The following is a 72,089-nucleotide window of genomic DNA, read 5'->3' as shown; positions in this document are numbered from 1 at the left end:
GCTTCGCCATCAGAAACTCCTCGCTCAGCATGATAGAGCCTCCCTCAAATGGCTCGGAATGCATACTGTCCATCCGACTGCTCACCACCTCTGGTCCAGTACACCTACTCAGCATCTATGCTCCAACACTCTGCTCCCCACCTGAAGCTAAAGACCAGTGCTACGAGGAACTCCATAATATCATTAGTAGCATCCCCAACACCGAACACCTGTTCCTGCTGGGGGACTTTAATGCCAGGGTTGGGGCCGACCATGACTCATGGCCCTCCTGCCTTGGGTGCTATGGTGTTGGAAGGATGAATAAGAATGGACAGAGATTGCTTGAGTTGTGTACCTATCATAACCTCTGCATCACCAACTCGTTCTTTCACACTAAACCCTGTCACCAGGTTTCATGGAGGCACCCAAGATCACGTCGTTGGCACCAGCTAGACCTCATTGTCACAAGGCGAGCCGCCTTAAACAGTGTTCAAATCACACGCAGCTTCCACAGTGCGGACTGCGACACCGACCACTCCCTGGTGTGCAGCAAGGTTAGACTAAGACCAAAGAAGTTGCATCATTCCAAGCAGAAGGGCCACCCGCACATCAACACGAGCAGAATTTCTCATTCACAGCTGTTACAAAAATTTCTAAATTCACTTGTAACAGCCCTTCAAGACTCTCCCACAGGGGATGCTGAGACCAAGTGGGCCCACATCAGAGCTGCCATCTATGAGTCAGCTTTGACCACCTACGGCAAACGTGCGAAGAGGAATGCAGACTGGTTTCAATCTCATATTGAAGAGCTGGAACCTGTCATAGCCGCTAAGCGCATTGCACTGTTGAACTACAAGAAAGCCCCCAGCGAGTTAACATCCGTAGCACTTAAAGCAGCCAGAAGCACTGCACAAAGAACAGCCAGGCGCTGCGCAAATGACTACTGGCAACACCTATGCAGTCATATTCAGCTGGCCTCCGACACCGGAAACATCAGAGGAATGTATGATGGCATTAAGAGAGCTTTTGGGCCAACCATCAAGAAGATCGCCCCCCTCAAATCAGGGGACATAATCACTGACCAACGCAAGCAAATGGAACGCTGTGTTGAGCACTACCTAGAACTGTACTCCAGGGAGAATGTTGTCACTGAGACTGCCCTCAATGCAGCCCAGTCTCTACCAGTCATGGATGAGCTGGATGTACAGCCAACAAAATCGGAACTCAGTGATGCCATTGATTCTCTAGCCAGCAGAAAAGCCCCTGGGAAGGACGGCATTACCCCTGAAATAATCAAGAGTGCCAAGCCTGCTATACTCTCAGCACTACATGAACTGCTTTGCCTGTGCTAGGACAAGGGAGCAGTACCTCAGGACATGCGCGATGCCAATATCATCACCCTCTATAAGAACAAGGGTGACCGCGGTGACTGCAACAACTACCGTGGAATCTCCCTGCTCAGCATAGTGGGGAAAGTCTTTGCTCGAGTCGCTTTAAACAGGCTCCAGAAGCTGGCCGAGTGTGTCTACCCTGAGGCACAGTGTGGCTTTCGAGCAGAGAGATCCACCATTGATATCCTGTTCCCCCTTCGCAAGCTACAGGAGAAATGCCGTGAACAACAGATGCCCCTCGATATTGCTTTCATTGATCTCACCAAAGCCTTTGACCTCGTCAGCAGACGTGGTCTCTTCAGACGACTAGAAAAGATCGGATGTCCACCAAAGCTATTAAGTATCATCACCTCATTCCATGACAATATGAAAGGCACAATTCAGCATAGCGGCACCTCATCAGACCCCTTTCCTATCCTGAGTGGCGTGAAACAGGGCTGTGTTCTCGCACCCACACTGTTTGGGATTTTCTTCTCCCTGCTGCTCTCACATGCGTTCAAGTCTTCAGAAGAAAGAATTTTCCTCCACACAAGATCAGGGGGCAGGTTGTTCAATCTTGCCTGTCTAAGAGCGAAGACCAAAGTACGGAAAGTCCTCATCAGGCAACTCCTCTTTGCTGACGATGCTGCTTTAACATCTCACACTGAAGAGTGTCTGCAGAGTCTCATCGTCAGGTTTGCAGCTGCCTGCAACGAATTTAGCCTAAACATCAGCCTCAAGAAAATGAACATCATGGGGCAGGACATCAGAAATGCTCCATCCATCAATATCGGCAACCACACTCTGGAAGTGGTTCAAAAGTTCACCTACCTAGGCTCAACTATTACCAGTAACCTGTCTCTAGATGCAGAAATCAACAAGCGCATGGGAAAGGCTTCCACTGCTATGTCCAGACTGGCCAAGAGAGTGTGGGAAAATGGCACACTGACACGGAACACAAAAGTCCGAGTGTATCAAGCCTGTGTCCTCAGTACCTTGCTCTACGGCAGCGAGGCCTGGACAACATATGTCAGCCAAGAGCAACGTCTCAATTCATTCCATCTTCGCTGCCTCCGGAGAATACTTGGCATCAGGTGGCAGGACCGTATCTCCAACACAGAAGTCCTCGAGGTGGCCAACACCCCCAGCTTATACACACTACTGAGTCACCGGCGCTTGAGGTGGCTTGGCCATGTGAGCCGCATGGAAGATGGCAGGATCCCCAAAGACACATTACACAGCGAGCTCACCACTGGTATCAGACCCACCGGCCGTCCATGTCTCCGCTTTAAAGATGTTCTGCAAACACGATATGAAGTCCTGTGACATTGATCACAAGTCGTGGGAGTCAGTTGCCAGCGTTCACCAGAGCTGGCGGGCAGCCATAAAGGCAGGGCTAAAGTGTGGCGAGTCGAAGAGACTTAGCAGTTGGCAGGAAAAAAGACAGAAGCGCAATGGGAGAGCCAACTGTGTAACAGCCCCGACAAACAAATTTTTCTGCAGCACCTGTGGAAGAGTCTGTCACTCTAGAATTGGCCTTTATAGCCACTCCAGGCGCTGCTTCACAAACAGCTGACCACCTCCAGGCGCTTCCCCATTGTCTCTCGAGACAAGACGGCCAAAGAAAAGAAGACTGAGTGAGTGTTTCACTGTTGAAGGTGCTGTCTTTCGAATGAGATGTTAAAACGAGGGCCTGTCTGCCCTGGATGCATGTAAAGATACTTCAAAGAAGTGCATGGGTGGTCTCCCTGGTGTTCTGTCTGACAAAAATTTAACCCTCAATCAATCAACATCAAAAAAAATTATCTGCTCATTATCACATTGTTGTTTGTGGGGGGCTTGCTGTGCACAATTTGGCTGCTGTGCTTGCTGCATTACAACAGTGACCACACTTCAGAAGTACTTCATTGACTGCATAGCACATTAGGACGTCCTGTGCTCATGAAAGATGCTGTATAAATGCCTTTCTCTTTTTGCCGTCCAGAGGAGTGTCCTTTAGTTAAACTGAGGCACCATCCAGTGGTGGTCCAAGGATCCCATGGCATTCTATTGGAAGAGAAGGGAGTTTTTGTGGTAATTAACCTTGCAGCTATTTGTGGAATCTTGCTGTGTACAAAGCAGCTGCCCTATCAGCCCACATAGCAATGCTTCCTGCCCTTCAAAAGTCATTTATTGGGGATAATTTTGACTTTGGATAATAGGGCGATGTATCGGATCACTCGCCTGTTTCCCCAAAATTCATTCAATGCCAATGAAAATCAGGATAATGTATAAATCATAGAATCTTACAGCACAGAAAGAGGCCACTTGGCCTACCATGCCTGTGCCAGCGCTTTTAGATTTAGATATACAGCACTGAAACAGGCCCTTTGGCCCACCGAGTCTGTGCTGACCATTAACCACCCATTTATACTAATCCTACACTAATCCCATATTCCTACCACATCCCCACCTGTCCCTATATTTCCCTACCACCTACCTATACTAGGGGCAATTGCTAATGGCCAATTTATCTATCAACCTGCAAGTCTTTGGCATGTGGGAGGAAACCCACGCAGACACAGGGAGAACTTGCAAACTCCACACAGGCAGTACCCAGAATTGAACCCAGGTCACTGGAGCTGTGAGGCTGCAGTGCTAACCGCTGCGGTGCTAACCACTGCGCCACTGTGCCGCTTTGAAACAGCTATCCAACTAGTCCCACACTCTCCACCCCACTGCCCACCGCAACCTAGCCAGGTTCTAAGGAGAAGAACCCCAGCTTCTGCAGTCTCTCCACATTAACTGAAGTCCCTCATCCCTGGGACCATTCTCTCAATCTACACTGCACCCTCTCCGAGGAGCGACTGATCCAATATCGCACTTTTTACATCATTGCCTGAAGTCAAAATTACTCCCCACATTGTTTTCGAAGCACTTTTGAGGCTTTTCTAAACAATGTGATGAGGCACCAGATAAATGAACGTTTGTTCTTTATGCATGAAACTCATGTCTTGCTTTTTGTTTTTGTATTTTGTTGTTTTTACAGCATGACGTTATTGCAAAACATCCATCCCATTCCAGCTGAGTGGAGAGCTCAACTTCGGAGCAGCGTTTGCTTATTGGGAAGTTGTACAGGATTTGGTCTGGAACAGCAGTGCAGGAAGCTCACATTCTGTTACATATAATACTGGCGCACAAATGATTAGTAAATGGTTATGGGTCCTGAACAGACTGGCTGAGGAATCCCTTACTTTCCGAATGGTTCAGGGTCTTTTCCTGTTCGGTATTTCTAGCAACGTTTTTTTTTAGAAGCTTCTTCTCAACATTTGAGGAAGTGATGCCCCCTGCAGCTGGAGGAATTCTTACCATATTATGTTTTAGAAACTGTGGTTAGATGGGGAGGGGAGGGGCATGTAAATCTTCATGTTCTTATCAATTAAAATTTACATGAAGAGATAGCATGTTGAAAATGAAAAAAAAATCAATCTTTTCTGAATGACAGTCGCTTCACCTGTACAGAAGAGGTTCATCCGAAAGGCTGATTGCAGATATTCGAGACATTACAGAGTTTCGTCCACTGTAGTGTTTCATGCTAAATAATATGGTTGTGTAGCTGCGAGGAGCAGCAAAATAAAAGAAGCATATACATTCTGAACAATGCCAACCACAGAAAACAATATGCTTTTACTCAGTTTAGAACCAGCCTTTCACTGTGTTGCAGTCACCCAGTGGACATTTTCCAGTTGATTTTATTGTCTAGTTTGGATCTGCTGGAATATGTGTTTTTAATCACAACAGCAAAGCAGAACACCCTAATCCATTACCCAGATAACAAATAGGTTACTCCATTAGTTCATAATTTACTGTTGTAATGGTTACAAGTTCAATAAATATTTACCTGGCTATGGAAAGTAAATGTCATGAATTTCAAACCTTACCATTTCTAGGCACTGCTGAAAAAAATATTGACACTATGGGGAAGGGAGGGAGTCAGGAACAAATAATGCACAGTTCATGTCAGGAGACCATGCTGAAAGAAGCCTTGACTGAAATCTTGCGGTGTGCTCGTCCCATCTGAATCTTTAACACATATGAGATTTTATCCATTGTTTTAATGGCAGTGTCAAAAGTTAACACCAGTAGAAATTTCCCACGCATGTGTTAATCATACAACATAATTGCACCAGACACTCACCCAACCACATGTTTTCATATATTTACTGAAGGTCATTAGAAAGCATTATGGTATCAAAAAAAGCGATTCACATTCGGAGATCTACCAAAGGTGCTCCCGATTAGGTAACTACAAAAGCTGTTCCCATTTCCCCTTACCATGGTTCTTGGACTTCAGGAAATTCAAGAACAAAATGCACATGACACAGGGTTTGGCTCAACCATAAATGTGTTGTTTTATTGAATCCACTAATATCCCTAATACAGACACCTCGATGGTTAATTGAAAAGAAATAAACAAAACTGTCCCCAGTACAAAACCTTCTGCAGTTACCTAGAATTAACTCCTCCAATTCCCAGCTGAACCTTTCTGCGATTTGACCGCTGTTCCCAGTTACCCAAACGAAGTCACTGCAACTTGGTTTAAACTTACAAAACACAGGCAAAAACACTACGCTTTTAGCCGAAAACCTTACAAAGCCCTCAGACCAATATCACTACGATTTGGCTGAATCTCTTACAATCCCCAACACGGCTGGTCAGTCCGGTGTTGATTGTAGGTGACCAGTCCTGACCCTTCTTCTGACTGCAGCCCCCACAGTACAAACCCCATCATGATTTGACTGGAAACTTACAATCACCCACAAGGCTGCTCAAAACCAACATTGATTGTAGGCCTGGATCTGAGATGACTTGTCCCGTCCTTCTTCACCTGACTGCAGCACAGTCACTCTGATGTGCTTTCTTTCTATAATACTACAACTCAGAACATCTCAAACATATTTCCTGTTGTTCATGCTGTTCAATGTCTGGCAGGTAACACCTTTTAGTTTATTCCACGCATACTCCAGACGAATATGATCAGCTCATACTGGGTGCAACAATACAGTCATTTCATGGAAGGAATATCCCAGATGAATATGCTCAATTAATTCATCATTTAAACAGTCCTGCTGTTTTGAGGCAATACAGTAAAAGCACCTGGCTCCAAGGTTGATGAAGCTGTGAATGTCCCATCTCTCTCCTCAAGAGGAATCAATCATAGTTACAATGGTCAAATTCCAGTACCTTTGTCTATGATGCTGGCCTTATTATCATATTGATGGCACGTCCCTTGTAAAGACCTGCTACCCGACCCGAATCCGACGGGACCCGACGACATGTGTTGGGTTCGGGTCGCACTTCTAGGTCCGGCATTCGGGCTTGGGTCGGGTCGGATTGGACACACTCTATCACCACCTCAGGTAAGTGACCCTAATCTTAATTTACTTTTTGGACTTTAAAGGTTGGTTTGTTGCAGTTATTTTAAGCTTGTGTAGGTAAGAAACAAAGTGAAAAACTGAAGGTAAGTTAACTGATGGTTGTGTCGGCTCGGGCACAGGAAAAAATGGAAGGACTGGGGCCAGTTTGGGCTTGAGATTGGATAGGGTTCTGTCAGGCTTGAGTCGGGTCTCATTTGCAGACCCGAGCAGGCCTTTAGTCCCTTGTACCATTGTGCAGGGTAATCAGTCTCCTAATTGCATTAGCTAATGGCAAGTAATGGCTTTTCGCTGGTATCATTGTTCCATGATAGCACTCAGTCAATGTCTGAATCCTTTTTATAGAGTCACAGAGAGATACAGCACCGAAACAGGCCCTTCGGCCCAACGAGTCCGCACCAACCATCAACCATCCATTTATACTAATCCTGAATTAATCCCATTTTCCCTCTCACATCCCCACCTTCCCTCAATTCTACCACCTACCGACACGAGGGGCAATTTTTACAATGGCCAATTTACCTATCAACCCGCAAGTCTTTGGCATGTGGGAGGAAACCAGAGTATCCGGAGGAAACCCACACGGTCACAGGGAGAACTTGCAAACTCCACAGAGGCAGTAGCCAGAACCGAACCCGGGTCACTGGAGCTGTGAAGCTGCAGTGCTAACCACTGTGCCGCCCGGATGAGTCTTTCACTAAATGTCCAAATTAACCACTTGCTGCCCGGCCCTCTGCAACTGGCTGCAGATTGGCTTTTGTATTTTATAGTACAAACATGAGAACAAAAGATGTCCATGGGTCTGTATTTTTATATTCCATAAATTTCCAAATTAGAGGTGATTCTGATCATACAGATGTTCACAGTCTAGGAGCTACAAAAGGTGCTCACAGTCTGGGATCCATTAAAGCTGATCACAATCAGGGATCAACAAAAGTTCTTCACAGTCAGGGATCTACAAATGTTGTTCACTGTCTGGGAAATACAAATGATGCTCACAGGGATCTACTAAAGATGCTCACAGTCAGGGATCTAATAAAGGTGCTCACAGTCTGGGAGATCATCTGTTCACACTCTCATAGAGTCATAGAGTTATACAGGACAGAAACAGGCCCTTCGGCCCATCATGTCTGTGCCGCCCATCAAGCACCTAACTATTCTAATCCCATTTTCCAGCACTTGGCCCGTAGCCTTGTATGCTAATGCATTTCAAGTGCTCATCTAAATACTTCTTAAATGTTGTGAGGGTTCCTGCCTCCAGCACCTCTTCAGGCAGTGTGTTCCAGATTCCAACCACCCTCTGGGTGAAAACATTTTTCCTCAAATCCCCTCAAAACCTCCTGCCTTAAATCTATGTCCCCTGGTTATTGACCCCTCCGCTAAGGGAAAAAGTTTTTTCCTATCTACCCTATCAATGCCCCTCATAATTTTGTATACCACAATCATGTCCCCCCCTCAGCCTTCTCTGCTCTAAGGAAAACAACGCTAGCCTTTTCAGTCTCTCTTCATAGGTGAAATGCTCCAGCCCAGGCAACATCTTGGTGAATCTCCTCTGCACCCTCTCCAGTGCAATCACATCCTTCCTATAGTGTGGTGACCAGAACTGCAGTACTCCAGCTGTGGCCTAATTAGCGTTTTATACAACTCCATCATAACCTCCCTGCTCTTATATTCTATACCTCGGCTAATAAAGGCAAGTATCCCATAAGCCTATCTAACCACCTTATCTACCTGTGCTGCTGCCTTCAGTTCAGAGTCAGGGATCTACAATAGGCATTCACAGTCTGGGATCTACAAAAGGTGTTCATAGTCTGGGATCAACAAAAGGTGTTCACAGTCTGGGATCTACAAAAGGTGTTCACAGTCTTGGATCTACAATAGGCGTTCACAGTCTGGGATCTACAATAGGCATTCACAGTCTGGGATCTAGAAAAGGTGTTCACAGTCTGGGATCTACAATAGGCATTCACAGTCTGGGATCTAGAAAAGGTGTTCACAGTCTGGGATCAACAAAAGGCATTCACAGTCTGGGATCTAGAAAAGGTGTTCACAGTCTGGGATCTACAATAGGCATTCACAGTCTGGGATCTAGAAAAGGCATTCACAGTCTGGGATCTACAAAAGGTGTTCACAGTCTGGGATCAACAAAAGGTGTTCACAGTCTGGGGTCAACAAAAGGCATTCACAGTCTGGGATCTAGAAAAGGTGTTCACAGTCTGGGATCTACAATAGGCGTTCACAGTCTGGGATCTACAATAGGCATTCACAGTCTGGGATCTAGAAAAGGTGTTCACAGTCTGGGATCTACAATAGGCATTCACAGTCTGGGATCTAGAAAAGGTGTTCACAGTCTGGGATCTACAATAGGCATTCACAGTCTGGGATCTAGAAAAGGTGTTCACAGTCTGGGATCAACAAAAGGCATTCACAGTCTGGGATCTACAAAAGGTGTTCACAGTCTGGGATCAACAAAAGGTGTTCACAGTCTGGGATCAACAAAAGGTGTTCACAGTCTGGGATCAACAAAAGGCATTCACAGTCTGGGATCTAGAAAAGGTGTTCACAGTCTGGGATCTACAATAGGCGTTCACAGTCTGGGATCTACAATAGGCATTCACAGTCTGGGATCTAGAAAAGGTGTTCACAGTCTGGGATCTACAATAGGCATTCACAGTCTGGGATCTAGAAAAGGTGTTCACAGTCTGGGATCTACAATAGGCATTCACAGTCTGGGATCTAGAAAAGGTGTTCACAGTCTGGGATCTACAATAGGCATTCACAGTCTGGGATCTAGAAAAGGTGTTCACAGTCTGGGATCTACAATAGGCATTCACAGTCTGGGATCTAGAAAAGGTGTTCACAGTCTGGGATCAACAAAAGGCATTCACAGTCTGGGATCTAGAAAAGGTGTTCACAGTCTGGGATCTACAATAGGCATTCACAGTCTGGGATCTAGAAAAGGTGTTCACAGTCTGGGATCAACAAAAGGCATTCACAGTCTGGGATCAACAAAAGGCATTCACAGTCTGGGATCTACAAAAGGTGTTCACAGTCTGGGAACTACAAAAGGTGTTCACAGTCTGGGATCTACAATAGGCATTCACAGTCTGGGATCTAGAAAAGGTGTTCACAGTCTGGGATCAACAAAAGGTGTTCACAGTCTGGGATCAACAAAAGGTGTTCACAGTCTGGGATCAACAAAAGGTGTTCACAGTCTGGGATCTACAAACGGTGTTCACAGTCTGGGATCTACAAACGGTGTTCACAGTCTGGGATCTACAAACGGTGTTCACAGTCTTGGATCTAGAAAAGGTGTTAACAGTCTGGGATCTACAAAAGGTGTTCACAGTCTGGGATCCACAAAAGGTGTTCACAGTCTGGGATCTAGAAAAGGTGTTCACAGTCTTGGATCTACAATAGGCGTTCACAGTCTGGGATCTAGAAAAGGTGTTAACAGTCTGGGATCCACAACATGTGTTCACAGTCAGGGATCTACAAAAGCTGCTAACAGTCTTGGAGCAAAACAATGTGTTCACAGTCAGGGATCTACAAAGGGTGTTCACAGTCTTGGATCTACAATAGGCATTCACAGTCTGGGATCTACAACATGTGTTCACAATCTGGGATCTATAAATGATGCCCACAATCAGGGATTGACAAAAGGTGTTCACAGTCTGGGATCAACAAAAGGTGTTCACAATCTGGGATCTATAAATGATGCCCACAATCTGGGATTGACAAAAGGTGTTCACAGTCTGGGATCAACAAAAGGTGTTCACAATCTGGGATCTATAAATGATGCCCACAATCAGGGATTGACAAAAGGTGTTCACAGTCTGGGATCTACAAAAGGTGTTCACAGACAGGGATCTACTAATGTTGTTCACAGACAGGGATCTACAAAAGGTGTTCACAGTCTGGGAATGACAAATGGTGTTCACAGTCTGGGAACTACAAAATGTGTTCACAGTAAGGAATCCACAAAAGGTGTTCACAGTCTGGGATCTACAAAAGGTGTTCACAGTCTGGGATCTACAAAAGGTGTTCATAGTCTGGGAACTACAAATGGCGTTCACAGTCCGGGAACTACAAAAGGTGTTCACAGTCCGGGAACTACAAAAGGTGTTCATAGTCTGGGATCTACAAAAGGTGTTCACAGTCTGGGATCTACAAAAGGTGTTCACAGTCCGGGAACTACAAAAGGTGTTCATAGTCTGGGATCTACAAAAGGTGTTCACAGTCTGGAATCTACAAAAGGTGTTCACAGTCTGGGATCAACAAAAGGTGTTCATAGTCTGGGAACTACAAAAGGTGTTCATAGTCTGGGATCTACAAAAGGTGTTAACAGTCTGGGATCTACAAAAAGTGTTCACAGACAGGGATCTACAAAAGTTGTTCACAGTCTGGGATCTACAAAAGGTGTTCACAGTCTGAGATCTACAAAAGGTGTTCATAGTCTGGGATCTACAAAAGGTGTTCACAGTCCGGGAACTACAAAAGGTGTTCATAGTCTGGGATCTACAAAAGGTGTTCACAGTCTGGAATCTACAAAAGGTGTTCACAGTCTGGGATCTACAAAAGGTGTTCATAGTCTGGGAACTACAAAAGGTGTTCATAGTCTGGGATCTACAAAAGGTGTTAACAGTCTGGGATCTACAAAAAGTGTTCACAGACAGGGATCTACAAAAGTTGTTCACAGTCTGGGATCTACAAAAGGTGTTCACAGTCTGGGAACTACAAAAGGTGTTCATAGTCCGGGATCTACAAAAGGTGTTCATAGTCTGGGAACTACAAATGGTGTTCACAGTCTGGGATCTACAAATGGTGTTCACAGTCTGGGATCGACAAAAGGTGTTCACAGTCTGGGATCTACAAAAGGCGTTCACAGACAGGGATCTACAAAAGGTGTTCACAGACAGGGATCTACAAAAGATGTTCACAGACAGGGATCTACAAAGGTTGTTCACAGTCTGGGATCTACAAAGGTTGTTCACAGTCTGGGATCTACAAAAGGTGTTCACAGTCTGGGATCAACAAAAGGTGTTCATAGTCTGGGATCTACAAAAGGTGTTAACAGTCTGAGAACTACAAAAGTTGTTCACAGTCTGGGATCTACAAAAGGTGTTCACAGTCTGGGATCAACAAAAGGTGTTCATAGTCTGGGATCTACAAAAGGTGTTCACAGTCTGGGATCAACAAAAGGTGTTCATAGTCTGGGATCTACAAATGGTGTTCACAGTCTGGGATCGACAAAAGGTGTTCACAGTCTGGGATCTACAAAAGGCGTTCACAGACAGGGATCTACAAAAGGTGTTCACAGACAGGGATCTACAAAAGATGTTCACAGACAGGGATCTACAAAGGTTGTTCACAGTCTGGGATCTACAAAGGTTGTTCACAGTCTGGGATCTACAAAAGGTGTTCACAGTCTGGGATCAACAAAAGGTGTTCATAGTCTGGGATCTACAAAAGGTGTTAACAGTCTGAGAACTACAAAAGGTGTTCATAGTCTGGGAACTACAAATGGTGTTCACAGTCTGGGATCTACAAAAGGTGTTCACAGTCTGAGAACTACAAATGGTGTTCACAGTCTGGGATCGACAAAAGGTGTTCACAGTCTGGGATCTACAAAAGGTGTTCACAGACAGGGATCTACAAAAGATGTTCACAGACAGGGATCTACAAAAGATGTTCACAGACAGGGATCTACAAAGGTTGTTCACAGTCTGGGAACTACAAAAGGTGTTCATAGTCTGGGATCGACAAAAGGTGTTCACAGTCTGGGATCAACAAAAGGTGTTCACAGACAGGGATCTACAAAAGATGTTCACAGACAGGGATCTACAAAGGTTGTTCACAGTCTGGGATCTACAAAGGTTGTTCACAGTCTGGGATCTACAAAAGGTGTTCACAGACAGGGATCTACAAAAGATGTTCACAGACAGGGATCTACAAAAGATGTTCACAGACAGGGATCTACAAAGGTTGTTCACAGTCTGGGAACTACAAAAGGTGTTCATAGTCTGGGATCGACAAAAGGTGTTCACAGTCTGGGATCAACAAAAGGTGTTCACAGACAGGGATCTACAAAAGATGTTCACAGACAGGGATCTACAAAGGTTGTTCACAGTCTGGGATCTACAAAAGGTGTTCACAGACAGGGATCTACAAAAGATGTTCACAGACAGGGATCTACAAAGGTTGTTCACAGTCTGGGATCTACAAAGGTTGTTCACAGTCTGGGATCTACAAAAGGTGTTCACAGTCTGGGATCAACAAAAGGTGTTCACAGTCTGGGATCAACAAAAGGTGTTCACAGTCTGGGATCTACAAAAGGTGTTCACAGTCTGGGATCTACAATAGGCATTCACAGTCTGGGATCTACAAAAGGTGTTCACAGTCTGGGATCTACAAAAGGTGTTAACAGTCTGGGATCTACAAAAGGTGTTCACAGACAGGGATCTACAAAAGATGTTCACAGACAGGGATCTACAAAGGTTGTTCACAGTCTGGGATCTACAATAGGCATTCACAGTCTGGGATCTACAAAAGGTGTTCACAGTCTGGGATCAACAAAAGGTGTTCACAGTCTGGGATCCACAACATGTGTTCACAGTCAGGGATCTACAAAAGCTGCTAACAGTCTTGGATCTACAAAAGGTGTTCACAGACAGGGATCGACAAAAGGTGTTCACAGTCTGGGATCTACAAAAGGTGTTCACAGACAGGGATCTACAAAAGATGTTCACAGACAGGGATCTACAAAGGTTGTTCACAGTCTGGGATCGACAAAAGGTGTTCACAGTCTGGGATCTACAAAAGGTGTTCACAGTCTGGGATCAACAAAAGGTGTTCACAGTCTGGGATCTACAAAAGGTGTTCACAGTCTGGGAACTACAAAAGGTGTTCACAGTCTGGGATCTACAAAAGGTGTTCACAGTCTGGGAACTACAAAAGGTGTTCACAGTCTGGGATCTACAAAAGGTGTTCACAGTCTGGGAACTACAAAAGGTGTTCACAGTCTGGGATCTACAAAAGGTGTTCACAGTCTGGGATCCACAACAGGTGTTCACAGTCTGGGATCCACAGAAGGTGTTCACAGTCTGGGATCTACAAAAGGTGTTCACAGTCTGGGAACTACAAAAGGTGTTTACAGTCTGGGATCTACAAAAGGTGTTAACAGTCAAGGATCTACAAAAGGTGTTCACAGTCTGGGATCTAGAAAAGGTGTTCATGGTCTGGGATCCACAAAGGGTGTTCACGGTCTGGGATCCACAACAGGTGTTCACAGTCTGGGATCTACAAAAGGTGTTCAAAGTCTGGGATCTACAAATGGTGTTCACGGTCTGGGATCCACAGAAGGTGCTCACAGTCTGGGATCCATAGAAGTTGCTCACCGCCTGGGATCCACAAAAGGTGCTCACGGTCTGGGATCTACAAACGCTGAGCCCAGCGGCAGGCCTGGACATGCGTGCCGTTCCCAACTGTCACGTGGGCGTCCGCCCCACCACCATCACGCAGAGGTCGGCATTGAATATGCTGGAGGTACAGGGGCAGGCTGCCCAACCCCTAATCACATGGAAGAGGCAGGATGTGAGACGTTGAATACAGTGCCAGATGAGCCCAGAGCAGCTGCTGGCACAATATGTTAAGGTCTGCCCATCCAGCATCCCCTTTAGCCTGCTTTAAAACTCTGCCTTCCAGTGTGCTTTATGCTACCCCAGGATCCCTTCAGAGACTGGTGGTTAAACATCAAAGCGAAGCTGGAAGTCTTCAATAAGCATATAAATAGTAAAAATGTGCGGAAAGGAGTCAGTCTTATTGGGGACCAAAATGAGGATTTACACACAGAGGCACGGAGAATAGCCACAATGCTAAATGAATACTGTGCATCTGTACTTACTAAGGAAGACGATGCTACCCAGGTCATGGAGAAAGAGGAGGTAATTAATACACTAGAAGCGTTTAAAATTGATAAGGAGGAAGTATAAGACAGACTGTCTGCACTTAAAGTTGATAAAACACCAGGACCGGATGAGATGCATCCAAGGAAAGCCGAGGAAAATGAGAGTGGAAATTTCGGAAGCACTGGATATGATTTTCCAGTCTTCCTTAGACTTGCAGGTGGTGCCAGAGGACTGGAGAATTGCAAACGTTACACCCTGGTTCAAAAAAGGGTGTAAAGATAAGTCCAGCAACTCCAGGCCAGTCAGTTTAACTTCAGCGGTGGGGAAACTTCGAGAAATAATAATTCGGAACAAATTAATAGGCACATGGACAAATGCAGGTTAATTATGGAAAGCCAGCATGGAACTATCAAGAGAAAATCCTGTTTAACTAACTTGCTGGAGTTTTTCGAGGAGGTAACAGAGAGGGTTGATGAGGGCAATGCTGTTGATGTCATGTACATGGACTCCCAGCAGGCATTTGAAACGGTGCCACAGTTTCTGGTCAATGGTAACCCCCAAGGTATTGGTAGTGGGGCATTCAACGATGGTGATGCCATTGAATGTCAAGGGGAATCGGGTTCACAGAATTACTACAGCATAGAAGGAGGCCTTTCGGCCCATTGTGTCTGCGCCAGCTCTCCGAATAAGCAATTCACCTAGTGCCATTCCCCCGTCTTCTTCCTGTAGCCCTGCACATTCTTCCTTTTCAGAAAGCAGTCTAATTCCCTTTTGAAAGCCTTGATTGAACCTGCCTCCCCCACACTCTCAGGTAGTGCATTCCAGACCTTAACCACTCACTGCGGCATAACACTTTTGCTTCTCTTACCAAATACTTTAAATCTCTGCCCTCTTGTTCTCGATCCTTTCACGCGTGGGAACAGTTTCTCTCTATCTACTCTGTCCAGACCCCTCATGATTTTGAATACCTCTATCAAGTCACCTCTCAGCCTTCTCTTCACGGAAAACAGTCCTAACTTCTCCAATCTATCTTCATAACTGAAATTCCTCACCCCTGGAACCATTCTTGTGAATCTTTTCTGTATTCTCTCCAATGCCCACACATCTTTCCTCAGGTGCGGTACCCAGAACTGGACGCAACACTCCAGCTGAGGCCCAACAAGTATCTTATACAAGTTCAACATAATTTCCTTGATCTTGTACTCTATGCCCCTATTAATAAAGCCCAGGATACTGTATGCTTTATTAACCGCTCTCTCAACCAGTTCTGCCACCTTTAATGACTTATGCACATATACACCCAGGTCACTCTGCTCCTTGACCCCCTTTAGAATTGTACCCTTTGTTTTATATTGTCTCTCCATGTTCTTCCTACCAAGATGAATCACTTCACATTTCTTCGCATTGAAATTCATCTGCCACTTGTTTGCCCATTCCACCAACTTGTCTATATACTTTTGAAGTTCTACACTATCCTCCTCACAGTTCACAATGCTTTCAAGCTTTGTATTATTGGCACACTTTGAAACCCCAATCATTGACCACTTTAATACCCAACCTTGACGCGAACCCTTAAGCCCATAATGTAACCCTTAACCCCAACCATTGACCACCTTAATACCCAACCTTGACGCAATCCCTTAACTGCATAATGTAACCCTTAACCCCAATCATTGACCACTTTAATACCCAACCTTGACGCGAACCCTTAAGCCCATAATGTAACCCTTAACCCCAACCATTGACCACCTTAATACCCAACCTTGACGCAATCCCTTAACTGCATAATGTAACCCTTAACCCCAATCATTGACCACTTTAATACCCAACCTTGACGCGAACCCTTAAGCCCATAATGTAACCCTTAACCCCAACCATTGACCACCTTAATACCCAACCTTGACGCAATCCCTTAACTGCATAATGTAACCCTTAACCCCAACCATTGACCACCTTAATACCCAACCTTGACGCAATCCCTTAACCCCATAATGTAACCCTTAACCCCAACCATTGACCACCTTAATACCCAACCTTGACGCAATCCCTTAACCCCATAATGTAACCCTTAACCCCAACCATTGACCACCTTAATACCCAACCTTGACGCAATCCCTTAACTGCATAATGTAACCCTTAACCCCAACCATTGACCACTTCAATAACTAACCTTGATGTCAACCTTTAACCCCATAATGCAACCCTTAACCCTAATCATTGACCACTTTAATACCCAACCTTGACGCGGACCCTTAACCCCATAACGTAACCCTTAACCCCAACCATTGACCACTTTAATACCCAACCTTGACGCGGACCCTTAACCTCAAAAATTAAACCCAACTTAAGGCCCAACTCAAACTCTTTATGACATCATCAGTGCTGCACGTGCCCGCAATGAGTCCAAACAGTGCGCTAAAACGTGTGACGTCAAACGCCAGCCACGAACCAAGCCCCACCCCCACCCCCCCCCTCCTCCTCCTCCCGGATACACGTTGCTTGCGACGCCAACACGCGCCTAAACATTCGCAATGCGCATGCACCCTTATCGCCCAGAATCTGAGCCGGCGAATCTCGCCCAACACACACATCTCTCGACGCCACAATCTGCGCATGCGGCCTAGCCCATCCAGCTCCCGAGCGCGCTCCGCGCCATGGCCAAGCAGGGCCTCCACTACGCATGACCGGCGCGCCGCATCGTTCCGCGACCGCGCGGCGCATGCGGCCTGGCCCGGGACGGCACGCGGAGAGAGCGGCCGTTGGGGACGCGAGGCGCGCTTTTCAAATCCAAACAGCGCGTCGCCTCCGCCCTTCCCCTCCCCCCCACCCACCCACCCCGAGCCTCCCTTCCCCCACCCGGGAGAGAGACCGAGAGAGAGACCGAGAGGGAATCGCTGCGGGTGAGTAAGGGGAGAAGTGAGGAAGGTTGCCCGTTACCGGAAACCCGTACCGCATGATAATATTTGGGAGCTGGAATGGCGGTGGGGAAGAGAATGTCCGGGAGAGGAATGTGTGCAGGAGAAAGCAGGAATCAAAGAGGGAGAGGTGATGAGGCCCGGTTGCTATGACGAGGGCGGGGCGGGAGAATGGGGTGGGAAATGGGAAGCCTGCGCTTTAGGCCCAATGTCGGTGCCGGGGAGGCGTGCGCCTGCGCAGTGGGGGCTGAGGGCGAGGGGGCGGGGCCTGAGCTGCGGTCCACCCTATCCGGTCCGCATTTGGAGGGGTGGGGGCAGGCTCATGACGTCACCCAGGACCCTGATAATGCACCAGGGTCAAGGGTCAGTCTGATCCTGGAGCGGCGCAGAAGGAGGCCGTTCAGCCCGTCGTGTCCGTGCCGGCGGAGGAAACTAGCCCAACCTAATTCCACCTTCCAGCACCTGGTCTGTAGCCTTGCAGGTTACGGCACTTCGGGTACATGCCCAGGTACCTTTTAAAAGAATTGAGGGTTTCTGCCACCACCACCGTTGCTGGCAGTGAATTCCAGGCTCCCATCACCCTCTGGGTGAAAACGTCTCTCCTCATGCCCCCTCGATTCCTTGTATCAATCACCTTAAATTTATGCCCCCTGGCCATGGATCTCTTCGCTAGTGGAGACAGGTCCTTCCTGTCTACTCTATCTCGGCCCCTCATAGTTTTGTACACCTCAATTCAGTCACCCCTCAGCCTCCTCTGTTTTAAGGAAAACAACCCCAGCCATCCAATCTTTCCTCATCGCTGCAACTTTCAAGCCCTGGCAATATTCTTATAAATCTCCTCTTATAACTCTCTCCAGAGCAATGATGTCCTTCCTGTAATGTGGCGACCAGAACTGTCCGCAATACACCAGCTGTGCTTTATACAGTTCCAGCATTTCATCCCTGCTTTTGTATTCTATACCTCGGCCAATAAAGGAAAGCATTCCATATGCCTTCTTCGCGATGTTATTGATCTGTCCTGCCACCTTCAGGGACCTGTGGACATGCACTCCAAGGTCTCTCACTTCTTCTACCCCTCTCAATATCCTCCCGTTTATTGTGTATTCCCTTGCTTTATTTGCCCTCCCCAACTGCATTACCTCACACTTATCCGGATTGAATTCCATTTGCCACTTTTCCGCCCACTCAACCAAACCATTGATATCATTCTGGAGTCGACAGCTATCCTCTTCACTATCAATTACACGGCCAATTTTTGTGTCATCAGCAAATTTCCCATCATGCCTCCCATATTTAAGTCCAAATTATTAATATATACCACAAACAGCAAGGGACCCAACACTGAACCCTGTGGAACATCACTGGAAACAGCTTTCCATTCACAAAAACATTGACTACTACCCTTTGTTTCCTGTCACTGAGCAAATTCTGTACCCAATCTGACACTTTCCCCTGTATCCCATGGGCTTTCATTTTACTGACCAGTCTGCCATGTGGGACCTTGTCAAATGCCTTACTAAAGTCCATGTAGACCACATCCACTGCGCTACCCTCATCAATCCTTCTTGTTACTTCCTCAAAAAAGTCAATTAAGTTAGTAAGACATGATCTTCTCTTAACAAATCCATGCTGACTATCCCTGATTAATCCGTGCCTTTCCAAGTGACAGTTTATCCTCTCCCTCAGAATTGATTCTAATAATTTATCCACCACCGATGTCAGACTGACTGGCCTATAATTATTTGGCCTATCCCTCGCAGTCTTTTTAAACAATTGTATAGCATTTGCAGACCTCCAATCTCTGGTACCTCTCCCGTATCCAGTGAGGATTTGAAGATGATCCTCAGGACATCTGCTATTTCCTCCCCGGCTTCCGTTAACAAACTGGGATGCAATCCATCCAGTCCTGGTGATTTATCGTATTTCAAGGATGCCAGACCCGACAGTACTTTCTCTTTCATTATGCTTATCTGATCTAATATTTCACACTCCTCCTCCTTTACGACAAAGTCTGCATCATCCCTTTCCTTTCTGAAGACAAAACTGCATTCAGAGAGACTATTCCCCCTGATATACACCAGGTTCAGGGGCAATGTGTTCCTGGAGCAATGTGGAACTGCATTCAGAGTGACTATTCCCCCTGATATACACCAGGTTCAGGGGGCAGTGTGATCCTGGAACAATGTGGAACTGCATTCAGAGTGACTATTCCCCCTGATATACACCAGGTTCAGGGGCAATGTGATCCTGGAGCAATGTGGAACTGCATTCAGAGTGACTATTCCCCCTGATATACACCAGGCTCGGGGCAGTGTGATCCTGGAGCAATGTGGAACTGCATTCAGAGTGACTATTCCCCCTGATATACACCAGGTTCACAGGCAATGTGATCCTGGAGCAACGTGGAACTGCATTCAGAGTGACTATTCCCCCTGATTTACACCAGGTTAGGAGGGCAGTGTGATCCTGGAGCAATGTGGAACTGCATTCAGATTGACTATTCCCCCTGATTTACACCAGGTTCAGGGGGCAGTGTGATCCTGGAGCAATGTGGAACTGCATTCAGAGTGACTATTCCCCCTGATTTACACCAGGTTCAGAGGGCAGTGTGATCTTGGAGCAATGTGGAACTGCATTCAGAGTGACTATTCCCCCTGATATACACAAGGTTCAAGGGGCAGTATGATCCTGGAGCAATGTGGAACTGCATTCAGAGTGACTATTCCCCTGATATACACCAGGTTCAAGGGGCAGTGTGATCCTGGAGCAATGTGGAACTGCATTCAGAGTGACTATTCCTCCGATATACACCAGGTTCAGGGGCAATGTGATCCTGGAGCATTGTGGAACTGCATTCAGAGTGACTATTCCCCCTGATATACACAAGGTTCAAGGGGCAGTGTGATCCTGGAGCAATGTGGAACTGCATTCAGAGTGACTATTCCCCCTGATATACACAAGGTTCAAGGGGCAGTGTGATCCTGGAGCAATGTGGAACTGCATTCAGAGTGACTATTCCTCCGATATACACAAGGTTCAAGGGGCAGTGTGATCCTGGAGCAATGTGGAACTGCATTCAGAGTGACTATTCCCCCTGATATACACAAGGTTCAAGGGGCAGTGTGATCCTGGAGCAATGTGGAACTGCATTCAGAGTGACTATTCCCCCTGATATACACAAGGTTCAAGGGGCAGTGTGATCCTGGAGCAATGTGGAACTTCATTCAGAGTGACTATTCCCCCTGATATACACCAGGTTCAGGGGCAATGTGATCCTGGAGCATTGTGGAACTGCATTCAGAGTGACTATTCCCCCTGATATACACAAGGTTCAAGGGGCAGTGTGATCCTGGAGCAATGTGGAACTGCATTCAGAGTGACTATTCCCCCTGATATACACAAGGTTCAAGGGGCAGTGTGATCCTGGAGCAATGTGGAACTGCATTCAGAGTGACTATTCCTCCGATATACACCAGGTTCAGGGGCAATGTGATCCTGGAGCATTGTGGAACTGCATTCAGAGTGACTATTCCCCCTGATATACACAAGGTTCAAGGGGCAGTGTGATCCTGGAGCAATGTGGAACTGCATTCAGAGTGACTATTCCCCCTGATATACACAAGGTTCAAGGGGCAGTGTGATCCTGGAGCAATGTGGAACTGCATTCAGAGTGACTATTCCCCCTGATATACACAAGGTTCAAGGGGCAGTGTGATCCTGGAGCAATGTGGAACTGCATTCAGAGTGACTATTCCTCCGATATACACAAGGTTCAAGGGGCAGTGTGATCCTGGAGCAATGTGGAACTGCATTCAGAGTGACTATTCCCCCTGATATACACAAGGTTCAAGGGGCAGTGTGATCCTGGAGCAATGTGGAACTGCATTCAGAGTGACTATTCCCCCTGATATACACAAGGTTCAAGGGGCAGTGTGATCCTGGAGCAATGTGGAACTGCATTCAGAGTGACTATTCCCCCTGATATACACAAGGTTCAAGGGGCAGTGTGATCCTGGAGCATTGTGGAACTGCATTCAGAGTGACTATTCCCCCTGATATACACAAGATTCAAGGGGCAGTGTGATCCTGGAGCAATGTGGAACTGCATTCAGAGTGACTATTCCTCCGATATACACAAGGTTCAAGGGGCAGTGTGATCCTGGAGCAATGTGGAACTGCATTCAGAGTGACTATTCCCCCTGATATACACAAGGTTCAAGGGGCAGTGTGATCCTGGAGCAATGTGGAACTGCATTCAGAGTGACTATTCCCCTGATATACACCAGGTTCAAGGGGCAGTGTGATCCTGGAGCAATGTGGAACTTCATTCAGAGTGACTATTCCTCCGATATACACCAGGTTCAGGGGCAATGTGATCCTGGAGCATTGTGGAACTGCATTCAGAGTGACTATTCCCCCTGATATACACAAGGTTCAAGGGGCAGTGTGATCCTGGAGCAATGTGGAACTGCATTCAGAGTGACTATTCCCCCTGATATACACAAGGTTCAAGGGGCAGTGTGATCCTGGAGCAATGTGGAACTGCATTCAGAGTGACTATTCCTCCGATATACACAAGGTTCAAGGGGCAGTGTGATCCTGGAGCAATGTGGAACTGCATTCAGAGTGACTATTCCCCCTGATATACACAAGGTTCAAGGGGCAGTGTGATCCTGGAGCAATGTGGAACTGCATTCAGAGTGACTATTCCTCCGATATACACCAGGTTCAAGGGGCAGTGTGATCCTGGAGCAATGTGGAACTGCATTCAGAGTGACTATTCCCCCTGATATACACAAGGTTCAAGGGGCAGTGTGATCCTGGAGCAATGTGGAACTGCATTCAGAGTGACTATTCCCCTGATATACACCAGGTTCAAGGGGCAGTGTGATCCTGGAGCAATGTGGAACTGCATTCAGAGTGACTATTCCTCCGATATACACCAGGTTCAAGGGGCAGTGTGATCCTGGAGCAATGTGGAACTGCATTCAGAGTGACTATTCCCCCTGATATACACAAGGTTCAAGGGGCAGTGTGATCCTGGAGCAATGTGGAACTTCATTCAGAGTGACTATTCCTCCGATATACACCAGGTTCACAGGCAATGTGATCCTGGAGCAATGTGGAACTTCATTCAGAGTGACTATTCCTCCGATATACACCAGGTTCACAGGCAATGTGATCCTGGAGCAATGTGGAACTGCATTCAGAGTGACTATTCCTCCGATATACACCAGGTTCAAGGGGCAGTGTGATCCTGGAGCAATGTGGAACTGCATTCAGAGTGACTATTCCCCCTGATATACACCAGGTTCAGGGGCAATGTGATCCTGGAGCAATGTGGAACTTCATTCAGAGTGACTATTCCCCCTGATATACACCAGGTTCAGTCGGCAATACCTCGCAGTATAAGTTAAGTAAAATAGATACCTCTCAGTATAGGTTAAGGAAAGCATCAAATTTGAGGAAAAAGCATATAATTGCGCAAAGATGAGTGGCAGGTCAGATGATTGGTAAGAATCTAAAGAGCGGCAGAGAATGGCTAAAAGTTTAAGTGGGAAAGAAATTAAAGTATGAGAGGAATCATAGAAAGTTTAAGGCACTGAAAGAGGCCACTTGGCCCATCGTGTCTGCGCCTGCCAATAAGCGATCCACACATTCGAATCCCACCTTCTAACCTTTGGTCCGTAGCCCTGCAGATTACAGCACTTGAGGTGCCTATCCAGACTCCTTTTGAAAGAATACGAATTTATTGAACAGTATGGCACTGGAGGAGGCCATTTGGCCCATTGTTCCTGTGCTGGCTCTTTGAAAGAGCTATCCATTTCGTCCCATATCCCTGCTCTTTCCCCGTATCCCTGTAAACCTTTCCCCTTCAGTTATTTGTCTAATTCCCTTTTGAAAGTTACTATTGAATCTGCTTCCACCGCCCTTTCAGGCAGTGAGTTCCAGACCCCACCAATCTCTGGGTGAAAAATCTTTTCCTCATCTCCCCTCTAATTTTTCTACCAATCACTATAAATCTGTGTCCCCTCGTCACTGACCTCTCTGCTAAGGTAAATAGGCCCTTCACCTTCACTCTATCCAGGCCCCTCAAAATTTTGTACATTTCAATCAGATCTCCCCTCAGCCTTCTATTCCAAGGAGAACAACCCCTGCCTATCCAATCTTTCCTCATAGCTGCATTTTTCCAGTCCTGGCAACATTCTTGTAAATCTCCTTTGTACCCTCTCTAGTGCAATTACATCCTTTCTGTAATGAGGTGACCAGAACGACACACAGTACTCAAGTTGTGGGCGAACCAATGATTTATACAGTTCCAGCATAACCTCCCTGGTCTTATGTTCTATACCTCAGCTAATAAAGGAAAGGATTCCATTTGCCTTCTTAACCACCTTATTGACCTGTCCTGCTACCTTCAGGGATCTGTGGACATTCACACTTCTCAGTATTTTCCCATTAGTTGTGTATTCCTTTGCCTTGTTTGACCTCCCCAAAGGCAGCATCTCACACTTCTCCAGGTTGAATTCCATTTGCCACTTTTCTGCCCATCTGACCAGCCATCGATATCTTCCTACAGCTGTCCTCCTCACTATCTACCACATGGCCAATCTTTGTGTCGTCTGCTAACTTCTTGATCATGCCCCCTACATTTACATCCAAATCGTCAATGTATACCACAAAAAGGAAGCTAGCTAGAAATTTATAAATGGATAGCAAGATTTCTACAGGTATTTAAAAAGACAAAGAGTAAGTAAAGTGAGTGTTGGTCCTCTAGAGAGTGAGAATGGGGACTTAATAGTAGATAATAAGGAAATGGCGGATGAAATGAACAAATATTTTTCTTCTGCCTTCACTATAGAGGATACAAAAAACATTCCAGTAATAGCTGTAAATCAGGAGGTGGAAGGAAGAGAGGAACTTGGTGAAATTACAATCACCAGGGAAGCGGTACTGAGCAAACTGATGGAGATGTGGGCTGACAAGTTCCCAGGTCCTGATGGGCTTCATCCCAGGGTCTTAGAAAAGAGATGGCTAATGAGGTAGTAGATGCGTTGGTGTTAATTTTTCAAAATTCACTAGATTCTGGAAAGGTTCAATGAGACTGGAAAGTGGCAAATATAAACCCTCTATTCAAGAAGGGAGAGGCAGAAAACAGGTAACTGTAGGCCAGTTTTGATGTCTGTCATGGGGAAGGTGTTAGAATTGATCATTAAGGAGGCTACAGCTGGACACTTAGAAAAAAACAAGTTAATCGGGAAAAGACAGCATGGCTTTGTGAAAGGGAAATCATGTTTAACCAATTTATTGGAGTTCTTTGAAGGAGTAACATGTGTTGTGGATAAAGGGGAGCCCTTTGATGTACTGTACTTGGATTTCCAGAAGGCATTTGACAAGGTGCCACATAAAAGGTTATTGCGCAAAATAGAAGCTCATGGTGGAGGGGGTAACATATTAGCATGGATAGAAGATTGGCTGGCTGGCAGAAAACAGAGAGTTTGCATAAATGGGTCCTTTTGTGATTGGCAGGAAGTGACGAGTGGAGTCCCACAGGGGTCTGTGCTGCGGTCTCAACCTTATACAATTTATATCAATGACTTAGATGAGGGGAGCGATGGCATGGTAGCTAAATTTGCAGATGACACAAAGATAGGTGGGAAAGTATGTTGTGAAGAGGACAGAAGGAGGTTGCAGACCGATATAGATAGATTGAGTGAATGGGCAAAAATCTGACAGATGGAGTATAATGTGGGAAAAGGTGAAGTTGTTCACTTTGACAGGAAGAATAAAAAAGCAGAGTATTTCTTAAACAGAGAACGACTGCAGAAATCTGAGGTGCAGAGGGATCTAGGTGTTCAAGTGCAGGGGTCAAAAATAGTTAGTTTTCAGGTACAGCAAATAATAAAGAAGGCTAATGGAATGCTATCCTTTATTAGGAGAGGAATTGAAAATAAAAGTAAGGATGTTATGCTTCAGTTATACAGGGCATTGGTGAGACCACATCTCGAATACTGTGTGCAGTTTTGGTCTCCTTATTTAAGGAAGGATGTGAATGTGTTGGTGGCAGTTCAGAAGAGGTTTTACTAGATTAATACCTGGAATGAGCAGGTTATCTTATGAGGAAAGGTTGGACAGACTAGGCTTGTATTCACTGGAGTTTAGAAGAGTGAGGGGAGACTAGATTGAAGTTTATAAGATCCTGAACGGTCTTGACAAGGTGGATGTGGAAAGGATGTTTCCTCTTGTGGGTGAGTCCAGAACTCGGGGGCACTATTTTAAAATTAGGGATCGCACATTTAGGACAGAGATGAGGAGAAAATTTTTTCTCCGAGGGTTGTGCGACTTTGGAAATCTCTGCCTCAGAAGGTGGTGGAGGCGGGGTCATTGAATACTTTGAGGCGGAGGTAGATAGATTCTTGTTAGGCAAGAGAATCAGAGGTTATCTGATCAGCCAGATCTTACTGAATGGCGACGCAAGCTCGAGGGGCCAAATGGCCTACTTCTCCGAATTCGCATGTTTGCATAATACGGGAAAGCGATGTGCCACTGCAAATGTGGGCATGTATTGCCCATGTTCACTGGCAGTCTGATAGCAGACTTGACAGCAGTATTTTCTGTGAAGATTGTCCCATCCTGTCTGCTGAATTTTCAGATGCACATTTCTATCTGCATTAAACATCCTCCCAGAGCCCTGTCCCAAAATAATGGGTGGCTGTCTTAAAACTTGGAGTACACGAGCAGCAGAGTCAAATGATGAATGTGCCCTTTCTCTGTTCTATTCGTTCATGGGATGTGAACATTGCTGAATAAGCTAGCACTTATTGCCCATCCTGCATTATCGGAGGGTGAAGACTGAGGGAGGGCTGCATTGTTGGAGATCCAGAACTGAGGGAGTGCTGCATTGTGGGAGATCCAGTACTGAGGGAGTGCTTCACTGTTGGTGGGTAAAAACTGAGGGAGCACTGCACTGTCGGAGGGTCAGTAAAGAGGGAGCGCTGCACTGTCGGAGGGTCACATCTGAGGGAACACTGCACTGTCGGAGGGTCTGTACTGAGGGAGTGCTGCATTGTTGGAGGATCAGTACTGAGGGAGTGCTGCACTGTCGGTGGGTAAAAACTCAAGGAGCGCTGCACTGTCGCAGGGTCAGTACTAAAGGAGTACAGCACTGTTGAAGGGGCAGCACTGGGGGAGTGCTGCACTGTCGGAGGGTCAGTACTGAGGGAGTACTGCACTGTCGGAGGGTCAGTACTGGGGGAGTGCTGCACTGTCGAAGGGTCAGTACTGAGGGAGTGCTGCACTGTCGGAGGGTCAGTACTGAGGGAGCGCTGCACTATCAGAGGGTCAGTACTGAGTGAGTGCTGCACTATCAGAGGGTCAGTACTGAGTGAGTGCTGCACTGTTGGAGGGTCAGTACTGAGGGAGTGTTGCACTGTGCGAGGGTCAGAACTGAGGGAGTGCTGTACTGTTGGAGGGTCAGTACTGAGGGAGCGCAGCATTGTTGGAGGATCAGTACTAAGGGAGTGCTGCAATGTCGGTGGGTAAACACTCAGAGAGCGCTGCACTGTCGGAGGGTTAGTACTGGGGGAGTGCTGCACTGTCGGAGGGTCAGTACTGAGGGAGTGCTGCACTGTCGGAGGGTCAGTACTGGGGGAGTGCTGCACTGTCGGAGGGTCAGTACTGAGGAAGTGCTGCACTGTCGGAGAGTCAGTACTGAGGGAACGCTGCACTATCAGAGGGTCAGTACTGAGTGAGTGCTGCACTGTTGGAGGGTCAGTAGTGAGGGAGTGTTGCACTGTGGGAGGGTCAGAACTGAGGGGGTGCTGCACTGTCGGAGGGTCATTATACTGAGGGAGTGCTGATCTGTCGGAGGGTCATTACTGAGGGAGCGCTGCACCGTTGAAGGGTCAGTACTGAGGGAGTGCTGCACTGTCGGAGGGTCAGTACTGAGGGAGCGCTGCACTGTCGGAGGGTCAGTACTGAGGGAGTGCTGCACTGTATCAGGGTTAGTACTGAGGGAGCGCTGCACTGTCGGAGGGTCAGTACTGAGGGAGTGCTGCACTGTATCAGGGTTAGTACTGAGGGAGCGCTGCACCGTTGAAGGGTCAGTACTGAGGGAGTGCTGCACTGTCGGAGGGTCAGTACTGAGGGAGCGCTGCACTGTCGGAGGGTCAGTACTGAGGGAGTGCTGCACTGTATCAGGGTTAGTACTGAGGGAGCGCTGCACTGTCGGAGGGTCAGTACTGAGGGAGTGCTGCACTTTCGGACGGTCATTATACTAAGGGAGTGCTGCACTGTCGGAGGGTCAGTACCGAGGGAGTGCTGCACTGTCGGAGTTCAGTCCTGAGGGAGTGCTGCACAGTCGGAGGGTCAGTACTGAGGGAGTGCTGGACTGTCAGAGGGTCTCGACTGAGGGAGTGCTGCACTGTCGGAGGGTCAGTACTGAGGGAGTGCTGCACTGTCGGAGGGTCACTACTGAGGGAGGGCTGCACTGTCGGAGGGTCAGTACTGAGGGAGTGCTGCACTGTATCAGGGTTAGTCCTGAGGGAGCGCTGCACTGTCGGAGGGTCAGAACTGAGGGAGTGCTGCACTGTCGGAATGTCAGTACTGAGTGAGTGCTGCACTGTCGGAATGTCAGTACTGAGGGAGTGCTGCTCTGTTGGAGGGGCAGAATTGAGGAAGCGCTGCACTGTCGGAGGGGCTGTACTGATGGAGGGCTGCACTGTCGCAGGGTTAGTACTGAGGGAGCGCTGCACTGTCGGAGGGGCTGTCCTGAGGGAGTGCCACTCTTTCGGAGGGCAGGTCCTGAGGGAGTGCAACACTGTCGGATGGTCAGTACTGAGGGCGTGCTGCACTGTCGGAGGGGCTGTACTGAGGGAGCGCTGCACTGTCGGAGGGTCAGGACTGAGCGAGCGCTGCACTTTATCAGGGTTAGTACTGAGGGAGCGGTGCTCTGTCGGAGGATCAGTTCTGTGGGAGTGCTGCGCTGTCGGAGTGTCAGAATTGGGGGAGTGCTGCACTATCGGAGGGTCAGTACTGAGGGTGTGCTGCACTGTTGGAGTTCAGTACTGAGGGAGTGCTGTACTGTCGGAGGGTCAGTACTGAGGGAGTGCTGCACTGTTGGAGTTCAGTACTGAGGGAGTGCTGCACTGTGGTAGGGTCAGAACTGGGAGTGTGCTGCACTGTCGGAGGGTCATTATGCTGAGGGAGTGCTGTTCTGTCGAAGTGTCAGTACCGAGGGAGTGCTGTACTGTCGGAGTTCAGTACTGAGTGAGTGCTGCACTATCAGAGGTTCAGTACTGAGTGAGTGCTGCACTGTTGGAGGGTCAATCCTGAGAGAGTGTTGCTCTGTCGGAGGGTCAGTACTGAGGGAGTGCCACGCTATCGGAGGGCAAGTACTGAGGGAGTGCTGCACTGTCGGATGGTCAGTACTGAGTGAGTGCTGCACTGTAGGAGGGTCAATACTGAGGGAGTGCTGCACTGTCGGAGGGTCAGTACTGAGGAAACGCTGCACTGTCGGAGGGTTAGTACTGAGGGTGCGCTGCACTGTCGGAGGGACTGTACTGAGGGAGTGCTGCACTGTCAGATGGTCAGTACTGAGGGAGTGCTGCACTGTCGGAGGGTCAGTACTGAGGGAGTGCTGCACTGTCAGATGGTCAGTACTGAGGGAGTGCTGCACTGTCGGAGGGTCAGTACTGAGAGAGCGCTGCACTGTCGGAGGGTCAGTACTGAGGGAGCGCTGCACTGTCGGAGGGACTGTACTGAGAGAGCGCTGCACTGTCGGAGGGTCACCACTGAGGGAGCGCTGCACTGTCTCAGGGTTAGTCCTGAGGGAGTGCTGCACTGTGGGAGCGTCAGAACTGGGGGAGTGCTGCACTGTCGGAGGGTCAGTACCGAAGAATTGCTGCACTGTCGGAGTTTAGTACTGAGGGAGTGCTGCACTGTCGGGGTGTCAGTACTGGGGGAGTGCTGCACTGTCGGAGGGTCAGTACTGAGGGAGCGCTGCACTGTCGGAGGGTCAGTACTGAGGGAGTGCTGCACTGTTGGAGGGTCAATACTGAGGGAGTGCTGCACTGTCGGAAGTTCAGTACCGAGGAATTGCTGCACTGTCGGAGTTTAGTACTGAGGGAGTGCTGCACTGTCGGAGTTTAGTACTGAGGGAGTGCTGCACTGTCGGGGTGTCAGTACTGGGGGAGTGCTGCACTGTCGGAGGGTCAGTACTGAGGGAGTGCTGCACTGTCGGAGGTTCAGGACTGAGGGAGTGCTGCACTGTCGGAGGGTCAGTGCTGAGGGAGAGCTGGACTGTCGGAGAGTTAGTACTGAGTGAGTGCTGCACTGTGGTAGGGTCAGAACTGGGAGTGTGCTGCACTGTCGGAGGGTCATTATGCTGAGGGAGTGCTGTTCTGTCGAAGTGTCAGTACCGAGGGAGTGCTGTACTGTCGGAGTTCAGTACTGAGGGAGCGCTGCACTATCAGAGGTTCAGTACTGAGTGAGTGCTGCACTGTTGGAGGGTCAATCCTGAGAGAGTGTTGCTCTGTCGGAGGGTCAGTACTGAGGGAGTGCCACGCTATCGGAGGGCAAGTACTGAGGGAGTGCCGCACTGTCGGATGGTCAGTACTGAGTGAGTGCTGCACTGTAGGAGGGTCAATACTGAGGGAGTGTTGCACTGTTGGAGGGGCAGTACTGAGGAAACGCTGCACTGTCGGAGGGTTAGTACTGAGGGTGCGCTGCACTGTCGGAGGGACTGTACTGAGAGAGCGCTGCACTGTCGGAGGGTCAGTACTGAGGGAGCGCTGCACTGTCGGAGGGACTGTACTGAGAGAGCGCTGCACTGTCGGAGGGTCACTACTGAGGGAGCGCTGCACTGTCTCAGGGTTAGTACTGAGGGAGTGCTGCACTGTGGGAGCGTCAGAACTGGGGGAGTGCTGCACTGTCGGAGGGTCAGTACCGAGGAATTGCTGCACTGTCAGAGTTTAGTACTGAGGGAGTGATGCACTGTCGGAGTGTCAGTACTGGGGGAGTGCTGCACTGTCGGAGGGGCTGCACTGAGGGAGCGCTGCACTGTCGGAGGGTCAGTACTGAGGGAGCGCTGCACTGTATCAGGGTTAGTACTGAGGGAGTGCTGCACTGTCGGAGGTTCAGTTCTGAGGGAGTGCTGCAGTGTCGGAGGGTCAGTACTTAGGGAGTGCCACTCTTTCGGAGGGCAGGTCCTGAGGGAGTGCAACACTGTCGGATGGTCAGTACTGAGGGCGTGCTGCACTGTCGGAGGGGCTGTACTGAGGGAGCGCTGCACTGTCGGAGGGTCAGGACTGAGCGAGCGCTGCACTTTATCAGGGTTAGTACTGAGGGAGCGGTGCTCTGTCGGAGGATCAGTTCTGTGGGAGTGCTGCACTGTCGGAGTGTCAGAATTGGTGGAGTGCTGCACTATCGGAGGGTCAGTGCCGAGGGTGTGCTGCACTGTTGGAGTTCAGTACTGAGGGAGTGCTGCACTGTCGGAGGGTCAGTACTGAGGGAGTGCTGTACTGTCGGAGTGTTAGTACTGAGTGAGTGCTGCACTGTGGTAGGGTCAGAACTGAGAGTGTGCTGCACTGTCGGAGGGTCAGAATGCTGAGGGAGTGCTGTTCTGTCGAAGTGTCAGTACCGAGGGAGTGCTGTACTGTCGGAGTTCAGTACTGAGGGACCGCTGCACTATCAGAGGGTCAGCACTGAGTGAGTGCTGCACTGTTGGATGGTCAATCCTGAGAGAGTGTTGCTCTGTCGGAGGGTCAGTACTGAGGGAGTGCCGCACTGTCGGATGGTCAGTACTGAGGGAGTGCCGCACTGTCGGATGGTCAGTACTGAGTGAGTGCTGCATTGTAGGAGGGTCAATACTGAGGGAGTGTTGCACTGTTGGAGGGGCAGTACTGAGGAAACGCTGCACTGTCGGAGGGTTAGTACTGAGGGTGCGCTGCACTGTCGGAGGGACTGTACTGAGAGAGCGCTGCACTGTCGGAGGGACTGTACTGAGAGAGCGCTGCACTGTCGGAGGGTCAGTACTGAGGGAGCGCTGCACTGTCGGAGGGACTGTACTGAGAGAGCGCTGCACTGTCGGAGGGTCACCACTGAGGGAGCGCTGCACTGTCTCAGGGTTAGTACTGAGGGAGTGCTGCACTGTGGGAGCGTCAGAACTGGGGGAGTGCTGCACTGTCGGAGGGTCAGTACCGAGGAATTGCTGCACTGTCGGAGTTTAGTACTGAGGGAGTGCTGCACTGTCGGGGTGTCAGTACTGGGGGAGTGCTGCACTGTCGGAGGGTCAGTACTGAGGGAGCGCTGCACTGTCGGAGGGTCAGTACTGAGGGAGTGCTGCACTGTTGGAGGGTCAATACTGAGGGAGTGCTGCACTGTCGGAAGTTCAGTGCTGAGAGAGTGCTGCACTGTCGGAGGTTCAGTACTGAGGGAGTGCTGCACTGTCGGAGGGTCAGTACTGAGGTAGTGCCACGCTTTCGGAGGGCAAGTCCTGAGGGAGTGCAACACTGTCGGATGGTCAGTACTGAGGGTGTGCTGCACTGTCGGAGGGGCTGTACAGAGGGAGCACTGCACTGTTGGAGGGTCTCGACTGAGCGAGCGCTGCACTGTCGGAGGGTCAGAACTGGGTGAGTGCTGCACTGTCGGAGGGTCAGAACTGGGGGAGTGCCACGCTTTCGGAGGGCAAGTCCTGAGGGAGTGCAACACTGTCGGATGGTCAGTACTGAGGGTGTGCTGCACTGTCGGAGGGTCTCGACTGAGCGAGCGCTGCACTTAATCAGTGTTAGTGCTGAGGGAGCGCTGCACTGTCGGAGGGTCAGTACTGTGGGAGTGCTGCACTGTCGGAGGGTCAGAACTGGGGGAGTGCTGCACTGTCGGAGGTTCAGGACTGAGGGAGTGCTGCACTGTCGGAGTTCAATACTGAGGGTCTGCTTCACTGTCGGATGGGCAGTACTGAGGGAGTGCTGCTCTGTTGGAGGGGCAGTATTGAGGAAACGCTGCACTGTCGGAGGGGCTGAACTGATTGGGGGCTGCACTGTCGCAGGGTTAGTACTGAGGGAGTGCTGCACTGTCGGAGGGGCTGTACTGAGGGAGCGCTGCACTGTCGGAGGGTCAGTACTGAGGGAGCGTTGCACTGTATCAGCGATTGTACTGAGGGAGCGCTGCACTGTTGGAGGGTCAATCCTGAGGGAGTGTTGCACTGTGGTAGGGTCAGAACTGAGAGGGTGCTGCACTGTCGGAGGGTCATTATACTGAGGGAGTGCTGCACTGTCAGAGGGTCAGTACCGAGGGAGTGCTGCACTGTCGGAGGGTCTGTACTGTGGGAGTGCTGCACTGTCGGAGGGTCAGTACTGAGGGAGTGCCACGCAATCGGAGGGCAAGTACTGAGGGAGTGCCACACTGTCGGATGGTCAGTACTGAGTGAGTGCTGCACTGTAGGAGGGTCAATACTGAGGGAGTGTTGCACTGTTGGAGGGGCAGTACTGAGGAAACGCTGCACTGTCGGAGGGGCTGTACTGATGGAGTGCTGCACTGTATCAGGGTTAGTACTGAGGGTGCGCTGCACTGTCGGAGGGACTGTACTGAGAGAGCGCTGCTCTGTCAGAGGGTCAGTACTGAGGGAGCGCTGCACTGTATCAGGGTTAGTACTGAGGGAGCGCTGCACTGTCGGAGGGTCAGTAGAACATGAGAACATTAGAACATTACAGCGCAGTGCAGGCCCTTCGGCCCTCGATGTTGCGCCGATCATCTGACCTACACTATTCCATTTTCATCCATATGTCTATCCAATGACCACTTAAATGCCCTTAAAGTTGGCGAGTCTCCTACTGTTGCAGGCAGGGCGTTCCACACCCCTACTACTCTCTGCGTAAAGAATCTACCTCTGACATCTGTCCTATATCTTACACCCCTCAACTTAAAGCTATGTCCCCTCGTGTTTGCCATCATCATCCGAGGAAAAAGACTCTCACTATCCACCCTATCTAACCCTCTGATTATCTTGTATGTCTCTATTAAGTCACCTCTCCTCCTCCTTCTCTCTAAGGAAAACAACCCCAAGTCACTCAGCCTTTCCTCGTAAGACCTTCCTTCCATACCAGGCAACATCCTAATACTGAGGGAGTGCTGCACTGTCGGAGGGGCTGTACTGTGGGAGTGCTGCACTGTCGCAGGGTCAGTACTGAGGGAGTGCTGCACTGTCGCACGGTTAGAACTGAGGGAGCGCTGCACTGTCGGAGGGTCAGTACTGAGGGAGTGCTGCACTGTCGGAGGGTCAGAACTGAGGGAGTGCTGCACTGTCGGAGAGTCAGTACTGAGGGAGTGCTGCACTGTCGGAGAGTTAGTACTGAGGGATCGCTGCACTATCAGAGGGTCAGTAATGAGGGAGTGCTGCTCTGTTGGAGGGGCAGTATTGAGGAAACGCTGCACTGTCGGAGGGGCTGTACTGATGGAGGGCTGCACTGTCGGAGGGACATGTCCTGAGGGAGTGCTGCAGTGTCGGAGGGGCTGTACTAAGGGAGCGCTGCACTGTCGGAGGGACATGTACTGAGGGAGTGCTGCAGTGTCGGAGGTTCAGTACTGAGGGAGTGCTGCAGTGTCGGAGGTTCAGTACTGAGGGAGTGCTGCAGTGTCGGAGGGTCAGTACTGAGGGAGTGCCACGATTTCGGAGGGCACGTCCTGAGGGACTGCTCCACTGTCGGTTGGTCAGTACTGAGGGCGTGCTGCACTGTATCAACGAAAGTACTGAGGGAGCGCTGCACTGTCGGATGGTCAGTACTGAGGGTGCGCTGCAGTGTCAGAGGCACAGTGCTGTGGGAGTGCTGCACTGTCGGAGTATCAGAACTGGGGGAGTGCTGCACTGTCGGAGGGTCAGTTCCGAAGGAGTGCTGCACTGTAGGAGTTCAGTACTGAGGGAGTGCTGCACTGTCGGAGGGTCAGTACTGAGGGAGTGCTGCACTGTCGGAGAGTTAGTACTGAGGGAGCGCTGCATTATCAGAGGGTCAGTCCTGAGTGAGTGCTGCACTGTCGGAGGGTCAATGTTGAGGGAGCGCCACACTGTCGGAGGGTCAGTACTGAGGGAGTGCTGCACTGTCGGAGGGTCAGTACTGAGGGAGTGCCACGCTATCGGAGGGCAAGTACTGAGGGAGTGCCGCACTGTCGGAGGGTCAGTACTGAGGGAGTGCCACGCTGTCGGAGGGCAAGTACTGAGGGAGTGCCGCACTATCGGATGGTCAGCACTGAGTGAGTGCTGCACTGCAGGAGGGTCAATACTGAGGAAACGCTGCACTGTCGCAGGGTCAGTACTGTGGGAGTGCTGCACTGTCGCAGGGTCAGTACTGTGGGAGTGCTGCACTGTTGGAGGGGCAGTACTGAGGAAGCGCTGCACTGTCGGAGGGTCAGTACTGTGGGAGTGCTGCACTGTCGGAGGGTCAGTACTGAGGGAGCGCTGCACTGTCGCAGGGTCAGTACTGTGGGAGTGCTGCACTGTCGGAGGGTCAGTACTGAGGGAGTGCTGCACTGTCGGAGGGTCAGTACTGAGGGAGTGCTGCAATGTCGGAGGGTCAGAACTGAGAGTGCGCTGCACTGTTGGAGGGTCAGTACTGTGGGAGTGCTGCACTGTCGGTGGGTCAGTACTGAGGGAGTGCCACGCTATCGGAGGCGAAGTACTGAGGGGGTGCCGCACTGTCGGATGGTCAGCACTGAGTGAGTGCTGCACTGTTGCAGGGTCAATACTGAGGGAGCGCTGCACTGTCGGAGGGTCAGTACTGAGGGAGTGCTGCACTGTCGGAGGGTCAGTACTGTGTGAGTGCTGCACTGTCGGAGGGTCAGAACTGGGGGAGTGCTGCACTGTCGGAGGGTCATACCGAGGGAGTGCTGTACTGTCGGAGTTCAGTACTGAGGGAGTGCTGCACTGTCGGAGGGTCAGTGCTGAGGGAGTGCTGCACTGTTGGACGGTCAGTACTGAGGGAGTGCCACGCTTTCGGATGGTCAGGACTGAGGGAGTGCTGCACTGTTGGAGGGTCAATACTGAGGGAGTGTTGCACTGTTTTAGGGGCAATACTGAGGGAGTGTTGCACTGTCGGAGGGTCAGAACTGGGGGAGTGCTGCACTGTCGGAGGGTCAGTACCGAGGGAGTGCTGTACTGTCGGAGTTCAGTACTGAGGGCGTGCTGCAATGTCGGAGGGTCAGTACCTAGGGAGTGCTGCACTGTCGGAGGGTCAGTGCCGAGGGAGTGCTGCACTGTCGGAGTTCAGTACTGAGGGATTGCTGCACTGTCTGAGTGTCAGTACTGTGGGAGTGCTGCACTGTCGGAGGGTCAGAACTGGGGGTGTGCTGCAATGTCGGAGGGTCAGGACTGAGGGAGTGCTGCCCTGTCGGAGAGTTAGTACTGAGGGAGTGTTGCACTGTTGGAGGGGCAGTACTGAGGAAACGCTGCACTGTCGGCGGGGCTGTACTGATGGGAGTGCTGCACTATCACAGGTTGAGGACTGAGGGAGCGCTACACTGTCGGAGGGGCTGGACTGAGGGAGCGCTGCACTGTCGGAGGGTTAGTACTGAGGGAGCGCTGCACTGTCGGAGGGTTAGTACTGAGGGAGCGCTGCACTGTATCAGGGTTAGTACTGAGGGAGTGCTGCACTGTCGGATGGGGCAGTACTGAGGGAGTGCTGCACTGTCGGAGCATCAGAACTGGGGGAGTGCTGCACTGTCGGAGGGTCAGTACCGAGGAAGTGCTGCACTGTCGGAGTTTAGTACTGAGGGAGTGCTGCACTGTCGGAGGGTCAGTACTGAGGGAGCGCTGCACTGTCGGAAGGTCAGTACTGAGGGAGTGCTGCACTGTCGGAGGGTCAGTACTGAGGGAGTGCACGCTATCGGTGGGCAAGTACTGAGGGAGTGCCGCACTGTCGGAGGGTCAGTACTGAGGGAGTGCTGCACTGTGTCAGGGTTAGTCCTGAGGGAGCGCTGCACTGTTGGAGGGTCAGTACTGAGGGAGTGCTGCACTGTCGGAGGGTCAGAACTGAGGGAGTGCCACGATTTCGGAGGGCACGTCCTGAGGGACTGCTCCACTGTCGGTTGGTCAGTACTGAGGGCGTGCTGCACTGTATCAACGATAGTACTGAGGGAGCGCTGCACTGTCGGATGGTCAGTACTGAGGGTGCGCTGCAGTGTCGGAGGCACAGTGCTGTGGGAGTGCTGCACTGTCGGAGTATCAGAACTGGGGGAGTGCTGCACTGTCGGAGGGTCAGTTCCGAGGGAGTGCTGCACTGTAGGAGTTCAGTACTGAGGGAGTGCTGCACTGTCGGAGGGTCAGTACTGAGGGAGTGCTGCACTGTCGGAGAGTTAGTACTGAGGGAGCGCTGCATTATCAGAGGGTCAGTCCTGAGTGAGTGCTGCACTGTCGGAGGGTCAATGTTGAGGGAGTGCTGCACGGTCGGAGGATCAGTACTGTGGGAGTGCTGCACTGTCGGAGGGTCAGTACTGAGGGAGTGCTACGCTATCGGAGGGCAAGTACTGAGGGAGTGCCGCACTGTCGGAGGGTCAGTACTGAGGGAGTGCCACGCTGTCGGAGGGCAAGTACTGAGGGAGTGCCGCACTATCGGATGGTCAGCACTGAGTGAGTGCTGCACTGCAGGAGGGTCAATACTGAGGAAGCGCTGCACTGTCGGAGGGGCTGTACTGTGGGAGTGCTGCACTGTCGCAGGGTCAGTACTGTGGGAGTGCTGCACTGTCGCAGGGTCAGTACTGTGGGAGTGCTGCACTGTTGGAGTGGCAGTACTGAGGAAGCGCTGCACTGTCGGAGGGTCAGTACTGTGGGAGTGCTGCACTGTCGGAGGGTCAGTACTGAGGGAGCGCTGCACTGTCGCAGGGTCAGTACTGTGGGAGTGCTGCACTGTCGGAGGGTCAGTACTGAGGGAGTGCTGCACTGTCGGAGGGTCAGTACTGAGGGAGTGCTGCACTGTCGGAGGGTCAGTACTGAGGGAGTGCTGCAATGTCGGAGGGTCAGAACTGAGAGTGTGCTGCACTGTTGGAGGGTCAGTACTGTGGGAGTGCTGCACTGTCGGTGGGTCAGTACTGAGGGAGTGCCACGCTATCGGAGGCGAAGTACTGAGGGAGTGCCGCACTGTCGGATGGTCAGCACTGAGTGAGTGCTGCACTGTTGCAGGGTCAATACTGAGGGAGCGCTGCACTGTCGGAGGGTCAGTACTGAGGGAGTGCTGCACTGTCGGAGGGTCAGTACTGTGTGAGTGCTGCACTGTCGGAGGGTCATACCGAGGGAGTGCTGTACTGTCGGAGTTCAGTACTGAGGGAGTGCTGCACTGTTGGAGGGTCAATGCTGAGGGAGTGTTGCACTGTTTTAGGGTCAATACTGAGGGAGTGTTGCAGTGTCGGAGGGTCAGAACTGGGGGAGTGCTGCACTGTCGGAGGGTAAGTACCGAGGGAGTGCTGTACTGTCGGAGTTCAGTACTGAGGGCGTGCTGCAATGTCGGAGGGTCAGTACCTAGGGAGTGCTGCACTGTCAGAGAGTTAGTCCTGAGGGTGCCCTGCACTATCAGATGGTCAGTACTGAATGAGTGCTGCACTGTGGTAGGGTCAGAACTGAGAGGGTGCTGCACTGTCGGAGGGTCAGTGCCGAGGGACTGCTGCACTGTCGGAGTTCAGTACTGTGGGAGTGCTGCACTGTCGGAGTGTCAGTACTGTGGGAGTGCTGCACTGTCGGAGGGTCAGAACTGGGGGTGTGCTGCAATGTCGGAGGGTCAGGACTGAGGGAGTGCTGCCCTGTCGGAGAGTTAGTACTGAGGGAGTGTTGCACTGTTGGAGGGGCAGTACTGAGGAAACGCTGCACTGTCGGCGGGGCTGTACTGATGGGGGGCTGCACTATTGCAGGTTGAGTACTGAGGGAGCGCTACACAGTCGGAGAGGCTGTACTGAGGGAGCGCTGCACTGTCGGAGGGTTAGTACTGAGGGAGCGCTGCACTGTCGGATGGGGCAGTACTGAGGGAGTGCTGCACTGTCGGAGCATCAGAACTGGGGGAGTGCTGCACTGTCGGAGGGTCAGTACCGAGGAAGTGCTGCACTGTCGGAGCATCAGAACTGGGGGAGTGCTGCACTGTCGGAGGGTCAGTACTGAGGGAGCGCTGCACTGTCGGAAGGTCAGTACTGAGGGAGTGCTGCACTGTCGGAGGGTCAGTACTGAGGGAGTGCCACGCTATCGGTGGGCAAGTACTGAGGGAGTGCCGCACTGTCGGAGGGTCAGTACTGAGGGAGTGCTGCACTGTGTCAGGGTTAGTCCTGAGGGAGCGCTGCACTGTTGGAGGGTCAGTACTGAGGGAGTGCTGCACTGTCGGAGGGTCAGAACTGAGGGAGTGCTGCACTGTCGGAGTGTCATTATACTGAGGGAGTGATCCACTGTTAGAGGGTCAGTACCGAGGGAGTGCTGCACTGTCGGAGTTCAGTACTGAGGGAGTGCTGCACTGTCGGTGGGTCAGTACAGAGGGAGTGCTGCACTGTCGGAGGGTCAGTACTGAGGGAGTGCTGGACTGTCGGAGGTTCAGTACTGTGGGAGTGAGCACAGTCGGATGGGCTGTACTGAGGGAGCGCTGCACTGTCGGAGGGTCAGGAATGAGCGAGCGCTGCACTTTATCAGGGTTAGTACTGAGGGAGTGCTGCACTGTCGGAGGGTCAGTACTGGGGGAGTGCTGCACTGTCGGAGGGTCAGTACTGAGGGAGTGCTGCACTGTCGGAGGGTCAGTACTGAGGGAGTGCTGCACTGTCGGAGAGTTAGTACTGAGTGAGTGCTGCACTGTGGTAGGGTCAGAACTGAGAGTGTGCTGCACTGTATCAGGGTTAGTACTGAGGGAGTGCTGCAATGTCGGAGGGTCAGTACTGAGGGAGTGCTGCAATGTCGGAGCTTCAAAACTGGGGGAGTGCTGCACTGTCGGAGCTTCAAAACTGGGGGAGTGCTGCACTGTCTGAGGGTCAGTACTGAGGGAGCGCTGCACTGTCGGTGGGTCAGTACTGAGGGAGTGCTGCACTGTCGGAGGGTTAGTACTGAGTGAGTGCTGCACTGTCGGAGGGTAAGTACTGGGGGAGTGCTGCACAGTCGGAGGGTCAGTACTGAAGGAGCACTGCACTGTCGGAGGGTCAGGACTGAGGGAGTGCTGCACTGTCGGAGCGTCAGAACTGGGGGAGTGCTGCACTGTCGGAGGATCAGTACTGAGTGAGTGCTGCACTGTTGGGGGGTCAATACTGAGGGAGTGTTGCACTGTGGTAGGGTCAGAACTGAGAGGGTGCTGCACTGTCGGAGGGTCATTATACTGAGGGAGTGCTGCACTGTCGGAGGGTCATAACTGGGGGAGTGCTGCACTGTCGGAGGGTCAGTACCGAGGGAGTGCCGCACTGTCGGAGAGTTAGTACTGAGTGAGTGCTGCACTGTGGTAGGGTCAGAACTGAGACTGTGCTGCACTGTCGTAGCGGCATTATACTGAGGGAGTGCTGCACTGTGGTAGGGTCAGAACTGAGAGGGTGCTGCACTGTCGGAGGGTCATTATACTGAGGGAGTGCTGCACTGTCGGAGTGTCAGTACCGAGGGAGTGCTCACTGTCGGAGTTCAGTACTGAGGGACTGCTGCACTGTCGGATGGTCAGTACTGAGGGAGTGCTGCACTGTCGGAGAGTTAGTACTGAGTGAGTGCTGCACTGTGGTAGGGTCAGAACTGAGAGTGTGCTGCACTGTATCAGGCTTAGTACTGAGGGAGCGCTGCACTGTCGGAGGGTCAGTACTGAGGGAGTGCTGCAATGTCGGAGCTTCAGAACTGGGGGAGTGCTGCACTGTCGGAGGGTCAGTACCGAGGAAGTGCTGCACTGTCGGTGTTTAGTACTGAGGGAGTGCTGCACTGTTGGAGGGTTAGTACTGAGTGAGTGCTGCACTGTCGGAGGGTGTGTACTGGGGGAGTGCTGCACAATCGGAGGGTCAGTACTGAGGGAGTGCTGCACTGTTGGAGGGTAAGTACTGGGGGAGTGCTGCACAGTCGGAGGGTCAGTACTGAGGGAGTGCTGCACTGTCGGAGGGTCAGTACTGAGGGAGTGCTGCACAGTCGGAGGGTCAGTACTGAGGGAGTGCTGCACTGTCTGAGGGTCAGTACTGAGGGAGTGCTGCACTGTCTGAGGTTCAGTCCTGAGGGAGTGCTGCACTGTCGGAGGGTCAGTTTTGAGTGAGTGCTGCACTGCCGGAGGGTCAGAATTGGGCGAGTGCTGTACTGTCGTAGGGTCAGTACCGAGGGAGTGCTGCACTGTCGGAGTTCAGTACTGAGGGAGTGCTGTACTGTCGGAGGGTCAGTACCGAGGGAGTGCTGCACTGTCAGAAGGTCAGTACCGAGGGAGTGCTGCACTGTCGGAGGGTCAGTACCGAGGGAGTGCTACACTATCGGAGGGTCAGTACCGAGGGAGTGCTGCACTGTCAGAAGGTCAGTACTGAGGGAGTGCTGCACTGTCGGAGAGTCAGTACTGCGGGAGTGCTGCAATGTCGGAGCTTCAGAACTGGGGGAGTGCTGCACTGTCGGAGGGTCAGAACTGGGGGAGTGCTGCACTGTCGGAGGGTTAGTACTGAGGGAGCGCTGCACTGTCGGAGGGTCAGTACTGAGGGAGTGCTGCAATGTCGGAGCTTCAGAACTGGGGGAGTGCTGCACTGTCGGAGGGTCAGTACCGAGGAAGTGCTGCACTGTCGGTGTTTAGTACTGAGGGAGTGCTGCACTGTTGGAGGGTTAGTACTGAGTGAGTGCTGCACTGTCGGAGGGTATGTACTGGGGGAGTGCTGCACAATCGGAGGGTCAGTACTGAGGGAGTGCTGCACTGTCGGAGGGTAAGTACTGGGGGAGTGCTGCACAGTCGGAGGGTCAGTACTGAGGGAGTGCTGCACTGTCGGAGGGTCAGTACTGAGGGAGTGCTGCACAGTCGGAGGGTCAGTACTGAGGGAGTGCTGCACTGTCGGAGGGTCAGTACTGAGGGAGTGCTGCACTGTCGGAGGTTCAGTCCTGAGGGAGTGCTGCACTGTCGGAGGGTCAGTTTTGAGTGAGTGCTGCACTGTCGGAGTTCAGTACTGAGGGAGTGCTGTACTGTCGGAGGGTCAGTACCGAGGGAGTGCTGCACTGTCGGAGGGTCAGTCCCGAGGGAGTGCTACACTGTCAGAGGGTCAGTACCGAGGGAGTGCTACACTGTCAGAAGGTCAGTACCAAGGGAGTGCTACACTGTCAGAAGGTCAGTCCCAAGGGAGTGCTACACTGTCAGAAGGTCAGTACCAAGGGAGTTCTACACTGTCAGAGGGTCAGTCCCGAGGGAGTGCTACACTGTCAGAAGGTCAGTACCAAGGGAGTGCTGCACTGTCAGAAGGTCAGTACCGAGGGAGTGCTACACTGTCAGAGGGTCAGTCCCGAGGGAGTGCTACACTGTCAGAGGGTCAGTACCGAGGGACTGCTGCACTGTCAGAAGGTCAGTACCGAGGGAGTGCTACACTGTCAGAAGGTCAGTACCGAGGGAGTGCTACACTGTCAGAAGGTCAGTACCGAGGGAGTGCTGCACTGTCAGAGGCTCAGTACCGAGGGACTGCTGCACTGTCTGAAGGTCAGTACCGAGGGAGTGCTACACTGTCAGAAGGTCAGTACCGAGGGAGTGCTACACTGTCAGAAGGTCAGTACCAAGGGAGTGCTACACTGTCAGAAGGTCAGTACCGAGGGAGTGCTACACTGTCAGAAGGTCAGTACCAAGGGAGTGCTACACTGTCAGAAGGTCAGTACCGAGGGAGTGCTACGCTGTCAGAAGGTCAGTACCAAGGGAGTGCTACACTGTCAGAAGGTCAGTACCGAGGGAGTGCTACACTGTCAGAAGGTCAGTACCGAGGGAGTGCTACACTGTCAGAAGGTCAGTACCGAGGGAGTGCTACACTGTCAGAAGGTCAGTACCGAGGGAGTGCTACACTGTCAGAGGGTCAGTACCGAGGGAGTGCTGCACTGTCAGAGGGTCAGTACCAAGGGAGTGCTACACTGTCAGAAGGTCAGTACCGAGGGAGTGCTACACTGTCAGAAGGTCAGTACCGAGGGAGTGCTACACTGTCAGAAGGTCAGTACCGAGGGAGTGCTACACTGTCAGAAGGTCAGTACCGAGGGAGTGCTACACTGTCAGAAGGTCAGTACCGAGGGAGTGCTACACTGTCAGAAGGTCAGTACCGAGGGAGTGCTACACTGTCAGAGGGTCAGTCCCGAGGGAGTGCTACACTGTCAGAAGGTCAGTACCGAGGGAGTGCTACACTGTCAGAAGGTCAGTACCAAGGGAGTGCTGCACTGTCAGAGGCTCAGTACCGAGGGACTGCTGCACTGTCAGAAGGTCAGTACCGAGGGAGTGCTACACTGTCAGAAGGTCAGTACCGAGGGAGTGCTACACTGTCAGAAGGTCAGTACCGAGGGAGTGCTGCACTGTCAGAGGCTCAGTACCGAGGGACTGCTGCACTGTCTGAAGGTCAGTACCGAGGGAGTGCTACACTGTCAGAAGCTCAGTACCAAGGGAGTGCTGCACTGTCAGAGGGTCAGTACCGAGGGAGTGCTACACTGTCAGAAGGTCAGTACCGAGGGAGTGCTACACTGTCAGAAGGTCAGTACCGAGGGAGTGCTACACTGTCAGAAGGTCGGTACCGAGGGAGTGCTGCACTGTCAGAGGGTCAGTACCGAGGGAGTGCTACACTGTCAGAAGGTCAGTACCAAGGGAGTGCTACGCTGTCAGAAGGTCAGTACCAAGGGAGTGCTACACTGTCAGAGGGTCAGTACCGAGGGAGTGCTACACTGTCAGAAGGTCAGTACCAAGGGAGTGCTGCACTGTCAGAGGGTCAGTACCAAGGGAGTGCTACACTGTCAGAAGGTCAGTACCGAGGGAGTGCTACACTGTCAGAAGGTCAGTACCGAGGGAGTGCTACGCTGTCAGAAGGTCAGTACCGAGGGAGTGCTACACTGTCAGAAGGTCAGTACCGAGGGAGTGCTACGCTGTCAGAAGGTCAGTACCGAGGGAGTGCTACACTGTCGGAGGGTCAGTACCGAGGGAGTGCTACACTGTCAGAAGGTCAGTCCCGAGGGAATGCTACACTGTCGGAGGGTCAGTACCGAGGGAGTGCTACACTGTCAGAAGGTCAGTACCGAGGGAGTGCTACACTGTCGGAGGGTCAGTACCGAGGGAGTGCTGCGCTGTCAGAAGGTCAGTACTGAGGGAGTGCTGCACTGTCGGAGAGTCAGTACTGCGGGAGTGCTGCAATGTCGGAGCTTCAGAACTGGGGGAGTGCTGCACTGTCGGAGGGTCAGAACTGGGGGAGTGCTGCACTGTCGGAGGGTTAGTACTGAGGGAGCGCTGCACTGTCGGAGGGTCAGTACTGAGGGAGTGCTGCAATGTCGGAGCTTCAGAACTGGGGGAGTGCTGCACTGTCGGAGGGTCAGTACCGAGGAAGTGCTGCACTGTCGGTGTTTAGTACTGAGGGAGTGCTGCACTGTTGGAGGGTTAGTACTGAGTGAGTGCTGCACTGTCGGAGGGTATGTACTGGGGGAGTGCTGCACAATCGGAGGGTCAGTACTGAGGGAGTGCTGCACTGTCGGAGGGTAAGTACTGGGGGAGTGCTGCACAGTCGGAGGGTCAGTACTGAGGGAGTGCTGCACTGTCGGAGGGTCAGTACTGAGGGAGTGCTGCACAGTCGGAGGGTCAGTACTGAGGGAGTGCTGCACTGTCGGAGGGTCAGTACTGAGGGAGTGCTGCACTGTCGGAGATTCAGTCCTGAGGGAGTGCTGCACTGTCGGAGGGTCAGTTTTGAGTGAGTGCTGCACTGTCGGAGTTCAGTACTGAGGGAGTGCTGTACTGTCGGAGGGTCAGTACCGAGGGAGTGCTGCACTGTCGGAGGGTCAGTCCCGAGGGAGTGCTACACTGTCAGAGGGTCAGTACCGAGGGAGTGCTAGACTGTCAGAAGGTCAGTACCAAGGGAGTGCTACACTGTCAGAAGGTCAGTCCCAAGGGAGTGCTACACTGTCAGAAGGTCAGTACCAAGGGAGTTCTACACTGTCAGAGGGTCAGTCCCGAGGGAGTGCTACACTGTCAGAAGGTCAGTACCAAGGGAGTGCTGCACTGTCAGAAGGTCAGTACCGAGGGAGTGCTACACTGTCAGAGGGTCAGTCCCGAGGGAGTGCTACACTGTCAGAGGGTCAGTACCGAGGGACTGCTGCACTGTCAGAAGGTCAGTACCGAGGGAGTGCTACACTGTCAGAAGGTCAGTACCGAGGGAGTGCTACACTGTCAGAAGGTCAGTACCGAGGGAGTGCTGCACTGTCAGAGGCTCAGTACCGAGGGACTGCTGCACTGTCTGAAGGTCAGTACCGAGGGAGTGCTACACTGTCAGAAGGTCAGTACCGAGGGAGTGCTACACTGTCAGAAGGTCAGTACCGAGGGAGTGCTGCACTGTCAGAGGCTCAGTACCGAGGGACTGCTGCACTGTCTGAAGGTCAGTACCGAGGGAGTGCTACACTGTCAGAAGGTCAGTACCGAGGGAGTGCTACACTGTCAGAAGGTCAGTACCAAGGGAGTGCTACACTGTCAGAAGGTCAGTACCGAGGGAGTGCTACACTGTCAGAAGGTCAGTACCGAGGGAGTGCTACACTGTCAGAGGGTCAGTCCCGAGGGAGTGCTACACTGTCAGAAGGTCAGTACCGAGGGAGTGCTACACTGTCAGAGGGTCAGTACCGAGGGAGTGCTGCACTGTCAGAGGGTCAGTACCAAGGGAGTGCTACACTGTCAGAAGGTCAGTACCGAGGGAGTGCTACACTGTCAGAAGGTCAGTACCGAGGGAGTGCTACACTGTCAGAAGGTCAGTACCGAGGGAGTGCTACACTGTCAGAAGGTCAGTACCGAGGGAGTGCTACACTGTCAGAAGGTCAGTACCGAGGGAGTGCTACACTGTCAGAAGGTCAGTACCGAGGGAGTGCTACACTGTCAGAGGGTCAGTCCCGAGGGAGTGCTACACTGTCAGAAGGTCAGTACCGAGGGAGTGCTACACTGTCAGAAGGTCAGTACCAAGGGAGTGCTGCACTGTCAGAGGCTCAGTACCGAGGGACTGCTGCACTGTCAGAAGGTCAGTACCGAGGGAGTGCTACACTGTCAGAAGGTCAGTACCGAGGGAGTGCTACACTGTCAGAAGGTCAGTACCGAGGGAGTGCTGCACTGTCAGAGGCTCAGTACCGAGGGACTGCTGCACTGTCTGAAGGTCAGTACCGAGGGAGTGCTACACTGTCAGAAGCTCAGTACCAAGGGAGTGCTGCACTGTCAGAGGGTCAGTACCGAGGGAGTGCTACACTGTCAGAAGGTCAGTACCGAGGGAGTGCTACACTGTCAGAAGGTCAGTACCGAGGGAGTGCTACACCGTCAGAAGGTCAGTACCGAGGGAGTGCTGCACTGTCAGAGGGTCAGTACCGAGGGAGTGCTACACTGTCAGAAGGTCAGTACCAAGGGAGTGCTACGCTGTCAGAAGGTCAGTACCAAGGGAGTGCTACACTGTCAGAGGGTCAGTACCGAGGGAGTGCTACACTGTCAGAAGGTCAGTACCAAGGGAGTGCTGCACTGTCAGAGGGTCAGTACCAAGGGAGTGCTACACTGTCAGAAGGTCAGTACCGAGGGAGTGCTACACTGTCAGAAGGTCAGTACCGAGGGAGTGCTACGCTGTCAGAAGGTCAGTACCGAGGGAGTGCTACACTGTCAGAAGGTCAGTACCGAGGGAGTGCTACGCTGTCAGAAGGTCAGTACCGAGGGAGTGCTACACTGTCGGAGGGTCAGTACCGAGGGAGTGCTACACTGTCAGAAGGTCAGTCCCGAGGGAATGCTACACTGTCGGAGGGTCAGTACCGAGGGAGTGCTACACTGTCAGAAGGTCAGTACCGAGGGAGTGCTACACTGTCGGAGGGTCAGTACCGAGGGAGTGCTGCGCTGTCAGAAGGTCAGTACTGAGGGAGTGCTGCACTGTCGGAGAGTCAGTACTGCGGGAGTGCTGCAATGTCGGAGCTTCAGAACTGGGGGAGTGCTGCACTGTCGGAGGGTCAGAACTGGGGGAGTGCTGCACTGTCGGAGGGTTAGTACTGAGGGAGCGCTGCACTGTCGGAGGGTCAGTACTGAGGGAGTGCTGCAATGTCGGAGCTTCAGAACTGGGGGAGTGCTGCACTGTCGGAGGGTCAGTACCGAGGAAGTGCTGCACTGTCGGTGTTTAGTACTGAGGGAGTGCTGCACTGTTGGAGGGTTAGTACTGAGTGAGTGCTGCACTGTCGGAGGGTATGTACTGGGGGAGTGCTGCACAATCGGAGGGTCAGTACTGAGGGAGTGCTGCACTGTCGGAGGGTAAGTACTGGGGGAGTGCTGCACAGTCGGAGGGTCAGTACTGAGGGAGTGCTGCACTGTCGGAGGGTCAGTACTGAGGGAGTGCTGCACAGTCGGAGGGTCAGTACTGAGGGAGTGCTGCACTGTCGGAGGGTCAGTACTGAGGGAGTGCTGCACTGTCGGAGGTTCAGTCCTGAGGGAGTGCTGCACTGTCGGAGGGTCAGTTTTGAGTGAGTGCTGCACTGTCGGAGTTCAGTACTGAGGGAGTGCTGTACTGTCGGAGGGTCAGTACCGAGGGAGTGCTGCACTGTCGGAGGGTCAGTCCCGAGGGAGTGCTACACTGTCAGAGGGTCAGTACCGAGGGAGTGCTACACTGTCAGAAGGTCAGTACCAAGGGAGTGCTACACTGTCAGAAGGTCAGTCCCAAGGGAGTGCTACACTGTCAGAAGGTCAGTACCAAGGGAGTTCTACACTGTCAGAGGGTCAGTCCCGAGGGAGTGCTACACTGTCAGAAGGTCAGTACCAAGGGAGTGCTGCACTGTCAGAAGGTCAGTACCGAGGGAGTGCTACACTGTCAGAGGGTCAGTCCCGAGGGAGTGCTACACTGTCAGAGGGTCAGTACCGAGGGACTGCTGCACTGTCAGAAGGTCAGTACCGAGGGAGTGCTACACTGTCAGAAGGTCAGTACCGAGGGAGTGCTACACTGTCAGAAGGTCAGTACCGAGGGAGTGCTGCACTGTCAGAGGCTCAGTACCGAGGGACTGCTGCACTGTCTGAAGGTCAGTACCGAGGGAGTGCTACACTGTCAGAAGGTCAGTACCGAGGGAGTGCTACACTGTCAGAAGGTCAGTACCAAGGGAGTGCTACACTGTCAGAAGGTCAGTACCGAGGGAGTGCTACACTGTCAGAAGGTCAGTACCAAGGGAGTGCTACACTGTCAGAAGGTCAGTACCGAGGGAGTGCTACGCTGTCAGAAGGTCAGTACCAAGGGAGTGCTACACTGTCAGAAGGTCAGTACCGAGGGAGTGCTACACTGTCAGAAGGTCAGTACCGAGGGAGTGCTACACTGTCAGAAGGTCAGTACCGAGGGAGTGCTACACTGTCAGAAGGTCAGTACCGAGGGAGTGCTACACTGTCAGAGGGTCAGTACCGAGGGAGTGCTGCACTGTCAGAGGGTCAGTACCAAGGGAGTGCTACACTGTCAGAAGGTCAGTACCGAGGGAGTGCTACACTGTCAGAAGGTCAGTACCGAGGGAGTGCTACACTGTCAGAAGGTCAGTACCGAGGGAGTGCTACACTGTCAGAAGGTCAGTACCGAGGGAGTGCTACACTGTCAGAAGGTCAGTACCGAGGGAGTGCTACACTGTCAGAAGGTCAGTACCGAGGGAGTGCTACACTGTCAGAGGGTCAGTCCCGAGGGAGTGCTACACTGTCAGAAGGTCAGTACCGAGGGAGTGCTACACTGTCAGAAGGTCAGTACCAAGGGAGTGCTGCACTGTCAGAGGCTCAGTACCGAGGGACTGCTGCACTGTCAGAAGGTCAGTACCGAGGGAGTGCTACACTGTCAGAAGGTCAGTACCGAGGGAGTGCTACACTGTCAGAAGGTCAGTACCGAGGGAGTGCTGCACTGTCAGAGGCTCAGTACCGAGGGACTGCTGCACTGTCTGAAGGTCAGTACCGAGGGAGTGCTACACTGTCAGAAGCTCAGTACCAAGGGAGTGCTGCACTGTCAGAGGGTCAGTACCGAGGGAGTGCTACACTGTCAGAAGGTCAGTACCGAGGGAGTGCTACACTGTCAGAAGGTCAGTACCGAGGGAGTGCTACACTGTCAGAAGGTCAGTACCGAGGGAGTGCTGCACTGTCAGAGGGTCAGTACCGAGGGAGTGCTACACTGTCAGAAGGTCAGTACCAAGGGAGTGCTACGCTGTCAGAAGGTCAGTACCAAGGGAGTGCTACACTGTCAGAGGGTCAGTACCGAGGGAGTGCTACACTGTCAGAAGGTCAGTACCAAGGGAGTGCTGCACTGTCAGAGGGTCAGTACCAAGGGAGTGCTACACTGTCAGAAGGTCAGTACCGAGGGAGTGCTACACTGTCAGAAGGTCAGTACTGAGGGAGTCCTACGCTGTCAGAAGGTCAGTACCGAGGGAGTGCTACACTGTCAGAAGGTCAGTACCGAGGGAGTGCTACGCTGTCAGAAGGTCAGTACCGAGGGAGTGCTACACTGTCGGAGGGTCAGTACCGAGGGAGTGCTACACTGTCAGAAGGTCAGTCCCGAGGGAATGCTACACTGTCGGAGGGTCAGTACCGAGGGAGTGCTACACTGTCAGAAGGTCAGTACCGAGGGAGTGCTACACTGTCGGAGGGTCAGTACCGAGGGAGTGCTACGCTGTCAGAAGGTCAGTACCGAGGGAGTGCTACACTGTCAGAAGGTCAGTACCGAGGGAGTGCTACGCTGTCAGAAGGTCAGTACCGAGGGAGTGCTACACTGTCAGAAGGTCAGTACCGAGGGAGTGCTACGCTGTCAGAAGGTCAGTACCGAGGGAGTGCTACACTGTCGGAGGGTCAGTACCGAGGGAGTGCTACACTGTCAGAAGGTCAGTCCCGAGGGAGTGCTACACTGTCAGAAGGTCAGTACCGAGGGAGTGCTACACTGTCGGAGGGTCAGTACCGAGGGAGTGCTACACTATCAGAAGGTCAGTACCGAGGGAGTGCTACACTGTCGGAGGGTCAGTACCGAGGGAGTGCCGCACTGTCGGAGGGACAGTACTGAGGGAGTGCTACACTGTCGGAGGGTCAGTACCGAGGGAGTGCTACGCTGTCAGAAGGTCAGTACCGAGGGAGTGCTACACTGTCGGAGGGTCAGTACCGAGGGAGTGCCGCACTGTCGGAGGGACAGTACTGAGGGAGTGCTACACTGTCGGAGGGTCAGTACCGAGGGAGTGCTACGCTGTCAGAAGGTCAGTACCGAGGGAGTGCTGCACTGTCTGAAGGTCAGTACCGAGGGAGTGCTACACTGTCAGAAGGTCAGTACTGAGGGACTGCTGCACTGTCGGAGGGTCAGTACCGAGGGAGTGCTACACTGTCAGAAGGTCAGTACCGAGGGAGTGCTACACTGTCGGAGGGTCAGTACCGAGGGAGTGCTACGCTGTCAGAAGGTCAGTACCGAGGGAGTGCTGCACTGTCTGAAGGTCAGTACCGAGGGAGTGCTACACTGTCAGAAGGTCAGTACCGAGGGAGTGCTACACTGTCAGAAGGTCAGTACCGAGGGAGTGCTACACTGTCAGAAGGTCAGTACCAAGGGAGTGCTACACTGCGAGTTTGCTGCCTGGATATTGGCCGCCGCATTTCCTATTTTGCAACAGTGACTACACTTCAGAAAGAACTTCGTTGGCTGTCAAGCATTTTGCAACGTCCTGAGATCCCGAAAAGTGCTGTTTAGGTGCAAGTCTTTTGACTCTTTTTAACAGTGAGTGCCTAATCACACACAGTGATCTTCAGGGCATGCTCAATTCAGCCCTCACTAGACATACACTCACAGGCGCTGAATAGCATGCTGGTGATAAAGGGTAACAGCTCTCCCACAACTGGGGTATTGAGCCATACTCCAGTTTCTCCAGCTTACCCTGAGAACTGAGAGGTTATTGCCATCAGAAAAAATGGGACGTTCCGGGGCCCTTTTCTCAAGCTCACAGAAGGATCAAGCGGTGACGTGATATAGGTTTTTAAGAGAGGGTAGACGTAGAGAACATTATTTCCACTTGTTGAAGCCATAAATATAAGATAGTCAATAATAAATTGAACGTATCACACTTGGACTACTGTGCACTGGTTTGGTTCTTACCATTGACCAGACTCTTAACTGGACCAGCTATATAAATACTGTGGCTGCGAGAGCAAGTCAGAGGCTGGGAATTCTGCAGCAGGTAACTCACTTCCTGACTCCCCAAAGCCTGTCCACCATATGCAAGGTACAAGTCAGGAGTGTGATGGAATACTCTCCACTTGCCTGGATGGGTGCAGCTCCAACAACACTTGAGAAGCTCGACACCATCCAGGACAAAGCAACCTACCTGATTGGCACCCCATCTACAAACATTCACTCCCTCCACCACCTTCAACCTCTCCACCACTGACGCACAGTGGCAGCAGTGTGTATCTTCTACAAGATGCACTGCAGCAATGCGCCAAGGCTCCTTCAGCAGCATCTTCTAAACCCGCAGCCCCTACCACCTAGACGAACAAGGAGAGCAGATGCATGGGAACACCACCACCTGCAAGTTCCCCTCCAAACCACACACCATCCTGACTTGGAACTATATCGCCGTTCCTTCACTGTCGCTGGCTCAAAATCCTGGAACACTGGTGGCTGTACCTACACCTCACAGACTGCAGCGGTTCAAGAAGGTGGCTCACCACCACCTTCTCAAGGGCAATTAGGGATGGGCAATAGATGTTCCGTAGCCTGTGATGCCCACATCCCATGAACGAATGGTTTCCATATCACACATGGAGTTAATGTTCACAGTTCTGGTCCCCATATTATAATACAATATGGAGGCACAGGAGAATGACATAGACAGTCCTGTGTCTGTAAAATCACCCTTCCTTGCACATCTCTGTCTTTGCCTGCAATTATCAGATGTTCGGTGTCCATTTATAAGTAACGGCGATTGCTGGGACACCAAAATTTGGGATGTGATCATACGGTTGAAGCTTCAAGTTCGCCACGTTGCCGCTCTGGAGCTGCTCTGATAAGGGAGCAAATGTTACATTGATATAGAAGCTTGGTTAGACCACGCTTGGAGTTACTGGGCTGAATTTATTGGAGCCAGCAGGGCTCCCAGCGCTGGGCCAAAATGGCGGTGGGAATCCCACCGTGGCCATTCGGAGCAGTCCCCCCCCCCCAGGTCACCGGCTCGGTTTAATGGCGCCCAGGCACTTAACAGCCCGACGCTGGGATCACCGTCCCTGTAAAGATGGGGGAATCCTGCCTTCAAGAGCTGCCGTCCAATCAGAGGGCTGGCAGCTCAGTAGTATCGGCAGCACCACTGGGAGTATTGGCCACTGCTGGTAGTGCAGGAGGCCTTGGACCCAGACCAGCGCTGGAGACCCGGATCCAACCACCACCCCCCCCTCCAAGTCTGTCGGGAAGTCACCTCATTTTACTAGGCGACCTCCCCGCTCAACTCCCGCCAGCGGCGAGGGGAAGAGGCTCTTAAGTGGCTGATCATAGGCCTCTTAAGAGTCTCAATTGGCCTCTGGGTGGGAAGGCCATTTTCGACCTCTCCCCCACCCTGACTAAACTGTGGTGCGACAGGCAGGCAATGTTCCCTCTACCATCCACCCGTCGTAATCCTATGGGCCCCCCTGCCTCCTAGCCCATCTCCAGGGGGCTCATTAAATCCACTGTGTGCATTCCTTTCTCCACACTACAAGAAGGAAATCAAAGCCCTTGAGGAACAGCAGACTGAAAGCATGATTGGGATGTTAACCAGAATTCAGAAAGTTGCAAACTGTCAGGAAGCTTTGAGCAGGCTGTGGCTCTTTTCTCTGGAAAAGAGAGGGTTCAGCGATGACGTCCAAAACTAGGGTCTTAAATCTGAACAAAACAAACCGCGTCGGTATGAGGGGCGCATTGGCTAAAGTAGGCTGGGAAGCTAGATTAAAGGTTATAGCAAATGTTTAGAGAATTAATTCATAACGTGCAGCTATTATACATTTACTTAAGGAATAAAAGAAACCCACAAAAAGTGGGGAGTCCCGAACAAGCTGGAATTGAGGGCAAATTATTCAGCTGGTTAGCAATTGGCTGAGCGGCAGGAGACAGAGAGGAAGGAGAATGGGCAGGTACTCTAATGGGCAGGATGTGACTAGTGGTGTCCTGCTGGGATCTCTGCTGGGGACTCAGGTATTCACTGTATTTGTTAACGACTTAGATGATGGGCAAGAATATGCAAATCCAGATTTGCCCAGGACACAACGATAGGCGGCATTGTCAACAGTGTAGCTGGCATCATAACATTACAGAGAGATATTGATAGATTAACTGACTGGACAAAACTGTGGCAAATGGATTTCAATGTAGGCAAATGTGAGTTCATCCAACATGGAGCTTAAAAAGGATACAACAGGGTACTTTCTAAATGGTGAAAAGCAGACTTGGGGACCCAGGTACACAGATCATTAAAATGTCATGAACAGGCACAGAAACAATCACAAAGGGCTGGGTCTTATTGTGGCCTCAATGTCGGAATCCGTGGAGGGGTCGGGGGCATGAAGATTGCCCCGGATGAGGCCCGCCACAGACCTCGACGCCGGAAGGCCTCGTCCCGATCTTGCCAGCGGCGGCGAGGCCTCGTGGCAGCACCCCGCACCGCCGCTCGGTGACAAGACCGTAATTTAAATATTCAAATAAATTTACTTACCTGAGTTAATTACGTTCCCGTCGCCTCCTGGCAGTGACGCGCCTTCGAATCCCTGTCCAAGAAGTGGGGTGGGGAGGAGGTCAGTTTCTCAGTGTGGGAGTGGGGGCGCGGGGTCAAACTATTCTGATTGGTGGAGGGGATGGTGGGAAAGGGTAAAGTTAAAAGTTTGTAAACTTTGCAGGGGAAAGTTCAGGTACACAAGGTAAGTATTTTTTGTGGGGAGAGTGCTAGGTATGAGTGTATTGTTAATGGGGAGGGTGGTGGGAGAGGGGCTTGACTCATTTATTAAGTTTTTACTTGAATTTTGTCGTGCACCTAACGTTAAACATGCCAGATGCCATTGCCGGGCATGGCCCGCCCGCTCCCTGCACCATCGGTGTGGTAGGGGGAGGGGGTCCACCCCAGCCATGTTAATGAGCCGCCATGTATAATATTGTGTCGGCTCCGCAGAGTAAATCCTGCGCATGCGGGCTGCCATCTTTTACAGCCCAAAGGCTAATGGAGTGCTGGCCTTTATATCTCGAGAATACTATGGGGTAGAAGTCATGCTTCAGCTGTACAAAGCCCTGGTTAGAGCACACCTGGAGTTACTGTGAGCAGTTCTGGGCCCCACACCTTAGGAAGGAAATACTGGCCCTGGAGGGAGTGCAGTGTAGATTTACCAGAATGATACCTGAACGCCATGGGTTAAGTAACAAGCTGGGATTGTATTTGCTGCAATTTAGAAGGTTCAAGATTTGTTCAAGTTTTCAAGACATTAAGGGGATCAGATAGGGTCGATAGAGAGAAACTATTTCTGCTGGTTGGGGAGTCTCAGATGAGGAGGGATAGTCTAAAAGTTAGATTAGAAATTAATTTCAGAAGTGAAATTAGGAAACACTTCTTCACGCAAAAGGTGGTAGAAGTTTGGAACGCTCTCCCACGAACAGCAATTGATGCTGGATCAATTGTTAATTTCAAATCTAAGATTGATAGATTTTTGTTATGTAAAGATATTAAGGGAGATGGGGCAAAGGCAGGAATATGGAGTTAAGTCACAGATCAGCCACGATCTCATGGAATGGCAGAACAGGCTCGAGGGGCTAAATGGCTTTCTCCTGTTGCTATATTCCTAAAGAGCCCTAAATATAAGATAAAATCAAGAACATGGGAGGAATTGCTTCTGAGAGCGAGTGTGAGAATGTAGAACTCACTGCCACCTGGAGTAAGAAGAGGGAATCAGAGTGGGAGGAGGTCTGTGTCGAGCATAAACACTGGCATAGAACAGTTGGACAGCCAGTGTGTGTATGCTATGTAATTCCATGTAGACCTCCACTGACTGAGTGACCACCTTGGCCCATCAGTCATGTATCTGTCCATAACTGGACAGCTTGGGGTTAACTTCCGGTTGGTAACAGAGGGAAAGATTGAAATGGGTCTGTTGTTTTCTGAAAGTTTTCATTCATAAACACTGTGTTTGCATAATCGTTATTTTGACCACTTTTTCCTTTTGCCCATGCAGTCCATGTGAAGTTCCAGACCAAGAGAATCTACCATGTCGTCAAAAGGTTTAAGTAGAGAACTGAGTGCTTTAGGAGTAAGAATATATTGTCTTCTGTTTAATCACTTGAGACGTGCCTGATAAATGGCATGAAATGTTTTTCTTAACTGCAGAGTGACCTTTCCAACTCCCAACTCCCCAAAGCTCCACACGACACAAACTCCAACTTGATCCTAACTACGTGGGCTGAATTCTGCCTCACAACTACGTCCTGCTCATTTTAAACTCACCATCCTCACCATTGGCTCCCAGTGCACTAAGTTTGTAATTCGCTTCTTGTTTATAAATGGTTGTTTTCTCACCTGACATCTGTGGCCAGCTCTAACCCTCCATCCCATGTTGTGTACTTGCTGGTTCTTTGACTCTGGCCTCCTCTCCCATCCATTAACCCCTCCTCCCCTTCTCCTTCCCATGCTACATAGTCAACAGGGGAGCTTTCAACCTTCTTGGCCCTCGCCTTTCGAATTTTCCCCTCTTCCACCTCCGCCTTGCTGCTTTTCTCACCTTTAAAAGCCTCCTCAAAACCTGCTTTTTATTCAAATGCAGTACATAGCAATGTAGGAACAGCAGTCAGCCATTGAGCCCCTCAAGCTAGATCCACCATTCAGTGAGATCATGACTGATCTATATCTTAACTCCATCTACCTGCCTTAGCTCCATATCCCTTTATATACTTGTCGAGCAAAATGTAACCTTGTCTAGCAAAGTAATACAATTATATAGGATATACTGCACAGAAACAGGCTATGTAGCCCCACCATATCCCTCTGCATTGGCCTTGATCTTCCAGAATTCCTTAGATTCCAGAACAGTTCCCAAGGATTGGAATGTAGGAAACAGTCCCGCTATTTAAGAAAGGAGGCAGAGGAAAAACAGGGAAATATAGGCCAGTTAGCCTAACATCAGTTGTAGGCAAAGTGGTAGAATCTATTGTTAGGGACGTGGTAACGGGGCACTTAGAAAATCATGATATGATTAAGCAGAATCAACACAGATTCATGGAAGGGAAAATCAAAATACTGCGGATGCTGGAAATCTGAAATAAAAACAGAAGGTGCTGGAAGTACTCAGCATGTCTGGCAGCGTCAGTGGAGAGAGAACCAGAGTTAACGTTTCAGGTCGATGACCATTCATCAGAACTGCCATCATCTGAAATGTTACCTCTGTTTCCAGCATTTTCTGCTTTTATTTATGAAAGGGAAATCATGTTTGAAGATAGAGTTTTTTGGGGATGTAACTAGTAGGATGGATAAGGGGGAAACCAGTGAATGGAGTGTACTTGGATTTTCAAAAAATATTTGATAAGGTTATTTAATAAAATTACAACTTGTGGGATTTTGGGTTAATGGACAGAAAACAAAGAGTAGGAACAGACGACACATTTTCTGGTTGGCAGGCTGTAACTAGCAGGATATCATAAGGATGAGTTCTGGGGCCTCAGCTGTTTACCATCTATATCAATGATTTAGATGAGGGGACTGAGTGTAATGTATCCAAGTTTGCTGATGATACAAAGTCAGGTGGGAAAGTAAGCGGTGAGGAGGGTGCAAAGTGGCTGCAGAGGGATGTAGACGGGTTGGCAGAGTGGGCAAGAACATGGCGGATGGAATACAATGTGGCAAAGTGTGAAGTTATCCACTTTGGTAGGAAAAACAAAAAAGCAGAATTTTATTTGAGTGTAGGGAGACTGGGAAATGTTTGCATTTGGGTATCCTTGTACATGAATCACAGAAAGTTAACAGGCAGGTACACCAATCAGTTAGGAAAGCAAATGGTATGTTAGAAAGGGAATTGGAGTATAAGAGTAAAGAAGTCTTACCACAGTAAAACAAGGCATTGGTGAGGCCACACCTGGAGTACTGTGTGCGGTTTGGTCTCCTTACCTAAGGAAGGAAATACTTGCCCTCGAGGGAGTGCAACAAAGATTCCTAGGATGAGGAGATTGTCCCATGAGGATAAATTGAGTATACTAGGTCTATATTGCCTGGAGTTTAGAAGAATGAGAGGTGATCTCATTGAAACTTAAAATTTTTTAAGGGGCTTGAATAGAGTAGATGCTAAGAAAATATTTCCCCTGGCTAGGGAATCTAGAATGAGAGTACATAGTCTTAGGATAAGGGGTTGGCCATTTTAAGAGAAATGTCTTCAATCAGAGGGTTGTGAACCTTTGGGATTCTCTACCCCAGAGAGCTGTTGAATATATTCAATTCGGAGGTTGATAGACTTTTGGGTACAAAGGGACGAAGGGATAATGCAGGAAGATGGAGTTGAGATAAAAGATCATGTTCTTGTTGAATACGGAGCAAGCTCGAAGGGCGAAATGGCCTTCTGCAGCTCCCATTTCTTATGTAACCAGTCCATTTATTTTCATTTATGTTCAGTTCATTTATGCCTCAATTGAGCCTCCTCCCATTCTTCCTCATCCAACTCTATCAGAATATTCCTCTGTTCCCTTCTTACTCATCCTTTTCTAGCCTCCCCTTAAATGCATCCATACTATTTGCTTCAACCACTCCCGGTGATAGCGAGTTCCACATTCTCATCACTTTCTGTGTAAAGAGGTTTCTTCTGAATCCTCCACTTGATTTCTTGGTGACTATCTTATATTGATGGCCTCTAGTTATGCTCTTCCCCACAAGTGGAAACGTTCTCCCTGTATCCACTCTATCAAAACCATTCATAATTTTAAAGGCCTCTATTAGGTCACCCCTCAGCCTTATCTTTTCAAGAGAAAAGTGATCTAGCCTGTTCATTCTCTTCTGATCGGTCCCCACATTCAAAATCTTTTCGCACCCTTTCCAGTGCCCCTATATCTTTTTATAATACGGGCAACCGGAATTGTACACAGTACTCCAGCAATGGTCTAATTAGAGTTCAATACAAGTTTAGCTTAACTTTTTAACTTTTCAATTCTGTTCCTCTAGAAATAAACCCTTGTGGTTGGCTTGATTTTTTTTTATGGCCCTGTTAACCTGTGTCGCTACTTTTAGTGATTTAGGTATTTGGACGCCTTTGCTCCTCTATCTCATTTAGCTTCTTATTTTCTGTGCAAGCTCCTTAATTTTCTTGACAAATTATAATACTTCACATTTACCTATGTTGAAATTTATTTGTCAATTATATGGCCATTCTGCAAGTTTGTTAATATCTTCTTGTAATTTGTTGTAGTCCTCCTCAGTATTGACTATTCCCTCCCCCCTCCACCGACTCACACATTTGGTGCCATCTGCAAATATTGTGTTTTTGATTCCAAAGTCTAAATCGTTAATATAAATTGTGAGCAACGGTGGTTCCAGCCCTGATCCTTGTGGAACACCAGTTCCCACCTTCTGCCACTCTGAATAACTACCCGTTACCTCTACTCTCCACTTTCTGTCTTGAAGCCAGCTTGCTATCCATTCTACTATTTGCCCCCTGACTCCGCATTCTCTGACCTTATTCATAAGTCAGTTATGTAGTACTTTATCGAAGGCCTTTTGGAAATCTAGATAAATTACATCTACTGCATTACCCTTGTCGACTCTCACTGTTAGCTATTCAAAAAATTCAACGAGTTTGGTCAAGCAAGACTTTCCCTTTTGAAATCCATGCTGACTATTGATTATTATCTTTTTAGTTTTTAGATGTTCTATTCTTTCCTTTTTCTTAACCAATGTTAAGCTGACTGGTCAATAGTTCCCTGATCATGTTCTATCTCACTTCTTAAACATAGGTATAATAGCTACCCACTAATCTACTGGCAATGCACCCTCTGCTATCTCTTCTCGAGATTCTTTTCAAAATGTGCAGGTGTAATCGTTCTAGATTAGGAATTTTATCCTCTTTAAGTTTGATAAGTTTAGTTAATATTTCACCTCTTTTTTTGTTTTAAATTCAGTTATATCATAAAATTTCTAATCTCATCATCCAATGTCATGTCCACCTGTCCTGTTTTTCTGATAACTACTGAAGCAAAGTAATTATTTAATATTTCTGCCATTTCTCTGCCGTTGCCTGTGATAATTATCCTGTCTATCATTAAGTGACTCTATTCCCATCCTGACTTTCCTTATTTTATTGATGTGCCTGTAAAATATTTTATTATTTTGTTTTATGCTCCTTGATAATTTAATTTTATAGTTCCTCTTTGCCTTCCTGATGGTTTTTGCCTTCTCTTTTAATTACTTTGTATTCTCTCTTTTTTATGCTGTCCCCTGCTGTTCTTGTACTTAGTGTATCCCTCTTTTTTTTACCCTCAGTTTTTTTCTTGCCTTTATTCATCCATGGCGAGTCATTAGTGTTCAGCTTGTTTTCTTTTAGCGGAATATGTTTTTCCTGCACCCTGTTGAACATTTTAAATGTTTCCCATTGCTGTTCTACATCATTGTTTGCCAATATTGTTGTCCATTTTATTTTCCCAAGTTCCATTCTTAGTCCCTCACAATCAGCTTTCCTTCAGTCTGTTACCCTGGTCTTTGTCATACTTTCTTTCTTTTGGGCCTCCTTATCTCGACAGACAATGGATACGCGCCTGGAGGTGGTCAGTGGTTTGTGAAGCAGCGCCTGGAGTGGCTATAAAGGCCAATTCTGGAGTGACAGGCTCTTCCACAGGTGCTGCAGAGAAATTTGTTTGTCGGGGCTGTTGCACAGTTGGCTCTCCCATTGCGCTTCTGTCTTTTTTCCTGCCAACTACTAAGTCTCTTCGACTCGCCACAATTTAGCCCTGTCTTTATGGCTGCCCGCCAGCTCTGGCGAATGCTGGCAACTGACTCCCACGACTTGTGATCAATGTTACACGATCTCATGTCGCGTTTGCAGACGTCTTTATAGCGGAGACATGGACGGCCGGTGGGTCTGATACCAGTGGCGAGCTCGCTGTACAATGTGTCTTTGGAGATCCTGCCATCTTCCATGCGGCTCACATGGCCAAGCCATCTCAAGCGCCGCTGACTCAGTAGTGTGTATAAGCTGGGGGTGTTGGCCGCTTCGAGGACTTCTGTGTTGGAGATATAGTCCTGCCACCTGATGCCAAGTATTCTCCGAAGGCAGCGAAGATGGATTGAATTGAGACGTCGCTCTTGGCTGGCATACGTTGTCCAGGCCTCGCTGCCGTAGAGCAAGGTACTGAGGACACAGGCCTGATGCACTCGGACTTTTGTGTTCCGTGTCAGTGCGCCATTTTCCCACACTCTCTTGGCCAGTCTGGACATAGCAGTGGAAGCCTTACCCATGCGCTTGTTGATTTCTGCATCTAGAGACAGGTTACTGGTGATAGTTGAGCCTAGGTAGGTGAACTCTTGAACCACTTCCAGAGCGTGGTCGCCAATATTGATGGATGGAGCATTTCTGACGTCCTGCCCCATGATGTTCGTTTTCTTGAGGCTGATGGTTAGGCCAAATTCATTGCAGGCAGACGCAAACCTGTCGATGAGACTCTGCAGGCACTCTTCAGTGTGAGATGTTAAAGCAGCATCGTCAGCAAAGAGGAGTTCTCTGATGAGGACTTTCCGTACTTTGGACTTCGCTCTTAGACGGGCAAGGTTGAACAACCTGCCCCCTGATCTTGTGTGGAGGAAAATTCCTTCTTCAGAGGATTTGAACGCATGTGAAAGCAGCAGGGAGAAGAAAATCCCAAAAAGTGTGGGTGCGAGAACACAGCCCTGTTTCACACCACTCAGGATAGGAAAGGGCTCTGATGAGGAGCCACCATGTTGAATTGTGCCTTTCATATTGTCATGGAATGAGGTGATGATACTTAGTAGCTTTGGTGGACATCCAATCTTTTCTAGTAGTCTGAAGAGACCACGTCTGCTGACGAGGTCAAAGGCTTTGGTGAGATCAATGAAAGCAATGTAGAGGGGCATCTGTTGTTCACGGCATTTCTCCTGTATCTGACGAAGGGAGAACAGCATGTCAATGGTCGATCTCTCTGCACGAAAGCCACACTGTGCCTCAGGGTAGATGCGCTCGGCCAGCTTCTGGAGCCTGTTCAGAGCGACTCGAGCAAAGACTTTCCCCACTATGCTGAGCAGGGAGATTCCACGGTAGTTGTTGCAGTCACCGCGGTCACCTTTGTTTTTATAGAGGGTGATGATGTTGGCATCGCGCATGTCCTGGGGTACTGCTCACTCGTCGCAGCACAGGCAAAGCAGTTCATGTAGTGCTGAGAGTATAGCAGGCTTGGCACTCTTGATTATTTCAGGGGTAATGCTGTCCTTCCCAGGGGCTTTTCCGCTGGCTAGGGAATCAATGGCATCACTGAGTTCCGATTTGGTTGGCTGTATGTCCAGCTCATCCATGACTGGTAGAGGCTGGGCTGCATTGAGGGCAGTCTCAGTGACAACATTCTCCCTGGAGTACAGTTCTAGGTAGTGCTCAACCCAGCGGTCCATCTGTTTGCGTTGGTCAGTGATTATGTCCCCCGATTTAGATTTGAGGGGGGCGATCTTCTTGATGGTTGGCCCAAGAGCTCTCTTAATGCCATCATACATTCCTCTGATGTTTCCAGCGTCTGAGGCCAGCTGAATATGACTGCATAGGTGTTGCCAGTAGTCGTTTGCGCAACGCCTAGCTGTTCTTTGTGCAGTACTTCTGGCTGCTTTAAGTGCTGCGGATGTTAAATCGCTGGGGGCTTTCTTGTAGTTCAACAGTGCAATGCGCTTAGCGGCTATGACAGGTTCCAGCTCTTCATTATGAGATTGAAACCAGTCTGCATTTCTCTTCGCACTTTTGCCGTAGGTGGTCAAAGCTGACTCATAGATGGCGTCTCTGATGTGGGCCCACTTGGTCTCAGCATCCCCTGTGGGAGTGTTTTGAAGGGCTGTTACAAGTGAATTTAGAAATGTTTGTAACAGCTGTGGGTGAGAAATTCTGCTAGTGTTGATGCGCGGGTGGCCCTTCTGCTTGGAATGATGCAACTTCTTTGGTCTGAGTCTAACCTTGCTGCACACCAGGGAGTGGTCGGTGTCGCATTCCGCACTGTGGAAGCTGCGTGTGATTTGAACACTGTTTAAGGCGGCTTGCCTTGTGACAATGAGGTCTAGCTGGTGCCAACGACGCGATCTTGGGTGCCTCCATGAAACCTGGTGACAGGGTTTAGTGTGAAAGAACGAGTTGGTGATGCAGAGGTTATGATAGGTACACAACTCAAGCAGTCTCTGCCCGTTCTCATTCATCCTTCCAACACCATAGCGCCCAAGGCAGGAGGGCCATGAGTCATGGTCGGCCCCAACCCTGGCATTAAAGTCCCCCAGCAGGAATAGGTGTTCGGTGTTGGGGATGCTGCTAATGATGTTATGGAGTTGTTCATAGAACTGGTCTTTAGCTTCATGTGGGGAGCAGAGTGTTGGAGCATAGATGCTGAGTAGGTGTACTGGACCAGAGGTGGTGAGCAGTCGGATGGACAGTATGCGTTCCGAGCCATTTGAGGGAGGCTCTATCATGCTGAGCGAGGAGTTTCTGATGGCGAAGCCCACTCCATGCTGTCCTGGTTCTTCAGGATCCCTGCCCTGCCAGAAGAAGGTGTCATACTTAGGTCCATCTCAATTATGGTCACTATTGCCTAGATGATCCCCTACTCTGGCACCTGGTCGGCAACACACCCTATGGGATTCTTGTTCGTGACTGCAGAGGATTCTATCTATCCCCCTAATTAAAGAATCACTTATTACAGGCACATTTTCTGCTCTCTCCCACCCCCCCGGACAGCCTTCTGACCATGGTGCCTTGGTCCATCTTGTGGCTGTCCTCACAGATAGCCAGTACATTATACCAGTTGGACAGGGCCAGTGTCTGAGGAACTTCCTTCTCAACCTCTGGTAAGTCCCCACTAACCTGCTCCCTAATAGTCACACCCTCCTTTGCTTTCCTCTTGGGTGTGACTGTGTTCTGCATAAAGTTATCCAGAAATTCCACCCCCTCCCTTATGTTTCAGAATGTCTCTAACTCGCACTCCAGCTCAATGGCTCTGAGCCAGAGTGGATGAAGGCAGAGACCCTTTGGGCACGTATGGGAATCGGGGACAGTCTTGCTGTTCACAAACTCCCACACACTACAGTCCTGACACATAATCTGCCCTGCTACTTCTCGTCTTTTTGATTTCTTTGCTAAATGATAACTTGAATAAAATTAATTTGTATATTAAACGATTATTTATAGATAAATTAATTAATTAGATTATCTAGTTATTAATTTTATAAAGTAATAGATATAATTCCCCAGATCTTAGTTTAAACAACTGCCTTAGTTCAGAGACAAAAGGAATGCTCTAATACTCACTAACCATTCATCTACCTGCTTTTCAATGACGTCACTCCTTGTTTTTTTTTTGGTTTGCTCTCTGCTGCTCCTTTTATCCCGCCTCTTGCCACTTCTCTCGGGCCTCGGGTGGTCACTGCTTTAATCCCTGCCTCTCACCTCTGGTCCCACTCTCACCACTGCCTAGCAAAGTGTACCCTTGTCTAATATAATATTGCCTTCTGTAGAAAGATATACGGTTGTCCAGACAAACACACACAGATCTAGCCAAATATATCCTTGTCTAGCAAGATATGTTCTTTTCTAGCAAAATATACACTTGTCCAGATAAATATAGCCTTATCTAACCAGTTATACCCTCATCTAGCCAGTTATACCCTCATCTTGCAAAATATACACTGTTGAGTAAAATATACCCTTCTCTAGTAAAATATACCGTTGTCTAGCAAGATATAGCCTTGTCCAGCAAGATATACTCTTGCCTAGCAAAATATACACTGCTCTATCAAAATATACCCTTGTCTAGCAAGATAATATCCTTGTATAGCAGACAGTACCCTTGCCAGCAAACATATACCATTGTCCAGCAAGAAATACCCTTGTCTAGCAAGAAATACCCTTGTCTAGCAAGATATAGTCTTGTCGAGCAAAATAGACAATGCTCTAGCAAAACAATATCCTTGTTTGGTGAAACATACCCTTGTCGAGCAAGAAATACCCTTGTCTAGCAAGATATAGTCCTGTCTAGCAAGATATAGTTTTGTCTAGCAAAATAGACAATGCTAAAGCAAAACACTATCCTTGTTTGGCGAAATATACCCTTGTCTAGCAAGAAATACCCTTGTCTAGCAAGATATAGTCCTGTCTAGCAAGATATAGTCTTGTCTAGCAAAATATACAATGCTCTAACAAAATAATATTCTTGTTTGGCAAAATATACCCTTGTCTAGCAAGAAATACCCTTGTCGAGCAAGATATAGTCTTGTCTAGCAAAATATACAATGCTCTAGCAAAATAATATCATTGTTTGGCAAAATAATATCATTGTTTGGCAAAATATACCACTGTCTAGCAAAAAATATCCTTGTTTAGCAAGAGATAGCCTTGTCTAGCAAGAAAAAGCCGTGTCTAGCAAGAAAAAGCCGTGTCTAGCAAGAAAAAGCCGTGTCTAGCAAGAAATACCCTTGTCTAGCAAGAAATACCCTTGTCTAGCAAGAAATACCCTTGTCTAGCAAGATATAGCCTTGTCTAGCAAGATATAGCCTTGTCTAGCAAGATATAGCCTTGTCTAGCAAGAAATATCCTTGTCTAGCAAGATATAGTCTTGTCTAGCAAGATATAGCCTTGTCCAGCAAGAAAAAGCCTTGTCTCACAGGAAATACCCTTGTCTAGCAAGATATAGCCTTGTCTAGCAAGAAATGCCCTTGTCTCGCAAGATATAGCTTTGACTAGCAAGATATAGCCTTGTCTAGCAAGATATAGCCTTGTCTAGCAAGAAATGCCCATGTCTAGCAATAAATGCCCTTGTCTCGCAAGATATACCTTTGACTAGCAAGATATAGCCTTGTCTAGCAAGATATAGCCTTGTCTAGCGAGAAATACCCTTGTCTAGCAAGATATAGCCTTGTCTAGCAAGAAATACCCTTGTCCAGCAAGAAATACCCTTGTCCAGCAAGAAATACACTTGTCTAACAAGAAATACCCTTGTTTAGCAAGGAATACCCTTGTCGAGCAAGAAATACCCTTGTCTAGCAAGATATAGTCTTGTCCAGCAAGATATCCCCTTGTCTAGCAAGAAATATCCTTGTCTGGCAAGATATAGTCTTGTCTCGCAAGAAATACTGATGTCTAGCAAGAAATACCCTTGTCTAACAAGAATTACCCTTGTGGAGCAAGATATTGCCTTGTCTGGCAAGAAATACCCTTGTCTGGCAAGAAATACCCTTGTCTGGCAAGAAATACCCTTGTCTCGCAAGAAATACCCTTGTCTCGCAAGAAATACCCTTGTCTGGCAAGAAATACCCTTGTCTAGCAGGATGTAGCTTTGTCTAGCAAGAAATACCCTTGTCTAGCAAGATATAGCCTTGTCTAGCAAGATATACCTTTGTCCAGCAAGAAATACCCTTGTCTGGCAAGAAATACCCTTGTCTCGCAAGAAATACCCTTGTCTGGCAAGAAATACCCTTGTCTAGCAGGATGTAGCTTTGTCTAGCAAGAAATACCCTTGTCTAGCAAGATATAGTCCTGTCTAGCAAGATATACCTTTGTCCAGCAAGAAATACCCTTGTCTAGCAAGATATAGCCTTGTCTAGCAAGATATACCTTTGTCCAGCAAGAAATACCCTTGTCTAGCAAGATACAGCCTTGTCTAGCAAGAAATGCCCTTGTCTAGCAAGATATTGTCTTCTCTAGCAAGAAATACCCTTGCCTAGCAAGATATACCCTTGTCTGGCAAGAAATACCCTTGTCTAGCAGGATGTAGCTTTGTCTAGCAAGAAATACCCTTGTCCAGCAAGATATAGTCCTGTCTAGCAAGATATACCTTTGTCCAGCAAGAAATACCCTTGTCTAGCAAGATATAGCCTTGTCTAGCAAGAAATACACTTGTCGAGCAAGATACAGTCTTGTCTAGCAAGATATTGTCTTGTCGAGCAAGAAATACCCTTGTCCAGCAAGAAATACCCCTGCCTAGCAAGATATAGCCTTGTCTAGCAAGATATCGCCTTGTGTAGCAAGAAATACCCTTGTCAAGCACTAAATGCCCTTGTCTAGCAAGAAAGTGCCTTGTCTAGCAAGGTTTAGCCTTGTCTAACAAGAATTGCCCTTGTCTAGCAATAAATGCTCTTGTCTAGCAAGAAATACACTTGTCTAGCAAGAAATACCCTTATCTAGCAAGATATAGCCTTGTCTATCAAGATGTAGCCTTGTCTAGCAAGAAATACCCTTTTCAAGCACTAAATGCCCTTGTCTAGCAAGAAATCGCCTTGTCTAGCAAGGTATAGCCTTGTCTAACAAGAATTGCCCTTGTCTAGCAATAAATGCTCTTGTCTAGCAAGAAATACACTTGTCTAGCAAGAAATACCCTTATCTAGCAAGATATAGCCTTGTCTGGCAAGAAATACCGTTGTCTAGCAAGATATACCCTTGTCTGGCAAGAAATACCGTTGTCTAGCAAGATATACCCTTGTCTGGCAAGAAATACCGTTGTCTAGCAAGATATAGTCTTGTCTAGCAATATATGCCCTTGTCTGGCAAGATATACCCTTGTCTAGCAAGAAATACCGTTGTCTAGCAAGATATAGTCTTGTCTAGCAATATATGCCCTTGTCTGGCAAGATATACCCTTGTCTAGCAAGAAATACTGTTGTCTAGCAGGATGGAGCTTTGTACAGCAAGAAATACCCTTGTCTAGCAAGATATAGTCCTGTCTAGCAAGATATACCCTTGTCTAGCAAGGAATACCCTTGTCGAGCAAAAAATACCCTTGTCTAGCAAGATATAGTCTTGTCCAGCAAGATATCCCCTTGTCTAACAAGAATTACCCTTGTCTAGCAAGATATTGCCTTGTCTAGCAATAAATGCCCTTTTCGAGCAAGAAATACCCTTATCCAGAAATATATAGCCTTGTCTATCAAGATATAGCCTTGTCTAGCAATAAATGCCCTTGTCTAGCAATAAATGCCCTTGTCAAGCAATAAATGCCCTTGTCAAGCAATAAATGCCCTTGTCTAGCAAGAAATACACTTGTCTGGCAAGAAATACACTTGACTAGCAAGATATAGCCTTGTCTAGCAATAACTGCCCTTGTCTAGCAAGATATACCCTTGTCTGGCAAGAAATGCCCTTGTCCAGCAAGAAATACACTTGTCTAACAAGGAGTACCCTTGTCTAGCAAAAAATACCCTTGTCCAGCAAGATATAGTCTTGTCCATCAAGATATCCCCTTGTCTAGCAAGAAATACCCTTGTCTGGCAAGATATAGTCTTGTCTAGCAAGAATTACCCTTGTCTAGCAAGATATTGCCTTGTCCAGCAAGAAATGACCTTGTCTAGCAAGATATAGTCTTGTCTCGCAAGAAATACCGATGTCTAGCAAGAAATACCGATGTCTAGCAAGAAATACCGATGTCGAGCAAGAAATACCCTTGTCTAGCAAGAAATACCCTTGTCTAGCAAGAAAAACCCTTGTCTAGCAAGATATTGCCTTGTCTAGCAGGAAATGCCCTTGTCTAGCAAGAAATACCCTTGTCTAGCAAGAAATACCCTTATCCAGAAATATATAGCCTTGTCTATCAAGATATAGCCTTGTCCAGCAATAAATGCCCTTGTCTAGCAATAAATGCCCTTGTCAAGCAATAAATACCCTTGTCTGGCAAGAAATACCCTTGTCTAGCAAGATATACCCTTGTCTGGCAAGAAATACCCTTGTCTGGCAAGATATTGACTTGTCTGGCAAGAAATACCCTTGTCTCGCAAGAAATACCCTTGTCTCGCAAGAAATACCCTTGTCTCGCAAGAAATACCCTTGTCTAGCAGGATGTAGCTTTGTCTAGCAAGAAATACCCTTGTCTAGCAAGATATAGTCCTGTCTCGCAAGAAATACCCTTATCTAGCAAGAAATACCCTTGTCTCGCAAGATACACCCTTTTCTAGTACAAAATACCTTTGTCTAGCAAGATATACCCTCGTCTAGCAAGAAATACCCTTGTCTGGGAAGATATAGCCTTGTCTAGCAAGATATACCCTTGTCTAGCAAGAAATACCCTTGTCTAGCAAGATATAGCCTTGTCTAGCAAGATGTACCCTTGTCGAGCAAGAAATACCCTTGCCTAGCAAGATATACCCTTGTCTCGCAAGATATAGCCTTGTCTAGCAAGATGTACCCTTGTCGAGCAAGAAATACCCTTGTCTAGCAAAAAATACCCTTGTCTAGCAAGATCTAGCCTTGTCTGGCAAGAAATACCCTTATCTGGCAAGAAATACCCTTTTCTCGCAAGATATAGCCTTGTCTAGCAAGATATACCCTTGTCTAGCAAGAAATACCCTTATCTGGCAAGAAATACTCTTATCTAGCAAGATATACTCTTATCTAGCAAGATATACTCTTGTCTAGCAAGATATACTCTTGTCTAGCAAGAAATACTCTTGTCTAGCAAGAAATACTCTTATCTAGCAAGATATACCCTTGTCCAGCAAGAAATACCCTTATCGAGCAAGAAATACCCTTGACTAGCAAGAAATACCCTTGTCTAGCAAGATAGAGCCTTGTCTAGCAAGAAATACTCTTATCTAGCAAGATATACCCTTGTCTAGCAAGGTATAGCCTTGTCCAGCAAGAATTACCCTTATCTAGCAAGAAATGCCCTTGTCTAGCAAGAAATACCCTTGTCTAGCAAGATAGAGCCTTGTCGAGCAAGAAATACTCTTATCGAGCAAGATATACCCTTGTCTAGCAAGATATACCCTTGTCTCGCAAGATATAGCCTTGTCCAGCAAGAAATACCCTTATCTAGCAAGCTAGAGCCTTGTTGAGCAAGAAATAGTCTCATCTAGCAAGATACACCCTTGTCTGGCAAGATATCGCCTTATCTAGCAAGATATACCCTTATCTAGCAAGATATAGTCCTGTCTTGCAAGAAATACCCTTATCTAGCAAGAAATACCCTTGTCTAGCAAGATACACCCTTTTCTAGCACAAAATACCTTTGTCTAGCAAGATATACTCTTGTCTCGCAAGAAATACCCTTGTCTAGCAAGATATACACTCGTCTAGCAAGAAATACCCATGTCTGGGAAGATATAGCCTTGTCTGGCAAGAAATACCCTTGTCTAGCAAGATATAGCCTTGTCTAGCAAGATAGAGCCTTGTCTAGCAAGAAATACCCTTGTCTAGCAAGATATAGTCTTATCTAGCAAGAAATACCCATGTCTAGCAAGATACAGCCTTATCTAGCAAGAAATACCCTTATCTAGCAAGAAATACCCATGTCTAGCAAGATATAGTCTTGTCCAGCAACAAATACCCTGATCTAGCAAGATACAGCCTTGTCTAGCAAGAAATACTCTTATCTAGCAAGAAATACCCATGTCTAGCAAGATACACCCTTGTCTAGCAAGATATAGCCTTATCTAGCAAGAAATACCCTTGTCTAGGGTATTTGTCTTGTCTAGTAAGAAATATCCTTATCTCGCAAGATATACCCTTATCTTGCAAGATATAGTCCTATCTCGCAAGAAATACCCTTATCTAGCAAGAAATACCCTTGTCTAGCAAGATACACCCTTTTCTAGCACAAAATACCTTTGTCTAGCAAGATATTGTCTTGTCTAGCAAGATATACCCTTGTCTAGTAAGAAATATCCTTATCTCGCAAGATATACCCTCGTCTTGTAAGAAATATCCTTATCTCGCAAGATATACCCTTGTCCAGCAAGGAATACTCTTTTCTGGCAAAGATCTGGCAAATGGATTATAATGTGGGAAAATGTGAAATTGTCCATTTTGGCAGGAGAAATTTAAAAAAGCATATTATCTAAATGATGAGAGATTGCAGGGCTCTGCGATTCAGAGAGATCTGGGTGTCCGAGTGCATGAAACGCAAAAGGTTTGTATGCAGGGACAGCAAGTAATTAGGAAAGCTAGTCGAATGTTATCATTTATTGCAAGGGGAATTGAATACAAAAGTAGGGAAGAAAGATTGGACAGGCTAGGCTTGTATCCGCTGGAGTTTAGAAGAGCAAGAGGTGACTTGATTGAAACATATAAGATCCTGAAGTGGTCTTGACAGGGTGGATGCGAAAAGATGGTTCCTCTTGTGGAAGAATCGAGAACTAGGGGTCACTGTTTAACAATAGGGGGTCGCCCATTTCAGACAGATGAGGAGAAATTTTTTCTCTGAGGGTTTTGAGTCTTTGGAACTCTCTTCCTCAAAAAGTGTTGGAAGGAGAGTCTTTGAATATTTTTAAGGCAGAGGTAGATAGATTCTTGATAAGCAAGGGGGGGTGAAAGGTTATCGGTGTGGGTGGGAATGTGGAATTGAGGTTACAGTCAGATCAGCCATGATCTTATTGAATGGCAGAGCAGGCTCAAGGGGCCGAATGGCCTACTCCTGCTCCTAATTCGTATGTTCGTGTGGAGATGCCTTTGTCCAGCAAAATAACACCCAGTCTCACAAAATATATCCTTGTCTAGCAAAATATACCCTTGTCTATGAAAATACATACTGCCCTCGCAAAATATTCCCTTCTTCAGCAAATTAAAGCTCTTGTCCAGTGAAATATACTATTCTTGAGCAACATAATGGCTTATCAAGCAAAATACCCCCTTGTCCAGCAAAATATGCTGATGTCTAATGAAATAAAACCCTTCTTTAGCAAAATATACACTAATCTAGCAAAGTATAACCTTTGAGTCATAGAGTCATTTATGGCAGAGAAGGAGGCCATTTGGCCCATGAAGTCCATGCCGGCTCTCCACGGAGCTATGCAGTCAGTTTCACTCCCTGGCTCGATGCCCGTAGTCCTGCAAGTCCATTTCTCTCAGGTGGCCGTCCAACTTCCTCTTGATGTCATTGGTCGTCTCTGCTTCCACCACACTTGTGGGCAGCGAGTTCCAAGTCAAACAAAGAACAGTACAGCACAGGAACAGGCCATTCGGCCCTCCAAGCCTGCGCCGATCTTGATGCCTGCCTAAACTAACACCTTCTGCACTTCCGGGGACCGTATCCCTCTATTCCCTTCCTATTCATGTATTTGTCAAGATGTCTCTTAAATGTCGCTATCGTATCTGCTTCCATCACCTCCCCTGGCAGCAAGTTCCAGGCACTCACCACCCTCTGTGTAAAAAACTTGCCTCGCACATCCCCTCTAAACTTTGCCCATCTCACCTTAAACCTATGTCCCCTCGTAACTGACTCTTCCACCCTGGGAAAAAGCTTCTGACTATCCACTCTGTCCATGCCGCTCATAACTTTGTAAACCTCTATCATGTCGCCCCTCCACCTCCGTCGTTCCAGTGAAAACAATCCGAGTTTTTCCAAACTCTCCTCATAGCTAATGCCCTCCCGACCAGGCAACATCCTGGTAAACCTCTTCTGTACCCTCTCCAAAGCCTCCGCGTCCTTCTGGTAGCGTGGCGACCAGAATTGCACGCAATATTCTAAGTGTAGCCTAACTAAGGTTCTGTACAGCTGCAACATGACTTGCCAATTTTTATACTCTGTGCCCCGACTGATGAAGGCAAGCATGCCGTATGCCTTCTTGACTCCTTATCCACCTGCGTTGCCACTTTCAGTGACCTGTGGACCTGTACGCCCAGATCTCTCTGCCTGTCAATACTCCGAAGGGTTCTGCCATTTACTGTATACCTCCAACCTGCATGAGATCTTCCAAAATGCATTACCTCACATTTGTCCGGATTAAACTCCATCTGCCATTTCTCCGCCCAAGTCTCCAACCAATCTATATCCTGCTGTATCCTCTGACAATCCTCATCATTATCCACAACTCCACCAACCTTTGTGTCATCCGCAAACTTACTAATCAGACCAGCTACATTTTCCTCCAAATCATTTATATGTACTACAAACAGCAAAGGTCCCAGCACTGATCCCTGCGGAACACCACTAGTCACATCCCTCCATTCAGAAAAGCACCCTTCCACTGCTACCGTCTGTCTTCTATGACCGAGCCAGTTCTGTATCCATCTTGCCAGCTCACCTCTGATTCCGTGTGACTTCACCTTTTGTACCAGTCTGCCATGCAGGACCTTGTCAAAGGCTTTACTGAAGTCCATATAGATAACATCCACTTCCTTCATCAATCATCTTCGTCACTTCCTCAAAAAACTCAATCAAATTAGTAAGACACGACCTCCCCTTCACAAAACCATGCTGTCTCTCGCTAATAAGTTTGTTTGTTTCCAAATG

The sequence above is a fragment of the Heterodontus francisci genome, chromosome 28, assembly GCF_036365525.1.
Source record: "Heterodontus francisci isolate sHetFra1 chromosome 28, sHetFra1.hap1, whole genome shotgun sequence".
NCBI classification, from domain to species: Eukaryota; Metazoa; Chordata; class Chondrichthyes; order Heterodontiformes; family Heterodontidae; genus Heterodontus; species Heterodontus francisci.
Note: the sequence above shows the minus strand (reverse complement) of the source record.